This window comes from Gossypium hirsutum, chromosome D03 (assembly GCF_007990345.1).
Source record: "Gossypium hirsutum isolate 1008001.06 chromosome D03, Gossypium_hirsutum_v2.1, whole genome shotgun sequence".
NCBI classification, from domain to species: Eukaryota; Viridiplantae; Streptophyta; class Magnoliopsida; order Malvales; family Malvaceae; genus Gossypium; species Gossypium hirsutum.
This window is the reverse complement of record NC_053439.1, coordinates 40328035-40395575: the sequence shown is the minus strand read 5'-3', so window position 1 is coordinate 40395575 and position 67541 is coordinate 40328035. Positions and strand designations below refer to the sequence as shown.

The following is a 67541-nucleotide window of genomic DNA, read 5'->3' as shown; positions in this document are numbered from 1 at the left end:
GAGTGAGCAGTGGGTTGTTGCACGAATTAAACAAAAGGGGGATAGTAAATGCGTTCCTTGGAGAAGCTTGAAAGATGAAATTCTTACACACCCAGATGTAAGGAAAAGGTTAGATGTTTTTGCTTTAAGTATATACGGCTTGGTTGTCTTCCCTAAAGCCTTGGGGTATGTGGATGAAGCAGTCACTGATTTATTCGACCGGCTCGATAAGAAGGTTACACCGATTCCATCAATTTTGGCAGAAACTTTCAGGTCATTGAGTGCATGTCGGAAGACAGACGAAAGTAGATTTATTGGATGTGCACAGCTTCTACTCGCATGGTTTCACAGTCACTTTTGGAAGGTGGATAAAGTTTCGTATCGAGTTTTCTCTAAAAATTATTCACCACTAAAGGAGATAGTCACCACGCCGAGGAGAGACGACATTTCAAATAAGAAGTGGATGGCAATTCTTCAAAATCTTCAAGAGGAGGACATTGAATGGAGAGCTCCTTGGTCACTTCCAGATGAGATCTTGTATAAGTGTGGTAGTTTTGATTGGGTTCCTTTGCTGGGTATTTGGGGAGCTACTAGATATACCCCATTATTGGTACTAAGGTAATATAGGTCAAGGCAATTTATACCTGCGACCCAAGAGATAGCTGATTGTGAATTTTTGTACAAGGATGATGGTTATAGAAAGAAGATTCAGGAGATGTCTAGTGCGTAGAAATAGACTCGCCGAATAAAGAGGCTAGCTGTGGGTCCAATGACAACTCCTGAGTATCATGAATGGTGGGCTAGAAGGATTAATGATAATACACCTAAGCTAAATCAGGAAGACATCCAGTCAATAGAAGAGCATTTGTGAGTCATTCCTTCTGAGTTGGAAATTATAAGGCAAAATTTTAAGAGAAGAAATGCGAATTTAGAGAAAATGATAGAGCAAATGGAGGCAGAAAAGACGAACTTAAGATTGGATATAGACGTTCAGAAGCTTGAAAATTGGAAGTTAAAGAAAGAGAAAAATAAGACTGAGGAGGAGCTGGGTAGTCTGAAGACGGATTATAAAAAATGTGTTTGTCAATGAGAACTGTTGCACTAGGAAAGACTTCAGAACAGTGGCGAGCAGAAATCCGAGAAGAAAATGACAAAGCTGATAGATGGAAACAGAAATTTCAGGAGATACAGAGACGAAACGAAGTTTTAGAAAAGAGTTTGTCAGAAAGCCAAAAGGAAAAAGGCGAGCTAAAGAATAGGGTGGTTGTGTTGGAAGGATGTCTCCGTCAATATCGGAATCGAAATTTGGCAAAAGAGTTGAAAGCTAGCTTGAGCAAGATTGAAGAAATGAAGAAAAGAATCGAAGAGCTAGAAACGGAGCTGCAAAATTGTGAGATCCAGATCAAGCACTTGAAAGCAAACGAGAGTCGTAATAATGAATAGCTTCACCACTTTCAGAGTCAAGTTAGAAGCAGAGATCATCTTATCGAGGAAGCTGTGGTCCAGATTTGAGAAGTAGCTGATCATATACAGACTTTAGCAGTACAGGCTGACACCCTGAGTGTGGAGTATGAATTAGAATCGGATCGGGGGCAAGAATTAGCTTTGCTACTTAGAAAGATTAGAGTTCTGGGTACTAGGGCAAAGTCTTATTTGTAATTCACTTTATGTAAATGAATTTAATTTCTAGTAAAGTTCCTTATATGGAATTGAATCAAAATTAACGCCTTTCTGCATTCATTTCATGCATTGCATTGTTTCATATGCATTAAGAAATACATCAAGGAATTCTAATTAATTTAAATCACTCATCAATTAATCTGGAAACCAACCTACCTACCAAACACCACTACGGTACTCGATCGAAAACTAAGGATATGGATCAAATGATGGAAAGACTAGAACAATCCCAAAAGGAAATGCAGGAGCAGCTTCAAAAGCAAATGAATGAGCAGCAAAAGATGATAGACAAAATAATGGAATCTTAAGGGAGTATGATGGCTCAGTTAACTCAATGGTTCAACAAAAGAACTGATAAAGGAAAAGGCTCTGTGCTCAATATTGAAGAAGGAGACAATGAGAGACCTGTCTATCCTCCGGACTTTACCCCCCAACAAGTTGAGATATACCCGCGTAGGTCCTCTATTACCATTAATCCTCTGGGTGACACTACAACGCTAATGAATCTCCAGGCAGGATCAGGCTCTAACCCCGGAGCCAACTTTGTTAATCCTGCTATTCTTGATTTCGATGAGACAGCTAGAAAGGAGAAAATGAGTTGCCAAAACAGCTAGAGGAAAAGTACAAATGGCTGGAAGAGAAATTTAGAGCGATGGAATGTGCAGAAGGCTACTATAGGATGGATGCTAAAGAATTAAGTCTAGTTCCGGATTTAGTACTCCCTTACAAATTCAAAATGCCAGGGTTTGAGAAATATAATGGAACCAGTAGCCCCAAAGCTCATATTACCATGTTCTGCAGACGAATGATCGGTTATGTCAATAATGACCAACTCTTGGTTTATTGCTTCCAGGATAGCCTCACAGGGGCAGCATCCAAGTGGTACAATCGATTGAACCGTACCCAGATTAATTCATGGAGAGATTTGGTACAGGCATTCATAAAGCAGTACAACCATGTGACTGACATGGTACCTGATAGGATCACTCTGCAGAATATGGAAAAGAAACCAGACGAAAGCTTTAGGCAATACACGCAGAGATGGAGGGAGGTTGTCATACAAGTTCAGCCGTCTCTTCTAGAAAGAGAGATGACGATGCTTTTCGTCAACACATTGAAGGCACCATTTATTACACATATGTTAGGAAGTGCTACTAAAAGTTTTTCCGACATAGTTATGAATGGCGAGATGATAGAAAATGCTATCAGAAGAGGGAAAATAGATGCTGGAGAAAGTAGCAGAAGGGCGACCTCGAAGAAGAAAGAGAACGAGGTCAACAATACAAGTTCATATTCGAAGACAGTTACAGTGAATCAGCCTAGAAAAGTGGCTTTTAACCAGTAAGGATTATCAAAGCAGAGATTTGATACAAGATAAAATACAAAGAAGATTCAATTTACGCCAATTCCAATGACGTATAGGGAGCTATATCAGAATCTATTCAATGCACACGTGGTTTTTCCTTTCTACTTGAAACCTCTACAGCCTCCATACCCCAAGTGGTACGATGCAAATGCACAGTGCGACTATCACACGGGAATTGAGGGGCATTCTATAGAACATTGTATGGCGTTCAAGAAGCTAGTGGAAAGACTTATAAGCATGGGTGTGGTTAAATTGGATGATTCGCCCAGTACAGAAAATCTGTTACCTAATCATAACGGAGTGAACATGATAGGTGAGAGCATGGGTAGAAAAATCAAGGAAGACATAGCAGAAGTGAAAATTCCTTTGAGGTGGGTCTGGAGAAATATGGTAAAAAGGGGATTGATTGTTCCGAATTCAGAGAGAAGCTTCGACAGGATGGAAAATTACTGTGAGTTTCATCACGAGGAGGGAAATGAAATCTATGAATGCACTGAATTCAGAGCCCTGGTTCAAAGCCTGATGGATAATAAAGAAATGACATTTTATGAAGAAGTTAGGGAGGAAGGGAGTATTTGCACATCCGAATCCTCGAAGGTTCCAAGAGTAGCACAGCCTGTGGCCATCATCTCGCGACCAAATAAGGATGAAGTGAGAACGCCAGTGATGCCAAGAATTATAATAAAGAAACTTGTAACCTTTTCTTACCAGGACAGTAGGAAGGTTCCATGGAGCTACGAGTGCAATACAACTGTCCCTGGAAAAGAGACTACAAAGGACCAGTATGTGAGTGCCAAACCAGAACCTATGAAAGGGGCCATAATAGGGGAGCAAAAAGGGAAAATAGTTAAGCCAGTGAAGGAGGAAGAAGCCGTGGAATTCTTCAAATTTCTGAAGCATAGTGAGTATAATGTCGTCGAGAAGTTGCATAAACAACCGGCTCGCATATCTGTACTAGCCTTACTCTTGAATTCAAAAGTACATCGAAATGCACTAATGAAGATGTTAAATGAGACTTATGTGTCCAAGGATATTTCTATCAGCAAACTAGATCGGTTGGTCAATGATATCAGTGCTGATAATTTCATATTTTTCAATGATGATGAAATACCTCCTGAGGCATGAGATCTATCAAAGCTTTGCATATTACTGCACGATGCAAGGGGCATATTTTGCCAGGAATACTGATTGACAATGGATCAGCTTTGAACGTATTGCCATTATTCACACTTCACAGGCTACCCATAGACAGTTCACACATGAAAACATGTCAAAATGTAGTGAAGTCGTTTGACGGTACAGAAAGGAAAGTCATGGGAAGAATTGAGATACCCCTATTGATTGGCCCAACAGTTTATGAGGTAGATTTTATTATAATGGACATCAAACCTTCCTATAATTGTTTATTAGGAAGACCATGGATACATTCGGCAGGGGCAGTACTGTCATCATTACATCAGATGTTGAAGTTAGTGTCAGATGGTCGGCTAGTGATAATAAAAGCTAAAGAGGATATAATAGTAGCTGTATCCAATGAGACGCCATACGTGGTGACCAATGACGAGTCAATAGAATGCTCATTTTGATCTTTGGAGTTTGTAAACGCTGCATTTGTTCCTGAAGGGAGCAAAATTTTGGTGCCAAAATTATCCAAAACTACAAAGATGGGTTTACAATTGTTGGTGAGAAAAAGGAGCTTTACCCGGAAGAGGGCTAGGGAGATATCTTTAGGGGAGGACTAAGGTTCCAATACTGAAAGAAAAGCAGGATCACTTTGGCTTAGGATACAAGTCAGATAGAGGATAGAGAAGGAAGGAGATAGAAAAAAGGCAGGAAAGGAGAATGGCGCGTTTAAATGGGGAGGAAGCTAAGTGAGAGCCAATGATAATCCTCTACATATCCAAAACATTCGTATCTGAAGAAGTTATTCATCATGAGAGAAAGAAATCTGTTGAGGAAAGCATCGAGGAGACGTTGGGAAATATGCACATCAATGCCATTCATGAGCATGTGAATGAAGAGAGGAGCTGGCTGGACATTCGTCCTTATGAGCCCAGGAATGTTCCAGATAATTGGACTGCGGAAGAAATACCCAAAGTCTTTAGAAATGTCTCAGAGTAATATTCAGAACAAACTTGTTGTTTTAGCCTAGAATAACAAGAACTCTTTTGTGAAATAGGCTTATGTTTAAACATCATTATTTAATAAAATACATCTTTGCAATTGTTTCGAGTAAATATTCTTTCATTCTTTCCATACAAGTAAATATATTCTTTCATTGCACACATAATCGTACATAAATTCATACATTCTTTTGTAACCATATTAGGTCCTTGTGTATCAACGACATGAATGACGCCGCTACAAGCTCAGAGTGCCCTTTTGAACGAAACGTGTGTTTAGATGGACCGCATGACTTTGAAGGTGACGAAGATAGTGGTTTATCTTTGGACTTGTTGAGGATGGTAGAACAAGAGGAAAAGTAAATCCTACCTCACAAAGAATCAGTAGAAATTGTGAGCTTGGAAGAAGGAAAAGAGGTGAAAATTGGAACTGAGATTTCTACAAAGACAAGACGAGACCTCATTGAATTACTCCAAGAATTCAAAGATGTCTTCGCATGGTCATACCAGGATATGCCCGGATTGAGTGCTGACATTGTAGTGCATCGCCTACCTATAAAAGAGGATTGCAAACCAATTCAACAGAAGCTCAGAAGAATGAGGCCTGATATTGTGCTCAAAATAAAAGAGGAGGTTAGGAAACAGTTTGATGCTGGGTTTTTGCAGGAGGTTAAATATTCTGAATGGGTAGCCAACATCGTTCCAGTCCCTAAAAAAGATGGAAAAGTACGAATGTGCGTGGATTACAGGGATTTGAACAAAGCAAGTCCAAAGGACAATTTCCCATTGCCACATATTAATACTCTGGTGGACAATACGGCAGGATTTTTGCTATTTTCTTTTATGGATGGGTTCTCAGGATATAATCAGATAAAGATGCATCCAGGAGATATAGGAAAGACTACATTCATTACTTTGTGGGGAACATTTTGCTATAAGGTGATGCCATTCGGATTAAAGAATACGGGAGCAACATATCAGAGAGCCATGGTAGCCTTGTTTCATGATATGATGCACAAAGAAATTGAAGTATATGTTGATGATATGATTGCCAAATCCAGAACAGAGGATGAACAGGTGCAGGTCCTGAGAAAATTGTTCTTAAGATTAAGGAGGTTCCAGCTCAAGCTTAATCCAACAAAATGCACTTTTGGAGCCAGGTCAGGAAAGTTGTTAGGCTTCGTAGTCAACAAAAAGGGAATTGAGATTGATCCAGACAAAGTCAAGGCAATACGAGATTTATCGCCACCATGTACCCAGAAAGAAGATCGAGGTTTCTTAGGAAGACTGAATTACATTACTCGGTTCATTTCGCAGTTGACCGAGAATGTGATCCCATATTTCGCCTTTTGAAGAAACATAATCCTGATGTCTGGCATGAAGAATGCCAGAAAGCCTTTGAAAAGATAAAACAATACTTATCCAATACTCCAGTTCTGTCACCACCCAGCCCAGATAGACCTTTGATTTTGTATTTAACGGTGTTTAACAACTCCATGGGATGCGTGCTGGGTCAACATGATGCGACTGGAAAGAAGGAAAAGGCGATTTACTATCTCAGCAAGAAATTCACTGATTGTGAGATGAGATATTCGCCTATCAAAAAATTGTGTTGCGCCCTGATTTGGACGACCAAGAGGTTGAGGCAATACTTACTCTATCATACGACTTGGCTAATTTCAAAATTAGACCCTTTGAAGTATATGATGGAGTCAACAACATTGAATGGAATAATGGCTAGATGGAAAATCTTGCTCTCTGAGTTTGATATCGTATATGTAAGTCAGAAGGCCATCAAGGGGAGTGCGATAGCAGATTTATTGACTAGCAGAGCTCTGGAAGATTATGAGCCTCTGGACTTTGATTTCCCGAATGAAGATTTGATGTATGTGGCAAATGCTGAAGAGGATCCCCAAGAAAATCATTCTTGGAGATTAAACTTTGACAGAGCATCGAATGCACTAGGCAATGGGATTAGGGCAGTCCTGGTGTCTCCGAATAGAGATTATCATCCTTTCACCAGTAAGTTGGACTTCGATTGCACTAATAATATGGCCGAGTATGAAGCTTGCATCATGGGGATTCGAGCAGCTATAGAGCAGAAGATTAAGATACTAGAAGTATATGGAGACTCAGCATTGGTAATTTATCAATTAAAAGGGGAATGGGAAATGAGAGATCCCAAGTTGATCCGTTATCGGAGATTGGTTTTGGAATTAATTGAAGAGTTTGACAACATTACCTTTTGTTATCTCCCACGGGAAGAAAATCAGATGGCTGATGCTCTTGCTACTTTAGCTTCCCTGATTAAAGTGAATCAGTTAGAGGACATGAAACCCATTCAAATTAGTATTTATGAGATCCCAGCCTACTGTTACAGCATTGAAGAAGTGGAGAATGATAATCGTCCCTAGTACCAAGATATATTGCTATATGTGAAGAATCGCGAATATCCTGATCAGGCAACGGAGAATGATAAGAGGACATTGAGGAGACTAGCTATTCACTATGTCTTAGATGGGGAGATCCTATACAAAAGGGGAAAGGATCGAGTATTGTTGAGGTGCGTGGACACCGTAGAGGCTAAGGAAATTTTAGAAGAAGTCCATGAGAGTGTTTGTGGAATGCACGCTAATGGATTTACCATGGCTAGACAGATTATGAGATTCGGATATTACTGGTCCACTATGGAAAGAGATTGCATCAATTATGCCAAAAAATGTCATAAATGCCAAATTTATGGAGAGAAAATGCACGCGCCTCCTTCTCCTCTTCATGTGATGACTTTTCCGTGACCTTTCTCCATGGCCTTTCTCCATGTGGGGTATGGATGTCATTGGACCAATATCACCGAAGGCTTCTAATGGACATTGTTTCATTTTTGTTGTTATTGACTACTTCACTAAGTGGGTAGAAGCAGCATCATATGCTAATGTCATGAAGTCAGCAGTCAGTAAGTTTTTGAAGAAGGAGATCATATGTCGATATGGAATGCCTGAAAGGATTATATCTGATAATACATTGAATTTGAACAACAGCACAGTAGTAGAAGTTTGTAATCAATTCAATATCAGACACCATAATTCGTCACCGTATCGTCGAAAAATGAATAGTGCAGTAGAGGCGGCCAACAAAAACATTAAGAAGATTGTGGCGAAAATGGCTGAAACTTACAAGGATTGGCATGAGAAGTTACCATTCGCTCTTTTGGCTTACCGAACATCTGTTAGGACTTCTACTGGGGCAACACCTTTTTCTTTGGTTTATGGAATGAAAGCAGTTTTACCTATTGAGGTTGAAATTCCTTCTCTCCGGGTATTGGCTGAGTTAAAATTGGATGAGGCCGAATGGATCCAATCTCGGTATGATCAGTTGAACCTAATTGAAGAGAAAAGATTAAAAGCTATTCGTCATGGTCAAATGTATCAGAAGCGAATGATGCGAGCTTATAATAAGAAGGTTCGTCCCAGAGAATTTCATGAAGGGGATTTGGTTTTGAAAAAGATCCTCCCTTTACAAAAGGATTTCAGAGGGAAATGAATGCCAAACTGGGAAAGACCTTACGTTGTGTAAAGGGCTTTTTCTGAAGGCACTTTGATTTTGAGTGAAATAGATGGCAAAAATCTTCCGAATCCTATAAATTCAGATTCAGTCAAGAAATATTTCACTTGAAGGAAGAGAGGAATCAAAGTGAAAACCCGCAAAGGGCGCTCTGATCTCCTAAAAAAAGGGAAAGGCCAATGTGAAAACCCGAAAAGGGCGCCTTAAGACCAAAGGGGGTTTGAGTTGAAAACCCAAAAAGGGCGGCTCAAACATTGTCAGATTGGGGCATATGGTGATCTCGCTTCACTTAAGTCAACAAGAAAAGGATATACGAGGCTTGGGGCATTGACAAAGTACTGTAGATCCCCTAAACACATATTAAATTCAGAAGGGTTCTTGGCTTGCACGGAAAAGTTTAAGCGGCGATATCCAAAGCACCTAGTCTTCATATTATTTGCACCAAATTTGTTGGTTCTTGTAAATACTTCATTCTTTGCTGTTCTTGAATACTTTTTCTTTTCAGGACACTTACTATCAATAAACTCTTGAATTAATTCATCTCTTACTTAGTATTTTCGATCTTTGCGCAAGTATGTCGCATTAGAATAATGATTGATGGACTAATAAACTTTCATAAAAGAAGCTTGGTATATTACTCTGGGAATTTCTAAATAATTTGGTAACCTGAAATAGGACTATTGTTTAAAACACCCCGAGTCCAAAAGATAAAGAGCCTAAGAAGGAAAAAGTCTAAATTAAGACTGTTTTTTCGAATTTGGTTGTCCAAATAGTGAATGAGACAGCAAGAAGTCTTGGTGGGGTAGGAAGAAGTCCCCTACAGAAAGAAAGCTCCTCATTTAGGCATAAGCATTTGATAAGACACCTCGAGAGTGGTGTAAACAAATTTCATAATCTGTATCCTTGAATTACGATAGGAGAAGACTGAGAAGAGTCAAATTTTCCTACTCTTAAGTCACGGCGGAAGAAATATAGTACAAATTCTATGTCCTAGAGGGTTGAGCTTTGAAGTGCACAATGGGGGGCAATTTGATTGAGTGTTTTTTCGAAGATATCAGCCAAGCAAAAGGCGTCAGCAACAAAACCTTAATAAACTTCAAGAAATGATAATTCTTAAAAAATGACATTCTGCATTCATTCAAATGTCATTCGCACATGTCTAGTTAGGAGCATTTGATGCATTTTATGTCATCCTAATCATTAGGCATAATTAGGTTCACTATACAGGTCATGTTCCCCAGAGAGCAGATCAGTGAAGATAACAGATCGAGTCTTATCTCCCTGAAGTTGCAGTGGAGCAGACTAAGTAGGCAAGTCTTATCCTCCTGAAGTTGCAGTGAGGCAGACTAAAGATGGCAAATCTTATCTCCCTAAAGTTGCAGTGGAGTAGATTAAAGCCGGTAATCCTATCTCGCTGAAATTGCAGTGAGCGGATTAAAACTTTAGATCTTATCTCTCTGCAGTTGCAGAGAGCAGATCGCATCTAGTCTTATCCTCCTGAAGTTGCAGTGAGGCAAGCTGAAGATGGCAAATCTTATCTCCCTGAAGTTGTAGTGGATCAGATTAAAGCCGATAATCCTATCTTCCTGAAGTTGTAAGTGGAGTGGATTAAAACCTTGGATCTTATCTCTCTAAAGTTGCAAAGAGCAGATCGTATTTAGTCTTATCTCCCTGAAGTTGCAGTGGAGCAGATTAAAGCCGATAATCCTATCTTCCTAAAGTTGCAGTGGAGTGGATTAAAACCTTGGATCTTATCTCTTTGAAGTTGCAGAGAGCAAATCGTATTTAGTCTTATCTCCTTGAAAGTTACAGTGGAGTAGATTAAAGCACTAGTTTCCTATACTTATTAAGATGCAGTATGAAGGAATGAGGCTACTTGAAGAATAAGAGTACCAAGGTCCAGCATGACCGGGCAAAATTAGGCATTTTAAAGTCTTTGCTTCGTTCTTGTTACACGATAACGAGCAAAGAGGGGCAGCTGTACATGCCGAATTTTGCCTGGGTCTAAAAGACTCGCATTACAGACAGGCCCATATGGCCCAATTAATAAAACAAACGAGGGCCCAAACTACGGTGGCCCAAATTACAGACAGAAACCCTAGGGTTTCAACAGTGCCGCAAGCCAAGCTCCGAATCTCCGTGGATCTTCACCTGCTCATCAAGGAAAAAACGAAAATGGAAAGCGAATCAAAAGATTTGTAAATCAAATCAAGAAATAGATTTGCTTCCTCTTTAAATTTATTTCATACGGCTATAAAACAGCCATGGTAATATTGTAAGCAGGAGGGGGAAATTAAATAAAAAAACAATTATTCTTACACAAACAGAGAGTTCAACATATTGAAAGCGGAGAATCAATTCAAAGGTCTATATTATTTTTTTATTTACTTTGATTTGTTGTGTTCTGCGTTTATATTTTTATTTTACTAAAACATATAAGGAAAGGAAAGAATCAACCTGCGTTTGGAGCCTAAACCGTCGTGAGAATTTAAGGTAGCCTTCTCCGAGGAAAGGCGGTCGGAAACCGAAAGGTTTCTTGGGTTTTTGAGGCGTCTCTGCTTTTATTTCGATGGATTTGAGCCCAGATTTCTGGCCACCCCAGACAGTGGTGCCAGCGCCGGCGCTGGAGATTGGCGGCCAGCGCGGTGGCCGGTGACCGGCCGATGACCGGACGACTAGAAGGGGGAGAGCTTTTTTGAAGTTTTCAGAGGTTTTTTTTAAAAAGAGACGGAAACTGAAATTTTCGGATAGATTTTTGGCTTAAATAGCCTAGTGAAACGACGTCGTTTCACCAAGCCTCCCCAGATGCCAAAACGACGTCGTTTTGGGAGGCCGACCCGACTCCGACCCGACCCGGCCTAAGATCCGCGTGTTTTTTAGCGGAAGGGTAAATTGCGATTTCAGCCCCTCCGCCTTTTGATGTTTTTTGCAATTGAGTTTTTGATTATTTTTAAATTTGCCCTTTAATTTAGTTACAGTTTCATGTCAGCCCTAATATGAACGACGCAGTTTTAGAGGAGAGGGGAAAATTTTCCCTTCCAGCCCCTCTATGTAATTTGCGTGTTCAAATTAGTCCTTTGGGTTTCATTTATTTGCAGATTTGCCTCAAAATTTTTCAATTGTTGTTCAATTTAGTTTTTTTTATTATTTTCCTAATTAATTTTAATAATGTAATTGCTATTTTTTTTATTTTTGTAAATATTTTTCAAAATATATATTTATTTTTATGCTCATTTTATTTTTTTAAACTAATGTTTTTTATGTATACATATTTTTTTTGAATTTTGATAATGTTAACATTATTAATATATTTTATGTTTTCATAAATACATTATAAATTTTATAAATCAAAGTTTTACATGAAAATTCATTTGCATGCCTCTAATTCTTCATAATTTCATTTATTTTACTTATTTTGCTCATTTATTTGATATTTTAGATGTCATTCGTTATTTTTACTTTTGTCTTAATTTAGCTTGTTTAAACTTCATGTTATTACCTCATTGTTATAATTATTGTTGTATTTATTATTGTGACATTTATACATGCATTCAACCTAATATCACATCATTTTTTTACTCGATTTCAAACTTTTCAAAATTGAGCGAATGCTTGTGTTTAGGATTTTCAAGGAAATTGAGCCCTAACGTATTGAGTTCCGATTTTCTTTGTTAAATCTAACAATCAAGCATTTCTCTTTAATCAAAAAAATAAGAACTTATTATTGGGAATTCAACACGTTGTGTCCTAACGCATTGGATGTGATGCATTGATTTCTCAAAATGAAGATTTTTGCTAAAAAATAATAAAGGAAATATTCCAAGTTTGGGATTTTGAAGGAATTGTGCCCTAACGTATTGGGTCGCGATTTCTTAAATCTTGAATAAATGTATATTCTTTTAAATTTTTATTGTATGTATTCTGGCCTAATTCATTTTTGGAAAAATTAGAATGTCGTGCCCTAACACATTGGGTGTGACATTTTCCTTCTCTGAAATGATAAAGGTCTTAATACGTAACGTTTTTAAGTTTTTTTGCTAAGGATTATATATTTTCAAACTCTCGACTTCAAGACATTAATTAATCAATTTGGTTCCAATTTTGGGCGTTACGAGGATGCTAATCCTTTCTCGTACATAATTGACTCCCGAACCAATTTTTTTAAAACTCGTAGACCAAAGCCATTTTTTAGGTGATCCAATCACACCTTAATAAAAGATTGGCGACGACTCCCAATTTTCATTTTTTAAAAGTCGATAACCTAAAATTTTTATTTAAAAAAAATGGTTTCGACAGTCAATTTTTTAAATTCATAGATTTTGTTTTCCTCTTTTCATTTTCATGATCGATTGTCATATTTCAGCACTAACAAAGGCATTATAACATAATCGACCCGATTAAGTAACGAACAAGTAAAAAAATAGCAGGAGAAATTGAGAAATTAAATACATAAATTTAATATGGAAAAACACCTCTAAAGAGGATGAAAAAAACCACAGGCAAAGATAATTTTACTATAATGGTAAAAGAACGAAGAGTACAAAAGATGGAAATAAAAACTAAATCCCGAAAACTCGAAAACAAAGAACCCTCAAAACGTAAACACAAAATTCTCTAAAACTGTTATGAGTTCTAATCTCTAATGGGTGTATTTTCTAAGGTTATAAAAAAGCCTGTTTATAGGCTAAATTCACAGGTCAAATAATAATAAAATAATCTAGACTAATCAGAGTTTGATTGAAACAAATAAACAAAGTTTAACTGGAAGATTATTTCTCAAATTTGATTGAAATAGGAGTCATACTCAACAAATCTCCAACTTGACTCATATATTCACAACACCATCTTTGCCAAAGTCCGCCATGAGCCTATCTTGAACTATGTAGGAATTAACTGAGTCAAATTTATGCTTAGAAATTGGAAGACTTTTAGCCTTCGACTTGTACACTGCCAAATCAAAACTAACTCAGGTCTGATTTTCACGAACACAGTGCTCTAACTTTTCAAAACCTGCATCCAAAAGAGAACCTCTCTTCAACAAAACGGTCATACATTTTTCCCTCCTATGACCAAGCTGCCTCCACTCCAAACGAGTTAACTTCGACTCCGTAACAAACGAGGGACGTCCGATTTTACCTGTCACTATAGAACCTTCCAAAATATAAAGACTACTGGTCCTTTTACCTTTTAATAAAACGAGAGCCCCACAAAATACCTTAATGTCGCTTGACTCGATGTTGATTCTACAGCCTTTCAAGTCTAAAATACTCAAGAAGATGAGATTATTTCGTAAATCAGGTACATACCTGACATCTGAGAGTGTCCTAATCGTCCCATCGTGCATCCTAATTTTAACAGTACCAATACCAATTACCTTACTGGATGAATCATTTCTCATACGCACAACTCAACATTCAACTGAACTGTATGTGGAGAATCATTCTTTATTGTGACACATGTGGAAAGAACATCCCGAATTTAGGATCCACTCAGACATAAGCTTAGAGTTATCGCTCGTTGACACTAACAAGAAATCATCACCGCTTCATTAGCCAAATTTGCACTAGCTACATCTTCCTTATTACTCTCAACAACTCTTTTATTTCGCAGTTTATAACAATCTACTTTGACGTGACCTAACTTTTTACAATAGCGACACATTTTGTCTCGCTTCTTTAATGCTACCAAAATGGAAGCTTGGTATATGATGCGGAATCCCGGATCTAGACACAAGAGAAACACAAATTAGAAATAAAATGAGAATAAAATTAGCTAATAATAAATAAATAAATAAAAAGGATAGATTTGCCCTATGGAACCCTTGGTTAACTTGTAACCAAAAACGTCAATGATTGAGCGGCTCCCTACGAAACCCCTAGAAGAAGAACCTCTAGAAACACCGATGAACGGGAAAGAAATTTGAATATTTGCAACTCCAAAATACCCTCGAAAGTAACAAACTCCAAACTAAATAGCAAGAGAAGAATCACTCTACTCTAAAAAATTTGCCTCACACAAATTTGAAAGAAAACAAATACTCTTCTTTTTATTCCTCCCTCAATGTGTAGAAAACAAGCCTATTTATAGGAAAATTACAAGAGTAATTGAATCCTAATAAAACTCTTTCAAGAGTAATTGAATCCTAATAAAAACTCTTTAAAATTATCTAAGAAAATAAATAAATAATAACCTAACCAATAAAATTACTTAACTCATAAATGATGTGTCCCAACCAATGAGAATTAAGTAAATAATAATAATAAGATACATAAAAAATTAATCCACCAATTTATGGGCTTTTACTATTCCAAGATTGGTCCAGTGAATTGCATTCCCGTATTTATCAATGTCACGAACATGATGAATTAAATTTGTCGCAACAAAGTCTTGGACAAAAGCATTCATCTTTGATTTTAATTGTCGTGCCTTGCTTCGAGTGATTGGACCACTAGGAAAGACAACCCTTTGAGTGTCACCTTCTTGGCTCGTATCATTCTCCCCCTCTTCAAGAAGATTCGTCCTCGAATCTGAACTTGGAATGGTCCATCTCCTCATGCTTCAAGTTTATTCTTTCTCTTAGAAGGAAATACATCCTCAGAATCCTGCAAAAAATTAACAAGGCAACTAGGCAAATGTGTATTAGGGTTAGTCAAAACGAAGTTTTCTCTAAACCTAATAATTACAAATGTTTGTTTTGTACAAGGAGCAAATTTGATATCTCGAAACCTAGCAAATAAACTCACTTTCTCATCTCGTGACTTGTGTGTGCAATCACTCACCAATGTTGGGCCTTTAAGTTGGCTTTTAACACTAAGGGCTTCTTTACTCTTAGCCTTTTTCAATGATTTTACCTCACTTCCCTTACCCATCTCACTAGCAAGTTTGAGTTAATCATTGTAGACTTCTTGAGGAGGAAGTGGAGCCAAAGTAAACTTCTTTCCAAGGAATACAAAAGTATATTGGTTAAGGAAACCATCATGATTTACTCGTCGATCAAACTGCCATGGCCGTCCAAGTAATATGTGCCCAGCTTGCATTGGAACAACATCACACAAAACTTTATCAGAGTATCTACCAATGGAAAATGAAACTAAGCATTGTTTAGATACTTTTACCTCCCCACTATCATTCAGCCATTGCAAGCGGTATGGCCTTGGATGCTTCACACAAGGTAGGCCAAGTTTCTCAACAAGCGAAGAACTCACCACATTGGTGCAACTTCCACTATCGATGATCAATGAACTAGGTTGTCCACCAATCAAACATCTCGTGTGGAAAATGTTATCTCTTTGTTCACGCCCTTCCTCTTTAAACTGGACATTTAAAGCCCTTCGAGCAACAAGTGCTTTCTCACCATACTCCAAGTATTCTTCATACTCATCATGAGCATGCACATCATCAGCATCTTCCAAAGGAGGCATCTCATCTTCGTTATCAGACTCAAAATCAACCTCGCCATCTTCTCGAATCACCAATGACTTTTTATTAGGGCATTCTCGAGCATAGTGACCCCTTCCTTGGCATTTGAAGCAGGTAATATCTTTTGGCTGCTTAATGGCACTAGGAGAAGTAGAAGAAGAAGATGGAGCTTGATTAGTAAAAGTAGAACCTTTAAATAAACTAGGCATACCTCTATCTTTGGAGTAAGTTCTAGGCTCATTTGGCTTGAACCATGCATCTCTCCCATTCCACAATCTATCATCTTGTTTTTGCCAATTTTCTCTCCAAGCAGGGTTAGAAACTGAACTAGCACCTCTTGGTGTCCCTTTCTTTCGTAATTGCTTTTCAATGGTGAGTGCGATTTGAAGCATCTCTTCAACATCCATGTAGTGTTGTAACTCAACTCGATTTGCAATCTCAGGCTTTAGGCCGGCAAGGAATCTAGCCATAGTTACCTCAGCCTCTTCAACAAGATTGGCTCTAATCTGAATAGTCTCCATCTCTTTGTAGTAATCATCCACAGATCTATCTCCTTGAACAAGATGTTGGAGTCTTTGATGGAGTTCTCGATAATAGTATGGTGGAACAAACCGTTTTCGTAAGATGCGCTTCATTTCAACCCAAGTAGTAATAGGTTGCTCTCTATAAAGAATCCTGCTTTTACATAATTGATTCCACCATGTTAGTGCATAATTAATGAACTCAGCGACAGCGTATGTTACCTTTTTCTCATCAGAGTAATTGTAACAAGCAAAGATTGCTTCCATCTTTTCCTCCCAATCAAGGTAAGCATTAGGATCATTCTTCCCTGAGAAAGAAGGAAATTTTGGTTTGGGGGTGTCATTGTTTCGTTCCACCCTTTCTCTAGGTACATACTCGGACTCAAAGTCATCATCAAAAACATGGTCCTCCCTTCGTTTAAAAGTTCGATCGCGCGAATTTGATCGGCTTATAAAGGCTTCGTTCAACTTCTTGTAATTATCGGCAATGTATCTCTCTTGAGTTGTAAGTTTTGTATCAAGATACTCCCTTTGCTCTTGTATCATCTGGGTCATGCGATGTTCGACTTGAGTTTGCAACTTTTTCATCTCTTTTTGTAACAACTCGACCAAAGGATCGTTATCTCTTTTTTGCTCATCCTCTTCATTTTTACTAGTTTGGGATCTAGTGATCGGCATGGTATCTGTGAAAAAATCACACAAACAGGAACAAGAAAAAATAATAATAATCTCACTCGTTAGCTCTCAAAAGAATAACTCTCTGAATGATTCAAAACTTGTAAATATGTTTGGAGAGGTTACTAATCAAGATCAAATAATGGAGGTGCAAACTTCAAAGAAACAATGAAGATCCTAATTGCTTTAAGAGGCCAATAAACTTGACGAAGCAATTTGTAATGGAGGCTACACGGATGAAGGAATTGTGCGTGCCTTTAATATCTGCTAACACAAGAAGAAACAAAGTGTTAGAAAACGTAAGAGAAACAAAAAAAAACGTAGACATGCAACGATCCCTAACTCTAGAGTCAAAGAAAAGCTTTAATAAGAAGAAAACTTAAGAAAACCCTACCCAATTTAAAGGAAAACAAAAAATCGGAAACGTTTGGTGTGTTAAGATTTTCAAAAATTGAAGCTTTAATTATATTTGAGTCAAGAAAGAAGGGGAAAAAAATTCAATTTTGGGAAAAAATAAAATAAAAAGAATAACAATAATAGGAAAAGAAGAAACCTATGTATGAAAGGTAGGCAACTTTTTTTTTTTGCGCTTTTTTGCTTTTTGCTCTTTTTTTGCGCTTTTTACTCTCTCTTTTTTTTTGCGCTTTTTTTTCTTTTTTTGTTTTTTTTTGCGCTTTTTACTTTTTACTTTTTTTTGCTTTTATTTAAAGAATAAGAGGAGAATAAACACAAACTTTTTTTAAAAAAAAATCGACGAAACCGATGAAAAGTGTTTTTGGTATTTTGACTCATTTTGGATTTGATTTTAGCTTCGAAAATAACACCGAATGGCCTAAAACTGATACCAACTGATGCGGAATCCCGGATCTAGACACAAGAGAAACACAAATTAGAAATAAAACGAGAATAAAATTAGTTAAATAATAAATAAATAAATAAATAAAAAGGATAGATTTGCCCTATGGAACCCTTGGTTAACTTGTAACCAAAAACGCCAATGATTGAGCGGCTCCCTACGAAACCCCTAGAAGAAGAACCTCTAGAAACACCGATGAACGGGAAAGAAATTTGAATATTTACAACTCCGAAATACCCTCGAAAGTAACAAACTCCAAACTAAATAGCAAGAGAAGAATCACTCTACTCTAAAAAAAATTTGCCTCACACAAATTTGAAAGAAAACAAATACTCTTCTTTTTATTCCTCCCTCAATGTGTAGAAAACAAGCCTATTTATAGGCAAATTACAAGAGTAATTGAATCCTAATAAAACTCTTTCAAGAGTAATTGAATCCTAATAAAAACTCTTTAAAGAGTAATTGAATCCTAATAAAACTCTTTAAAATTATCTAAGAAAATAAATAAATAATAACCTAACCAATAAAATTACTTAACTCATAAATGATGTGTCCCAACCAATGAGAATTAAGTAAATAATAATAATAAGATACATAAAAAATTAATCCACCAATTTATGGGCTTTTACTATTCCAAGATTGGTCCAGTGAATTGCATTCCCATATTTATCAATGTCACGAACATGATGAATTAAATTTTTCGCAACAAAGTCTTGGACAAAAGCATTCATCTTTGATTTTAATTGTCGTGCCTTGCTTCGAGTGATTGGACCACTAGGAAAGACAACCCTTTGAGTGTCACCTCCTTGGCTTGTATCAGTATATGCCTGATTATTCGAACCAAATTCACTGTCGAGTTTGTCTTTACTCCACAAATGACCATTCACATCCTCAAACGAGAGTTTGTCTCCACCATAAATTAGGGTCTCCCTAAAAGACTTGTATGATGGGGTAAAGAACACAATAATAACATAGTTCGATCATCATTGTCAATATGAACCTCAACGCTCTTTAAATTATTTAAAAGAGCAATTAATTGACTGATGTGATCACTAAGAAACTCACATTCTTTCATGCGAAATGTAAATAGACGTTGTTTCAACCCTAAACGGTTAGCTAGAGACTTAGTCGCATAAAGAGTTTCTAACCTTTTCCACAATGTGGATGAGATCTTCTTCATCAGTACCTCCTGCAATACCCTCTTCGAGAGGCACAAATGGATTGTAGATAAGGCCTTTTCATCAAGCTCTTCCCATTCTGGCTGATTTAAATTCTTGGGCTTTTTTCCAGTAACGACTTTTTTCAGGTTGGTCTAAACTAAAATTGTCATCATCCGAACTTGCCATAGATTGAAATTTGTGACACCATTGAACTTCTCAATGTCAAATATTGTTGTTGCCATCTCTGAACGGGCTGATCTACGAAGATTGAATTAGCTCTGATACCACTTGTTAGGGATCGACCCGATTAAGCAACGAACAAGTAAAAAAAATAGCAGAAAAAATTGAGAAATTAAACATATAAATTTAATGTGAAAAAGCCCTTCCAAAGAGGATAAAAAAATCACGGGTAAAGATAATTTTACTATAATGGCAAAAGAACAAATAGTACAAAAGATGGAGATAAAAACTAAACCCTAAAAACCTAAAAACAAAGAACCCTCAAAACGTAAACACAAAATTCTCTAAAAATGTTATGAGTTCTAATCTCTAATGAGTGTATTTTATAAGGTTGTAAAATAGCTTATTTATAGGCTAAATTCATAGGTCAAATAATAATAAAATAATCTAGATTAATCAGAGTTTGACTGAAATAAGAGTCATACTCAGCACATACTTATTTTGTTTTTCCAAATAAAAACATTTTGGAAAGGAGATATTACTTCCCCAATTATTGGCTTTAGCCTATTCACTAAAATTTTTACAATAATCTCATAAACTAAATTACACAAATTGATAGGCCTGAAGTCATTTTCTAGTTAAAAGACTCTATTTCCATGATGTAAGTTTTCTTTTCTTTTCACAATACCCTTCTACATAAAAGTTTAAGGCCATTCTAGTAATGTTATTTCCCATTATGTTCCAAGTTTGCTTAAAAACTAGAGTAGATTTTCCATCTGAGTTCGAAACTTTGAGAGGATCCAATTGATGCAATGCTAGTTTAATTTCTTCCTTTAGAAAAGGGTTATCAAGTTGTGCAAAATAAGTTGGTGAAATTTTTGATAATTCCTATTCTCCACTTCATTTATTCTATCCTCCCTCTTATAGATATCCTTAAAATGGTTTATTAATATTTTCATCTACCATTTGACCACATTCATCCTTCATCGTGAGGATTCTATTCCTCCATCTTCTTTTATGGACAAGTGTATGAAAATACTTCATGTTTCTTTCTCTTTTAATTATTGGAACCATAACACTTGCTCTTGTTTTAATACTTCTTCTAAGTTGGCACACACCCTCTTTACCTTCTCAATCATGCCTGAAGCATAATCTTTTGTTGAATCCATTCTACTTCCTCCCCTAATGTTTTGTATTGGGACAAAATATTTTTGATTTTTCCATGTTTTATTTATTTATCATGTTTTAATATATAAGTTAACAATAAATTAATTTTAATAAGTAAGTTTTAACTACTCACTTGACTTATTTTGATAAAAGAGAAATATTTTCTGAAGAAATTTAATTTTTTGCAAGAGCTTTTAATCATCTTTTTAGTTTCAAGACTAAATTTATACTAATAATTTTTTATTTTATATCTAACTATCATAATACATATGTAATAAATAAAATTTTTCTCATATTATTACACTAGTGATCAATGGGTCCTTATAGCAGTTGTTTCACCACCAAAAAATTGTTTTAGTTAATGTATTTTCAATTAGACGGGTAGTCGAATTGGTTAAGCCATCGATTTGTCGATTCAACCGAACGAGTGGTTCAATAAATTCTTGAATCAACTGATTTAAAACTTTTTCCCGCTTTGATATCCGGCTGGTCCGGTTCGGTACAGTTCGATTTAGACAATATTGGTTTTTGTTAAGACTGGACCGAAACCCAAACCGAACAAACAATACGGTTCGGTTTTTATTTGTTGGGTCGTGTTTTTTTTTTTTTCATCCGTGCCCTTGCGCCTTGTCCCCCTAATAAAACACAAAGTCCAGCAAAAAAACGTATTTCCTCTCGAGAGGGCTCCAGCAGCTATCCATTTCTTTTGCTGGAGAGCTTCCCAGTCTTTTAAAGTTTCATCAAATAAACCAATTTTAATGTCGTCGTCCTCGCTCTCTAATCCCACTCTCTCCACTCCTTTCATCGGCCACAACCTGTAAGCCTTTATTTGGTTTTTTTCGAAGCTAAGGATTTTTATTTATAATTAGGTTTTCAATTTCTTTTAATTTTTTGCGAAATTTTTGTTTACAGTCGTCTAAATCAGAATACGAAGGATGGGATAAATTGTTTTCCTTCTCTTAGAAGGCATGGAGTCCCAAGATGTGCAGTGGATATGCCTTACGGAGGTAGTTTTTCTTTTTCTGCTTAATTAATGCTTTATATGTCCTAATTATTACTCTTTTGTTTTTCGTGATTGGTGGTGCTTTGTAATTTTTATTTCTTAGTACTTATTTTCTGCCAATATTTTTTGGTTTCACTTTAGCTCAAAAATTTGTATTTTTTTTAAAATGATAACAATTTACTGTGAATACATCTAAGCTTTGAATACCCTTTTGCAATTAAACGGTCTAGTAGCAAGATTGTTGAATATTATATTGAAACTGGTATAAATGGACGGTACTGGATATCTAATTGTTCTAATAAATGTTTGAGAGCTTTGTTGCTTTTGACTCTTCATTTATCTTGAAGTACTTGGTGTTTCAAAACCCGTACAAATTTTCGGATAAGTATGAAGATAAGATCCTCTGAAGCCCTCCAAATACATGGAAAATCTAAAAAAAGAACATATTTGTGTCGGGCATATATCCGTGTGGGAGTAACATAGTCTGAGTCCTGAGATTATCTTTTTATCTGTAGACATAGGCTGGCTAGTTCATCAGCTATTACCGGTTCAAATTGGCTACAGATGACCTAAAACAAGGAAGAACAACTGCTTGGAATGAAATAAGTTATATCTTGTCAAAGCATGGGTTGATGACTTTTGTTGTGTGGCCATTCAGAATTTCTTTTGCTTATGATGGGAAAAACCCTTTAACCAAATTATGGAGCTGCAGATTGATTCCTTACCTTTGCTAACTTTGTGCCACAAGCATTGCGTAGCCATTCGCTTTGCTACTGTGGTCATTACTTATCTCATTTTTATTCCAGCTCCCCCCTAGGAGGCTTTATTCTGGATGTCGTAAATGTTTCCGGATGTGACCCACCATTAATTTGACACAAAAAGGGACATGATGTGGTGACATTGTATCATTTCGGATTGCATTTTGATGTGTTTTTTCCTTCTTTAGGTAATGCTCCAACTTTTCCTCGAATAAGAGTCTGGGATCCGTATAAGCGGCTCGGCATTAGTCCTTATGCTTCAGAGGAAGAAATTTGGTCCGCACGCAATTTTCTCTTAGAACAATATGCCGGACATGAGAGAAGCGAAGAATCAATTGAAGCAGCATTCGAGAAACTACTTATGGCCAGCTTCCAGCATAGAAAGAAAACAAAGATTAACTTGAAAAGTAGGCTAAAGAAGAAAGTAGAGGAGTCTCCACCTTGGATAAAAAACTTGCTCAATTTTGTCGAACTTCCTCCCATGGAAGTTATCTTCCGAAGATTGTTCCTATTTGCCTTCATGGGTGGCTGGAGTATAATGAATTCTTCCGAGGGTGGACCTGCCTTTCAGGTTCGTTCAATTTTTTTTTCATTACCTTCACCTTAATGATTACCAATCGAAACCTCACAAAAAATCAATTATTATCGTGATAAAAGGATAAATCTACTCTTCTTAATGTTGTGAAGGGAAAGTGTAAGTTGTCACTCCCACATTGAGATATGGCAGGATAAGCTGGTTTACTGTGATGATGGTGTTATATACTTGTTTTAAAGGCTTTAAATCTGTCTAAAGGAATGCAGAAAATTTCTTTGTTTTCCTTGAAGTCTTGTCCAATACCTGTGTATCCATGACGTATTAAGACATGAACATGAATGTGGGGGGTATGATTCTCTAAATATATGGGAAAACCAAGAAAAAATGAGCATACTTGTGTTGGACGTATATTCATATCAGACACTCTTGAGATTGAGTAACATTGGTTTCAAGTTAACCCCGGATACTTACCTTGACGGAAACTAGTTAAAGCTTCGATATGAATCCATTCTCTCTGTTTCCTTGGAAGCTTGAATAATCCTCTCTATCATGGCTTTGTTGACTAGTTGAAGGTGGCTACTAAAAAGGAAAAATGAAAGAATTGTAGTAATGGTGGTAAATAAAAGAAATAAAATGGATTAAATAGGTTAAGTTCCAAATTCTGTAAATTTGCATATTTCCATGTAGTTGAAGCTTTTTTTCTTTCGCTCATTATACTGAAAAAATGTTTTCTTAATGTTCTTGTTTGGTTACTTTCATACGCAGGTAGCTGTATCTTTAGCGGCCTGCATATATTTCCTTAATGAAAAAACAAAGAGCTTGGGTCGGGCTTTCGTTATCGGGTAAGCAATGGATTTCATAAATTTCTTTCTATCATGTGTTAAATCCGATCTGATTTCACCTGATCATTGCGTCACAGACTCGGTGCTCTTGCGACTGGGTGGATATGTGGTTCTATCTTCGTTCCAATGATTCCGACAGTTCTAATTCACCCAACATGGACACTGGAATTGTTGACTTCATTGGTGGCTTATGCTTTCCTGTTTCTTGCATGTACTTTTCTGAAATGAAAATCAAAAGCTGTTATGTTAGGAAAGTTTTGAAACTAAGATTGAACTCCATTTTTACATGAACCTTTAATCTGCAAGCAATTCGTCCTTGTTTCACTTCAATTATGTACTTCCGATTTACTTCAACCGTACAACGTGGATGTTTACAAACTTTCATCCATCATTATTTACTTTACTACTTCGGTTATTCCGTATTAAAAGTAATATGCACACCACGACATGAATTCATGGTGGCGTGGATGGGAAGACCAATAGATTAAACATTGAGATTTTTATTTTTTGTTGCAGAAATAGACTTGGTTTTTTATTTAAATTTGATTATAAAAATATATAAAAGTTTAAATGCCTTTTGAAGAAAAAAACTTATAAAACTTTGTGGTGATTAGAGGTGATCATGGGTTGGGCCGAGTTTGGATAAAATTTTAGGCTCGCTTTCTAGGTTTGGGTCCGTCTTGACCCGAAATATGGGCTTAAAAATTTGTCCAAGTCTGGCTTGAAAGAAAATTACTAAGCTCGAGCCCGGCCCAATTTGGCCCATATTTGATTAAAAATAAAAAAATATATTTAATATATAATTTGGATTAAAAGTCCAATAAAATATATTTAATAAAAAGTATGTTTGATTAAAAATAAAAAATATATATTTAATATATAATTCGAGTCGGGTCGGACTCGGGCCAAAAAAATCTTACCTAAGGCTTGGCTTGTTTTCTAAACCGGTCTCGTTTTTTGCCCAAACTCATATTTTAGGTTTATATTTTTATCCAAACCCTCTCATTTTTCGGGCGGACTGTCGGGCCGGGCCGAATAGCCCAACCCATGATCACCTCTAGTGGTGATATATATATTTTGTATTTATTTAAATAGTCACCTCAATTAGTAGAATGTTTTTAATTAGTAAAAAAAATTTATCATCCAACTATAAAAAAATTATAAAATAGTCATTTAACTATTAATAAATTTTTTTAGTTATTCAACCATTTAATTGTTTTTTTGTTATCACTGGCTTATGACAACAAATTTTAAGATTCATATAGTAATAATTTTAACACTAAATATTTATAAATTATGTCAATTTAATTTTGATTTTAAAAAATTTAATTATAATTTATTTTTTTTTTATATAATTTTTTTTTGTGGTATTGAAGATTAATTTTAAAAGAACGAAGAAGGTAAAGTATTACTTCGAAATTTTAAAAAATTTTATTTTTTTTATAAAATTTTCAAATTTATTTAGATAATTTTTTAACTAAAAAAAAGTAAAATTTCGTGTTACCGTGCTACATGAACCTAAGCGTTGAACACTTTGAACCTGCATCTTGCAGTGCACACACGTCTGACAGACACCTAACCTAAGTACCTAACTAGTTTCCCTCTTCCATGGCTGCCTGCCTCCACCAAACCCCACCAAACCCCATATCCCAAAATCTAATACCAAAACCAAAACACATTTTTCTTTAATTTAATGTCAATAAATTAATAATCAAATTAAAATAACAATGCTTTTCTCACAACTCTCCAACCCACCTCCACTACAGCTTCATTCCTCTTTCCTTGTTTTTCATCGCCGCTTGGCGGACTTCTCCACGTTCTTTCTTTCCCTATTTATACTTTTTCCCTCACTTTCTTTCCTTCCAAACACTCCCCTTTCCTTAATCTAACATGGCCTTAACTACCCAAACTTGTTTCCTTCAAAATCCATTCCTTCCTGCGCCTTCTCTTTCCCAGCCTTCTGCATTTCCTGCTCCGGCGGCTCTCCCTTCTCGAAAACTCCGCCCCATTTCTGTCCAGTGCTCCCTGGCTTCCGCCCCCTCTGTGGCGGTGACGGCGTCCAAGGAGTGCAAGGTGAAATCGGTCAAGGCTAGGCAGATCATTGACAGCAGGGGTAATCCCACGGTCGAGGTTGATTTGATCACCGATGATCTTTATCGATCAGCCGTTCCTAGTGGTGCATCTACCGGGATCTATGAGGCGCTTGAGCTCAGAGATGGTGACAAGAGTGTCTATGGCGGCAAAGGTGTGCTCGTTGCCGTCCAAAACATCAATGAAATTTTGGGTCCTAAGCTTATTGGCATTGATGTCAGGTAAAGCTTAAAACACCTTTTCCTTAGAAACAAAATATGCCAACAGCTGAAGTACTTAAACCCAAAGTGTTTTCATTTAACTGGTTTTTTTAAGTATTGAAGTTAACCAAATACTTTGTTTGACCTTTTATTTTTCAAGAAATCAAGCGGATGTAGATGCTGTAATGCTGGAAATCGATGGTACTCCAAACAAGTCAAAGCTTGGAGCTAATGCAATATTGGGAGTGTCATTGAGTGTATGCAGAGCCGGCGCAGGGGCGAAAGGGATGCCATTGTATAAGCATATCCAGGAGTTGTCAAGAACAAAGGAACTCGTTATGCCAGTTCCAGCTTTTAATGTCATCAATGGAGGAAGTCATGCAGGAAATAATTTGGCTATGCAAGAATTCATGATACTACCGGTCGGTGCAACCTCGTTTGCTGAGGCACTTCGAATGGGGAGTGAAGGTTAGCTAAGTAATCCCTTGTCTATGTTAATTGATGTAGTTGTATTTCATTGGAACAATCTTTTATCATTTGACATGAAATTTGATTTTACGTGTATAGGTTTATGATTTAGCTCTAGCAACCCATGTTCTTGTAATTAGTTTGAAATTCTGATTAGTGGCTATTATTTGTAACTTAGAATGTTCTTTGGTTTGTTGTTTAAACCTATCTGTGCATATGTCAAATTAGTTGATGAAGCTTTCTTCTTTTTTGGGGTATAGTTTATCACACACTTAAGGGTATTATCAAAGCAAAATACGGACAGGATGCTTGCAATGTTGGAGATGAAGGTGGATTTGCTCCCAACGTTCAGGACAATAGAGAGGGATTGGTTTTGCTAATGGATGCTATTGAGAAGGCCGGTTACACTGGAATGGTAAGAGACATACCCTTTTTTTCTGTTTTTATTGTTTTCCCATAAGCTAAACATGACCCGAAAATATAAAAATTGCAGATCAAAATAGGAATGGATGTTGCAGCTTCGGAATTCTACACAAAAGATGGGAAATATGACCTAAACTTTAAGAAACAACCAAATGATGGAGCGCATGTGCGTTCACCTCAGAGCTTGGGTGAACTCTACCAAGAGTTTGTCAAAGATTTCCCTATTGTGTCAATTGAAGATCCATTCGACCAAGATGACTGGAGCTCATGGGCTTCGCTTCAGTCTTCCATCGATATCCAACTCGTTGGAGATGATTTGTTAGTCACAAATCCAAAGAGGATATCGGAAGCTATTCAAAAGAAGGCTTGCAATGCCTTGCTTCTTAAGGTAAACATCTAAGCTGGCATGAAACCACTCTTTGTTTGGGTTTTCTCTTACCTAGTTTTTACAGTACTTGTCTTCTTTGTCTGATTCTACCATTCTCACCTAGTGAATGAATACTTTGATCTTCATTTAGAATAGAACCCAATAACGAGCATCAATGTGGCATACTTTGTAATTGTTATTTGCATTGATAGAATCTATAAATTATGCTATTGAAAGCAAGATTCAACACTTATAAAATCCAATGTACAATGGAACAAATAATCTTATAGAATCTAACTGTCCATTGTGAGAAAATTGGCTGCACTATTTATTTCATAGCAGCCAAGGTTTTTGTGTAACCACCAATGTGACTATGCTATGTCTTGGGTTCATTTGATGGATCAGTGGGTTCAAATGAGCATGCATGGTACAAGATAACATGGTTGATTACTGAGATTGCTATTCAAATGTGCAAAATGCCTTCTTTTCCATTTCTAATACATCATTTTTTGTTACTATGACAGGTTAACCAGATTGGAACAGTTACCGAATCTATTCAAGCAGCACTTGACTCAAAAGCTGCAGGATGGGGAGTGATGGTCAGCCACCGAAGTGGTGAAACAGAGGATAACTTCATCGCTGACCTTTCTGTTGGTTTAGCTAGTGGCCAGGTACATCATTCGAAATCACTAACCCAAAATAGCAATTTATCAGCAATGCCTTTTTTTTTTTCAAATTTTTCCAGTGCTAGATGGTGAGGGTGGTTATTCTTTTGTATAGATCAAGACTGGAGCTCCTTGTAGAAGTGAGAGGTTGGCCAAGTACAACCAGGTAATTTGGGCTTTTCTTCTCCTGTGTTCCTCTTTTTTGGACTCTTCTTTTTTTCTTGAAGTACCCGTGCCAGATGCCCTCTGTCTGACACATTTGAGTATGTCCTTCCAATGATCCCTAAGTACATGAAAAAACTTGGAAAAATTAATCATATTCGTGTCGGGCGTATACCCCATATTCAACACAACCAACTCCATTTAACATAGCTCTTATACTTGTGGCATGCTGTTTCTGACATGGATCCAGAAACCGAATGATTTCTAGGGTTAATGTTGATTTCTTTTCTATTTGGTATAATTGAACATGACCATGGAAAAAAAAGGGTTTCAGACCTTGGGCTTTGGCCATGCTTTAGATGCTAAACAACTACCGCAGTTAATTTAAATACACTTCTAGTTTGCCGAATTGATGATAGTTGAACAATCATCACACTGGTAAACAAAATACCTGGGTCCGACATGGAGATGAGAATATTACCTTCCAATGATCTTTCGAAATACATGAGAAAAAAAAGTGGAACATACGTATGTCGGATTCATATCCATATCTGATGCTCAATCCTGAATACGAGTAACATATTTCTGTAATTGGTTATATGAAGGAATCATCTCACATTCTCCCACTCTGATTGCAGCTTCTTCGCATTGAAGACGAACTCGGAAATGTCTGCTATGCTGGTGAAGCTTTCAGATCTCCTTAGAGGGTTAACTTACAGGAACAAGTTTCTGCACCAAATTAGTATGGAGAAACGTTTTAACGAGCTCTAGTAAACTGAGGCCGACCTATAGAAATTTTCAGGAACCCTAAGAGCTTCTCAAGGGAAAAAAACATAATTTGATCAACTAGGATAGATTTCAGTTTGTGGGATCTGAATAATCAAGTTTTGGTATAAGTTGTATTTGGAGTGTTGAATGAAGACTTTGATTAGATGTGATTCTCTGTAATTCTGCTGAACCTTAGTAAAGAGGTATTCAAAAATAAATATATGTTGTGATGTTGTGTTTTTCAAATCTGCAGCCAAATCTCGAGTTTTAAGTAGACCGCTCTATGGGTAGATTATTTCTTAGAAAATTCAGATGGGTTAATATGGAGTTTACTTAACATGTTTGTCTAAAAAATTATATATATTTTTAAAGTTAATTTTATATCAGGATTCATTTATTGTGTCATATTAATAACTTGTAACGTGTCACTGCAGGATCAAAATGTGATGTAATAAAAATTCAGGTGATACAAGAAAAAAATTTAAATATTAATTAAATACTTAGATAAATTCAGCAACATATCACGAGTTTTTATTGTTTTAAATTTTCACTTCGAATTATTTAAAAATACTCATTTACTAACTTTTATATTTTAGTTATGTTTTTCTAATTTTAAAAATTTTATCACTAATAATTGATTTTTTTACCAGCATTATTTCATTTATTTGCAAATCATTGCAAAGAAAAAGGAACAGAAGATTTCGGCACAAATTCATTGACTTTAATTTAAAATTTAAGTATTTAGTATTATTGTTAAAAAGTAATTTTAAAAAATAAAATATTGAGTTTAGACATAATGTTATGAAGTAAAAATATACATTTAAATGATGTTTAAATTTATTAATATTATGATATTTTAGGAAGAATATAAAAAAATGTATTATAACTCATCATTAATATTTTGATATATTAATAATTTGAATATATAATGTTATATATTTGAAATAAATTTCAATAAAAATAATTGTATACCCAATATAAATATTACATAAAATGCATTTGATTATTAATAAAGATTAAAAATGTTCTTTGACTCCAGAAGTGCTTTTCTTAAAAACAAGGGTAAACTACAAAAATAGTCACTTTTGTTTACCTCAAATTACATTTTAGTCACTTATGTTTAAAATGTTACATTTTAGTCACTTATGTTTAAAATGTTACATTTTAGTCACTTATGTTATCGTTTTGTTACGAAGCGGTCACACTACTGTTAAAATCCGTTACCTCCTTAACGGAAGTCTTATGTGGCAGTCCAAATAGGTTTTAAATGCCAACTTGGATGTCTAGTTGTTGGGATGAAAATATGTTTTTAATTAAATAAAAATCAATTTGGACTGTTACGTAGGACATCCAAGTTGACAATTAAAACCCATTTGGACTACCACGTAGGACCACCGTTAGGGAGGTAACGAAGCTTAACGATAGAGTGATCACTTTGTAACAAAACGATAACGTAAGTGACTAAAACGTAACATTTTAAACATAAGTGACTAAAATGTAATCTGAGATAAACAAAAGTGACTATTTTTGTAGTTTACCCTAAAAACAAAAGCTAAAATAAATAATTTTGCTTTTGGGTCCAAAAACATTTTGATTTCAAAAGTTATTTATTTAGTATTGTGTATGACTTTAAAAATATTTTTAAAAGATAACGAAAAATAAAGCTTTACTCATTGGTACTATTGCTATTGTAATAAAAGGAGGATGTGGGTTCAATAGCATTTACCCATACTTTTCTTCAAATTTAAGGTTTTGAAGATTATAAATAGAAGTAAACTTTGCATAACAAAAACTAATTTAAAATAGGATGTGAAGTGGCGTTTTACGAGTTTTTACAGTTTCCCGGAGTCAACCAGAAAACCAACTAATTGGGCTATTTTACGATCTCTGTTGTAGCTCTGGCTTACATTGGGCATGTATTGGGGATTTCAATGATCTTTTTTTCTTTGGATGATAAGAGTAGGGGTGCGGCATATCCGTCAACTTAGTTGGAAGGGTTTCGGGATTGCATCTCAGATTGTCTGTTGTTCGAGGTCCCGTTGACTGGGTTTTGTTTACTTGGGAAAGGGGTAGAGGCACTACTGCTTGTGTTTTGGAACGGTTAGATCGAACGCACTACACCAAAACAGGCTTTTAGCGGCGTTTTTTAGGCCTTTAGCGGCGCTTTTTAGCGCCCCAGAAACCTTTAGCGGCGCTTTGCTAAGCACCGCAACAGAAGCCGCTAAAGATTGCGCCGCTAAAGGTGTTGGTCTATAGCGGCGCTTATATAAAAAACGACGCTAAAGACTAGGAGCTTTCGCGGCGCTTTAGTAGAAGCGCCGCTGAAGACTAATACATTTAGCGGCGTTTTTGGTAAAAGCGCCGCTATAGATCAAGGTCTTTAGTGGCGTTTTTGCGCTAAGCGCCGCTATAGATCAGGGTCTTTAGCGGCGTTTTTGGTAAAAGCGCCGCTATAGATCAAGGTCTTTAGTGGCATTTTTGCGCTAAGCGCCGCTATAGATCAGGGTCTTTAGCGGCGTTTTTGGTAAAAGTGCCGCTATAGATCAGGGTCTTTAGTGGCGTTTTTACGCAAAGCACCGCTATAGATCAGGGTCTTTATCGGCGCTTTTACTAAAAACGCCGCAATAGACCATGATCTATAGCGGCGCTTCGGTCACAAACGCCACTAAAGACCCTGATCTATAGCGGCGCTTTTTACCAAAAACGCCGCTAAAGACCAACACCTTTAGTGGCGTTTTTTTAAAAACGCCACTAAATTTGGCAGATTTGTAAAATAAATTTTTATATATTTTCAGCCCTCCAGTAAAAAAACAAATTAGAAGAAATCATATCTAAACCAACCAAAAGTAATAAATCTATATATTAAACAAATAATATAATAAATATCAATAAATATAATAAAATTCGTATTATTCTTACAAAAATGTTAAAACTTAAAATGATAATTCAAAGTCAAAATTGAAGTATATTTACACGATAGTCTAAGACGGCGGCGGTTGCGACTGCTGAAACATCTTCATCATACTCTGGAGCTGCTGCTGGAGTTCATCGAACTTTTGACGCTGCTCTGCTTCCCTCGCTGCAGCCTTTACTTCCCTCGCTTTAGCCTCTGCTTCCCTCGCTGTAGCCTGTACTTCTCTCGCTGCCGCCTCTGCTTCTCTTGCTGCCGCATTTGCTCTAAGCTGCTGCTGGAGTTCTTCATACTTTCGTTGAACCTTAGCTTCTCTCGCTGCTGCATCCGCTTTAAGTTGTAGCTAGAGTTCTTCATATCTTCTTTGAACATCAGCTTCTCTCGATGTTGCCTCCGCTTTAAGTTGTGTAATTTGCTCAGCTATTGTCGCTTGCATCTGAGCCATCTGGTCTCTTAACCTCTGAACTTCAGCTTCAGCTCGACTCCCCGAAGGCATATATTGTTGCGAGCTAGATCCAAAATATTGGGATGGGTTAACAAAAGATCCTTGAAATCGAACCCGACCATACCTTTCAGGACCCAAAACTTCAGTGATAATTCGGTTATCAATGTCGTCAATATGAACAGAACTATCACTCGAAGCAATCGCTTCGTACTCCGCCTTTTTATCCTTCAATTTTTCCTAAAAAATAAATCACATAGTTAGGAACGCAATATATATTAAAAAACCGAATGCAACATAACTTAACAATATTTTCATTACAATAAATGAAATAAATAATTAGAAAGTAAACACTATAAATAATTAAAACAAGTGAAATTGTATTAAGCAAACGTACCATAATTTCTGCAGCTTCAGGAGTCATAGGGTTTCCATCTTTCTTCCTATGTGTAATGTCAAAAAGTTGAAGTCGTCCAATTTTTTGACCGGACGACAGTTCCTACAATAAAATAGTAAAAATATTAATTGATAGAAAGTAATAAATATCTGCCAATATTAAAAAATTCAAAATACCTCTACATGAGCGACACACGCAAAACTTTTCGACCTAGCTGTGTGAGTGAATTTTTGTTGCTGCCTACTTTGTTTTCCAACTTGTTCACAATCCTACATTATGAAATTATTAGTACGTTAATTAGGAAATACTATACACCAAAATAATTACAAAATTTTATAAGGGACACATACCTCTCCTTTCTTCGAAGTCCAAAATCTAACGACCTCTTCCCACTGGTACCTCAACATTCCCGGCGGGACATTTTGTAATCTCTCGTCGAGTGTTGTTTTTGTCTTAAAATATGCTTTCTTTAAAGTGCTCTTATGGTCTCTCCATCTTTTCCCCAATGCCTTCTTTACATAAGCATCGGAGACCTCTAGAGCAAATCTCGCCTACAAAAAACACAACTTAAGAAATTAATCGTAAACGAAACTTAAACCCAAGTTTTATAAATGACATAATACACGTTTTGTTACCTTAATGTTATCGAGAGCTTGGTTCTTGTTACTCTCGGGCACTTTATGCCATGACTCGAAGTTAATTGGCAACATATTTGCATTTCGTGCTAGAATGCCCATGTATCCTGCTAAAAGGCGGGCTTCTGATCCAACAGGCTGACCAAAGCTATTACTGGATACTTGGACATGCTCGACTGGATCTAGGTCGTATAAATCGCTCAGTACTGTACGTCCGCGAACTCTCCGTGTCCCACCAGTTTCATCTGAAAAATAAAAGTATTGTAATATACGAAATTACAAAAAACAAACAAGAATTCAACACACGTGTAAATTAAATGTTAAATTACTTTGATCTTCTATAGGTTCCTCAGGTGTAACCGGAACATTCGAAGATCCAATAGCAGTCTGTTGTTCAGTGCTGTTTGTTTCCGCCGAGTTTGGAGTACCTTGAACAATGCGGTGCGATCGCACTTTTCTTCTAGGCATTTTATCTGCAATACAAATAAATTAGTTCAAAACTTAGTATACAATTACAACAATAATGTCACATATAAAATAGTTGAAATATCATCATTCATAAATATATACATACATATTCATAAAAACTTACTACATTATAAATCGTAAATATCTTCATCCGTATCCTGGCGGACCCATCCAAATTGTGTACTAGTACTAGGGATGTTTTCGTATAAGTTCTGTTCTGGAAATGGTAAAGTTTGTGTTCTGTCGTCAATGTCATCTCTACTTCCACTGCCCATGTCAAACAAGTCTCTAGGGATGTTACGGAGTACAACGTACCAACCCTCATCAGTTGGATCTTTTGAGTAAAAAACTTGTTTGACTTGAGAAGGAAATACATACGGCTCATCAATCAGTTGTTGTCCTGTGTGAATCAATCGAGCGAAGTTTACCATTGTGAAACCAAATTGATCTTGCTTGATTCCACGTGCAGTATTAACATCTGCCCAATCATCTCGAAATAAGACAACTTTCCATTTGCCGTAGTAATCCAACTCAACTATGTCAGTAAGAAGTCCAAAATATTCCACATTTCCCTCAACAGGATTATTGTCCCTAGCACTAGCATAACTTGTAATTGAGGAATTAACAACTATTCCACAATTTTACGTTCTCCTCAATCTCTCGCGATATTTTGTATGAAATCTGAATCCGTTTATGAGGAATGCATTATATCTTTTAACCACCCGATTTGGACCTTGGGAAAGCCATTTAACTTCGTCGGTGACGTTCTTCCCACTCCAAACCTATTGAATGGAAAGTAAACTGAGTAATTAAAAATGTGAGTGCTCAAATATTATTATTTTTTGGTGAAAGAAGCCATTTACATACCGTTTGGCTTAACCATTCATGAAAAGATTCTGTAAACAACTTATTGATATCTCGATGTTGTGTTCTTCGGGAGCGCGAACGAGATCTCAATATTTGTTTGTACTCACTATGTTAAAAAAAATGTTCAGTTTGTTAGACTATAAACAATTTTTAAATGATGAATATTTATCAAATTTCTAGAACTTACTTGCGTAAAGGTTCCATTGATTTGTGGTGAAACAGAACATATCGATGTGCTTGTACCCACGATAAATCATCTAATTCTGCAATTTCAACTTTACCGATTGGTTCTCCAAAACTTTGGAACAAATAATTGTCCGCAAAGTTATGATCCGTGAGTCCAACATTTCTATTTGGTCTGTTCAACCGTCTTTCAACATCTTCCAAATATCTTGAACAGAAGGTCATACATTCCTCTGCCAAGTAGCCTTTAGCAATCGATCCTTCCGGATAACGCTTGTTGCGGCAATAAGACTTTAATTTGGATAGGAACCTAAACACGATATACAACATTATCAAAAGTTGTAACTAAAGGTATATAGGTGAATTAAGGAAAATTTTAAAAATTGTAATTAACACCTTTCTATGGGATACATCCATCGATAGAAAACGGGTCCGCCAAGAATTGCTTCACGCGGGAGATGGATTATCAAGTGAACCATAATAGTGAAGAATGAAGGTGGGAAGATTTTCTCCATGTTGCATAAAGTTAAAGCGGCTCGATCCTGTACCTTCTGAAGTTCTTGAACATCCAAAACTTTGCCACAAATGGCTTTCATTATATTGGATAGTTCAATTATAGAAGACGTCACCTTCTTCGAAATACAACATCGTAGAGCAACTGGAAGTAAATCTTGCATCAAAATGTGAAAGTCATGTGATTTTAGCGAATATAGTCTTCGATCTTTAACACTAACGCATCGAGATATATTTGATGCATACGCATCTGGAACCTTTATATCCTTCAACACCATGCAAAACACTTCTTTCTCTGTCTTCGACATTGAGAAAATAGAAGGCGGCAATCGATATTTACCATTCGGAAGTGGATTCGGATGAAGATCAGGTCGAATTCCCATCTGAACTAAATCAAGTCGACTCTGAAGATTGTCTTTTGATTTTCCGTCTACATTCAAAATTGTACAGACAATGTTCTCGCAGACATTTTTCTCAATATGCATAACATCAAGATTGTGTCGTAAAAGGTGGTGCTCCCAATAAGGCAACTCAAAAAAATACTTCTTTTCTTCCACAAGTCCGCCTCATTAGGATCATCCTCTTCATCGGAGTTATCATCAGCTTCATCATTTGATCTTCTATTTCTCTGCGTGTTTGCCGGTTGATTCATCTTCCCATAACTGAAATTCATATCTTCCAACATTAACAAGATTTCAGATCCACTTGTCTGCGAAGGAGCTTCTCTGAACTCTTCAGGACCGTCAAATGCCGAACTCTGAAATCTAAATCTATGATTTTTCGGTAACCACCGACGATGCCCCATGTAAGAGAACTTCCCATTGTATAACCATTGCGAACATGTTTGTGCAGCACAACAAGGGCACGCATAACGACCCTTGGTACTTCAACCGGATAAATTGGCATAAGCGGGGAAGTCATTAATGGTCAATATCAAAGTTGCACGTAAATTGAAGTTCTCCTTTCTCAGCACATCGTATGTCTCGACACCAGCCCACAATTGTTTTAACTCTTCAATAAGTGGCTGTAAATAAATGTCGATATCATTCCCGGGCCCTTTCTCTCCAGGGATAATCATAGACAAGATAAGGGAAGATTGCTTCATGCAAATCCACGGAGGCAGATTGTAAGGAACAAGCACTACTGGCCAAGTACTGTATGCAGTACTATAATCTTGTAAGGATTAAATCCATCAGATGCTAAGCCAAGCCTCACACTCCTTGGATCGCTTGCAAAGCTTGGAAATTTATTGTCAAATGATTTCCAAGCCAAAGAATCTGCCGGATGCCTTAATAATCCATCATCGGTTCGTCTTTCATAGTGCCATGTCATTGACTTCGCTGTCTTCGACGACATGAAAAGCCTTTGAAGCCTTGGTATCAGCGGAAAATACCGCAAAATCTTGATCGGCTTCTTTCTTGGCTGTGCATCATTTTCATCGTCGTTTCCATCTTCTGTGTTTCTATTTATCCAACGGGATTCGCCGTATACATGACAGCATTGTTGGTTTCTCCGATCGCCCCAATACAACATGCAATCATTCGGGCAACTATGGATTTTGTTGTACGCAAGACCTAAGTCTTTTATAATTTTCTTCATATCTTTGCAAGACTGAGGGATTTTTGCAAACGGAAACATTTCTCTCAAAAACTCTAACAGCATTGTCAATGAGTTCCCGGTCCACCCTCCCAAACATTTTAACTGGAAAAGACGAATGCAGAATGACATTTTTGAAAATTTCGATCCCTCATATAGTTCTTCGTTCATCTCATTAAGTATCGCGTAGAACTTTGCCGCTTCTCCATTCGGCTCTTCATGATGCACACTTCTTCCGGGTTGGGTACCAGCATTTCGAACGAGATTACAATCATCAGATGGCAGAAAGTTGGGTGGGAACGACTGTAAACCATGACTCTGAATATTAAATGCTTCACGCAACATCCCTTCCATGTCATCCCCTCTAACAGACTGATGGTAGGCACTACTATCATAAGATACATCCATCCTTGAAGAGGAAGTACTAGGCGGGCATTCTCCATGAAAAAACCATTGTTTATAACCACGAACAAACCCATCAACAATTATATGCTCGTATACAACTTCACGATAATGCCAGTTTATGTTGACACACTTCTTACACGGGCAAAGAATCATGTTCTCTTGGCTTGCATATTGAAATGCAAAATCTAGAAAAGTTTGTACTCCATTTCGGTAACCGTCGCTTACCCTTGACAAATTCATCCAAGACCGGTCCATTTCTTATTTCTTGAAGCCTAATCTTGAGAATAAATTGCACGGGTTTAGGATTTAGGAATAAGTATAACTAAGCTACGTAAGTTATGTATTTTGTAAGTTATTTATTATGAAAATTATGTAAGTTGTGTATTAGTCAAATTATGCTATGTAAGTTATGTATGTCGTATAAGTTATGTAAGTTGTAAGTTATTTATTATGAAAATTAAGTAAGTTATGTAATTTACGAATAATTAAAAAATTGTAAGTTATGTAAGTTGTAAGTTATGTAAGTTGTAAGTTATGTATAACATTAATTAACTAAGTTATGTAATTTATGTATAATACTGAGTAATTAATTAAGTTATGTAATTTATGTATATTAACTAATTAAGTTATGTAATTTATGAATAATTAAAAAAATGTAAGTTATGTAAGTTATTTAAGTTGTAAGTTATGTAAGTTGTAAGTTATATGTATAATATTAATTGCAATTTTTTGTAATTTATGTATCATATTAATGTAAGTTATGTAACTTATGTATATTAATTAATTAAGTTATGTAATTTATGTATCATATTAATGTAATTTATGTATATTAATTAATTAATGTAACTTATGTATATTAATTAATTAAGTTATGTAACTTATGTATATTAATTAACTAAGTTATGTAACTTATGTATATTAATTAATTAAGTTATGTAATTTATGTATCATATTAATGTAATTTATGTATCATATTATGTATTATGTAAGTTATTTAAATTATTTAAGTTGTGTAAGTTGTGTAAGATATTTAAGTTATGTAAGTTTTGTATTATGTAAGTTACGTATGCTATGTATAATGTAAGTCCATATGTTATTATGTAAGTTATGAAAGTTTAAATATAAGCTTGTAGATAACGTATGTAAGTTAATATGTAAGCAATGTAGTATGTAAGTTTATATAAAATTTTATATAAGTTATGTATTATGTAAGGAAATGCAATATAAGTTTGAGTAAGTTATGAATGTAAGTTATTTAAATTATTTAAGTTGTGTATGATATAAGTCATGTAGGCTATGTGTTATGTATATAAATTATGATTTATAAACGCTTTAAATTTTTCAAATATATCAATATAATTTTAATTATTCATTATGTAAGTTAAGATCGATAATTAGTCATTATGTAAGTTAAGATCGATAACTATTCATTAATTTGAAGTAAAATTTATAATTGCAACACAATATCGGAAATCGATGATTTATAAACGCTAAACCGATAAAACGATTCGCCCATAATTTATTCAATTACTGAAATATATAAATTTGTTTAAGAGTTGTATTCCGAATTTTAATAGTTTAAAACAAAGTGATATTTGCCGAATATCTTGAGCAGAAAATTTAGACATCAAAAAATGTAATAAGATGCAAAGTAAAATGCAAATTTAGCTAAAATGGTAATTAAAACTCCCATCTAAAAATGAAAAATAATAATTAAACTATACAACTAAAATATAATAACATATAAAACTTAGTATACAATTTGACTTTTTTTTATAAGAAACCTAAATAGAGAAAAATAGGAATAAATACCTTAAATCCACTCAATTCCGAAGCAAATCCTGGAAAAAAAAGACAGAAATACATTAGTACATACCGAAAAAACATAAGTAATTAAAGCCAAAAAACTTAAAAAACCGAAAAAATATATATGAAGATATGTTGAAACATGACAGTGAATTAGATGATATTAGAGGTTTAAAAGTGAACATATATATATGTTCCCAAAATAACATGACAGAAAAACAATCCATTAAATCCATTAAACTAACAGCAATAGTCTACCTACTTGTCTAATGATTCCCCATCATCTAATGATTCCTACATTGATACTACATTATAATCAAATTAGAATCAAACATGTCTTCCATGTCGTCCATGTGTTGAAATGCCTCAATTAATCTGCATTTTTGGTGTGGAAGTTTTATTAACCAAGTTTTTCGATTTGCAGATAAAGGGAAAAGCACTAAAGTTATTGTTATTACAGCAGTAATTGTGGGTATATATAGTAACCATTATGATTATTATGCTATTCTTATGATGTTGGATGGCTAAAAGAAGAGGTAATATCTCTATCTTTTTTTTATTGGTTATTAAGATATTCAAACTCAACTCCATTACTTTGTTTGAAAATGATTGAACATGTTTGAGATTTTTCTTTTAATTAGGTAACTCTGAATTCAGTGTATCTCTAATTTAGCAATTTGCATCTCAGGAAGGAAACAAAAACAGAAACAGATCAAACAACAACTCAACAAAGGAAATGCAATGACAAAATTTTCTAGTGAAAATGTGGGAGAAAAATCAATGGGAGTTAAACTCCAGCAGCTGCGGTTATTCAAATTCGAAGAACTCGCCATTGCGACGAGCAACTTCGATCACTCAAAAAAGCTAGGGCAGGGTGGTTTCGGTCCAGTTTATAGGGTAATTAATAATGGCGATTTCCAGCTAATCCAAAGTCAGTGAAATGACATTTTTCTTTTTGCAATCAAGTCTTGTGAGCTGAATATTGTGTGCAGGGAATACTACATTGATATCACATCACCCCATCTTTAAAAAGAAATAAGTCACAGCAAACAGCAAATTATTTGGCAATTGGGTGATGAGAAATCATTACTGGGTTAAAACAGGTCAAATTCACACCAAAGAAATAAAACACGTCAAATTCACACCAAAATCTAACCATCATATTCTTCACCTGAAATCATTAGTGGGTTAAAACCATTCTAATTAAATCTGGAAAAGAAAATGGAGGCAATTGGGTGATGAGAAATAATTAATTTGGCATTTTGTAGCCTTTTATAAACCAGAAATACAAATTGAGTTTTGGCAGAAAGAACTGTAAATCAAAGTCTAAAACTTGTTAATCACTCTATTATTCTCCTTCACTCTTATACTTATTTGTCTAGCTATTGAGAATGCATGTCTCATTCATGCATTCGACAATGTTTTCAATACAACATGGACAGATTCAATTCAAGCCATCGACACCATTGCCTTACCTTTGCCTTGCCTTGTTCTTGTTCTTGTTCTTGCCTTGTTCCAGTTCAAACAAATTCCACTTTTTTCTTCTGTAAAAGAGAAAGAAGGGATGGCGAAGACATGAGTAAAAATCAGGAACATTCAAACACAGTTCCAAGACGACAGACGGCTTACCTATTCCCCATCATCTAATGATTCCCTAGAAATTATGTTGTTTAATCGAAACCCTAAAACCCCAAATAACTTAGACTGACCTAAAACCCCAAAAATTTAATCGAAACAGAACCGGATGTGCTTACCTATTCAATCGACAAATCTCGCAGCTGTGCCCACCGTCTTTCAAGATCGACTCGGACCACCTTTCTTCCCTTTCTATTTTTCGTGATAAGTTTTTACACACTTCTCTCTGTAATTTCGACACTTAGAAAATTTTGTTAAGGGTTAATGTAACTGGAGGACGGAGGCAGAGATGTAAGTGAATTTGTCCGCTGACGAAACGACGCCGTTTAAGTTAAGTTATAAGTTTTGCGACACTTCCCTATAAAACGCCACAATAGAATCTGATTCCCTAATTCACAGAACGATGCCGTATATTGTAATAATTGTGGCGTTTTTGACTAAAACGCCGGTAAAGGATACCTTTTGCGGCGTTTTTATATAGAAACGCCGCTAAAACTCTCATTTTCTTTTTGTCTTACTTTTAAATAATTAATTACCAATTTATTTAACAAATAAATAATTACTAACTTATTTATTTGTTTATTTATTTATACCAATTTTAGTTTGGTCCTATATTTACAAATTAAATATTTAATAACTATATATATCCATATATATATTCATATATATCCATATATAAGTAAAAATATATACAATGGACGTTAATTTGGGTTAAATGTTTTGCCAGTTATAACTATTATTAATTATTAGTTATATTAACAAGTCTTCTATTATAAATTAACCTTGTAATCTTCATATTAACCATTCAATTTATATATGTAGCTACGTACATGCATAAAGTGATCATCTTATACCTATTATACTCAAAACTTATCTTAATATTAAATTTATTCTGGATATATATTTTACAAATATATAAGAACATATATATTTACCTCCAAAATTAATCAATCTAATATTAACCTATTAAGAAACCCTAAACCCCGGCCAAACCCCTAAAACATCTATAACCCTCAGTAAACCCTAAACCCTAATAATTAACCCTATACCCCTAAATTCACATAACCCTTAAAGCATAACCTAGCCCTTAAACCCTAAACTATAAATACCAAACCTTAAATTCATATATACCGGCCCGTACTCCTTAGAATACCATGCATCGACCAAAATATTCCCAAAATATTCTTTAATAATAAAAAAATATAGTGAAAATCTATTAAAATATAATAACTTATATTTATATAGTTAAAAATATTGTATAAAGTTGAAATAAGGAAGCAATATTATCTTTATGACAAATTTTCGTATGAAGCTTCGAATGTCCTCTTAACAAATGGATGAAATTTGTTATAATAAACTTGGTACAACAAATTTTGTCTCTTTGTATAAAAAAACAATTTTTTATTATAAAATTTGGTATAGAAAATGCATTTTTTTCGATAATAAATTCGTAAAGGATGAGGACACGGGTTAAATGGCCTTTAAAGAAATGGCGCTGCTTAAATTAATTTTAGGTCACATTTGTGGCGTTTGGCGTAAAAACGCCGATATTGCATGCCTTTTGCGGCGCTACCGGAAAAATGCCACTAACTTTTCAATTACAGAAAGAAACGGTGACGTTTTTACAAAATTGTAGACATATTTGTGGCGTTTTCCCTTAAAACGCCACTAATAGAGTACACATTCAACTGAAACGACGCCGTTCTGACACAGTTTCAAGAATATTAGCGGCGCTTCCCTATAAAACGCCACAAGAGAAACTAATCCCTAACACGTAACGACGTCGTATTGATCCATATAAAACACGAACTTTAGCGGCGCTTAGCAAAAAATGCCGCTAAAGAACAGAGAATTAGTGGCGCTCAGATAAAAATGCCACTAATGATACGAGCATTAGCGGCGCTTCGACAAAAACGCTGCTAAAGAACAGAGAATTAGTGGCACTCAGATAAAAACGCCACTAATGATACGAGCATTAGCGACGTTTAGACAAAAACGCCGCTAAAGGTTTAAAAAATCACAAAAACGACGTCGTTGGTTTTAGCCTTTTTTGTGGCGCTTTATATAAAACGCCGCTAATACCTATTATTGGCGGCGCTTGTTGGAAATCGCCGCTGATGGTCTACCTTTAGCGACGCTTTGACTAAATCGCCGCTAATGCTCGATTTTTTGCGGCGCTTTTATTTCAAACGCCGCTAAAAGTGCCGCTAAAGGCTTATTCTGGTGTAGTGACGCTTGTTAATGATGCATGGGCATATCATAAGCTCTTTAATTTGGTAAGTGCTTCGTCAGACAATTTCCTTATTAAGCTTATGTTGTCTATTTTTCGAGTTGGTCCTCGGGATAGGTGGTTGAAGATTGAGAATCAGTGGCTGTTGGAGGACGACTTCTTGAGTGTGGTACAATAAGGTTTGACCAAGTGCTCTTCCTTTGCTTTAGTCAACCAGTTGGCTTGTTGTAGCTCACGATTGGGCGAGTGGTATTAAAGGCTTGAGTGTCATTTTACTTCTTGTATTAAATAGGTTAAGCGGCGGTTATGCTTGGCGAGGGTGCATAGGATTGATGCACATGTGGTTGAGTTACGACGGGAGGTGAATACTTTGCTTGCTTAGGAGTCAGTTTATTGGAGACATCGTTCTAAGATCTTCTGGATGCATTATGGGTAGTCTATTTTGAAGTTCTTCCATGCTCAAGCTTTGAAGCGTCGTGCTGTTAATCATATCTTGGTGTTGGTCGACGAAATAGGTTAGTCTCACACAGATGCAATAGAGATGGGTAATGTTGTTTCGCATTTCTTAAATCTATTTGTTGGTTTTGATAATATGGCTTTTGCACATTTTGATGACTTACCCTCTATGGTTAGTGGGGTTGATAACGATTCTCTTTTAGTTATTTTTAGGCAGGAAAAATTCTGGCAAGCGGTATTTGAAATGCTCCCGGATTAGGCATTGGGCCCGGATGGATTGAATTTGGCTTTTTTCCAGAAGTGTTGGTCTGTAGTTGGTTTTCAGGTGTTCGCGCAGTGCACGGCTTGGCTAGAGAGTGGAATGTTTTTGCCATCTTTAAATATTGGCCCATTTCCTTGAAGGATCTCCGACCTATAACTCTTTGTAATCTCGGCCAGGTATGGAGGTGGTCTTGAAATCTATGGCTCAGGTTATTCCTACTTTTTGTACGAGTGTTTTTTTTTCTCGTTGGGTACTTGTGAGGTGTTTTAGCGGATGATATATTAGATTTAGTGTTGTAAGTATAGTATTTTTATCTAAGTATATTTGTATTTTTTAAACAAATTGGTTTAATAAAATTACATTAATATCGTTTAAATATTGTCCTTAAATGGTTTTTATACGCAAAGCAAAATGGAAACAAATATTGACCCATTGATTATCTAATGTTTAACTAATATTAATCAGTATTATATGGTCAGATCGTAATACGAAAAGACAATTTATAATAGTAGATAATCTAAACATGTCATAAATCTAATTAGAAATGAGCAAATCGATTGAAAGGCTAATATGTCGTCTATCAAGTCCAATTAGAGAGATATCTTGTGTTAGGTATTGGAGCCGATGACTCCGAGAAGATAGAGACATAGATGTGACTAACTGGATTGGAAGTACATCGAACATGACCCAAGTAGAATAGATCTTAAATCTGTTTATGGATTTATTCACTTGTGATGTTCATAGTGTGACATACATTAATCTTGAGTAGGTGATGAATTATGCATGCGTGACTTGTATACTTTGATATAAATGAAAGTCTAAGTTCAAATAGATCAGGAACCAAAAGCTAATGTATTGGATATACAACATTATGCAATATGTAGCATCATTGCATAAAAGTGGAATTCATAGCTCAATAAAGGGTAAATGATATCCTCTCATTAGTATTACATGATAGATGAAAAGTAAACATGAGCATAAGTTATTTTTTTTTTTGATAAATGATTTAATTACTACTTGACAATAATTGATTTTTCGTGAAAGAAGATGTAATGATTATTGTGAGACAAAATAGGATCATATTGGGAGAACGATGCATCCCAAAGAGATTAAGGATAACCTATGAGGGTAACACACTTATTACAATGTTATTGAACGAGAACTTATTAAGTAGCTTTCGTAATGATATATAATAAGGGAGAGCTCAGTCACAATACTTTAGTAGAATAACTTCGTGACTAAATAATGTTATAATTAGTAGGCTAAAAGTCAAAACTTAATTATAAATTATTTGAGCCCTAATTATATAAGTCCAATCAGTTCCTCCATTAGCTCGAGATAACTAGAAATAAATTGCATATAGAACCAATGAATAAATGGAAATGAACAGAAACAATGAAGTAAAAGAAATAAATCGCATGTATCATTATCTGCAATAAATATGTTTTCTCGCAAAGTACAAGAAATGACTTAGGAATTAATTTAAGGTTCTTCGAATTATTATTTTATTAATTTTAATTAAATAATTAAAGTTCGAAGATGAAATTAAATTAATTAATTCATTGTGGATTTGATTGAATAAGAAAATTAAATATATTTTCTCATAGATTCTAGTACGGCAAAGTTGTAATGATTTTAATGGAATTAGAATTGAGTTGAGAAAATTATTTAATTGCAAACTTAATTTAGTCAATTTAATTGATTAAATAATAATTATTTTGGGTAATAGAAATTAAATATTGGGTTGTATTAAATTATAAAGTGTTTGTTAAAAGTGTTAGGTTAAAAATCCAAGAAGCACACATAATTAGACTCAACACATGAGAGACCCAATTTATCCCTCATGTAATAGTTAGATTATAAGGGTGTGTTGCCCCCTACCTGTTAGACTTATTCAAATAATATTATTTATCAAGGATTTGTTCAACCAAAACTTTTGTAATTCTACCTATAAATAGATAGTATCGGTCCACCTATTTCACACATCAATTTGAAGAATTCATTATTTTCTCTGAAAGGAAGTAGAGATAATTTATTTACAAGAATAAATTCTATTTTCTAAGAATATTGAATTGTTGTTGGTTTTTATGGAGAGAAAAATTACTTTTTCACTGAAAGTAAATAAATCGTTTCGATTTCTGTGAATTGGTTAATGTAGCTTGAGCCCACACTTGATACAATTTGTGATTCGAGAATGACAGAGAAAACTGTTTGATTGAAAACCAATATCGACTTGAGTCCGCCTCACACAAAGCATATGTATTATTTTGGTTTAGGTTTATTGCTACAAATATCATAAATAAGGGTGAGCGTTTGATCAAATCGAATGAAAAAAAATATAGTTAATCGAGTTGACGAATCCTATTTTATCATCTTAATTCGATTTGAAATTTTCTCGAATTTAGTTGAATGAGATGGAATTCGAATTGAATCAAAACGAATATATTTGTTCGAGTTAAATTTTAAAAAGTGACTTTGGATCTTTGTAACCACTGTTACCCACCGTAATCAAATTTGTTATTATTAACTTTTATCATCACCTCATAATTTATTTATTAATCTTTTATATACGAATTAGTTTATTTGCTTACTTAGTGGCTTCAATTATCTTCTGATTATTGTCACTATGTATTTTGAAATTAAAAAATATATTAAATGTAAAAATTTGATTTTTTTTAATAAAAGTTATTTTAAAGATAAAATGTGAAATTGACACCTACATAAAATTTTAACACGAATATTTTATGGCATTATCAATAATTTAATTTTAACAAAAATTTAGAAAGATTCAATATGATTAAACAATTCAATACTATAAATAGTACAAAATGTGAAATTTAATTTAATAATATAAATAATATATATATGAATAAAATTATTATTTTTTAGATTTAGGGATTTTTTTGAATAATTTTGATTTTTGATTTAGGGTAAAGGGTGAGAAGTAAAAGTTTAAGGGGAGTAAAATTTTAGGGGAAAGTAAATGGGGGGAGAAATTTTGGAGGGAAAATATTGAAAAAAAATTGGGGAGGGGGGAATGGGTTTGGGGTAGATGGGGGTGAGATGGGAGGGGATCATAAGTTTTGGGGGGAAAGTGGGAGGGAGCAAAAAGTTTTTGTACTTGTTTTGGTATACTTTAGCTTTTAGAATTTGTCCTTTTTCGTTCTGAATCACTATTCCAGACACGATTTCTTATTTTGTTGATAATATGCAGCATCAAAATTAATCTTGACATGCATGGTCTCCGGCGGTCTCCAATGTTCAGTTTCTATCCTCCAAACAAGTAACTTCCTCTTTATTCCTTCTAATTCCAACAAGTAATTTTCAATAAAGTGTTTTATGTCTTCCAATGATTGTTGTTTCCTTTCATGAAATAGCTTATTTCAATAAAGCGCTTCTGTATTTTTTATTTTCCTCTTTGATAATTGTTAAATAGAAAATGCATCCATTCCTTAAACTGTACATGACTTTGCTCTTGTGACCATTCAATCTGTAATTTTGACCAAATTTCTGATGCAGTAGGGCAGTCTTTAAAAACATGCTTGAGACTCTCTACACTGCCCTGACATTTTGGACAGTTTGTCGAACTTACCAGCCTTTGTTGATATAGATTAAGTAGAGTTGGTAGATAATTATGGAGGGATTTCCATACCATAGTTTTAATTTTTGAAGGTAGATCCAGCAGCCATAATTTCTTGTACATCGATTTATAATTATTTTGGTCAATTTATAAATTTGTTTTGTCGCTTTGTAATAAGATTTTGTAACCACTCCGAACCGAATGGTCTCCTGAGCCTTCTCCACGACATAACAATTTTTCCTTTTGTTGATCAACTGGGAGGGGTATACAGAATATTCTTTCCGCATCCTCAACACAAAAGGTATTTTTGATTAAGTCCTATTTCCAGGAGTTGGATAATTAGTCTATTAAATCAGAGACCTACTTGATAATTTGATCTATTACTAATGTTTGCACTTTATGGTCGACAGCACCTGGTATCTATGCATCGGTCTAAACCGATATTTGGCTTCCCAATCCAACATGCCAACATACCCCTTTCTCAAGAAGTCCCTTGATTGACCGAATACTCTTCCAAGTATAAGATGGTAAGTTTCCTAATTGTGTCATCATAAAGGTTGAATGTGGATAATACTTAGCTTTTAGCGATTTTGCTAACAAAGAATTTGGGTAACACACAAATTGCCAACCTTGTTTTGCTAAAAGTGCTACGTTAAATTTTGATAAACATCTAAAACCCATTCCTCCATCCTCTTTCAATTCTTCCAATTTCCTCCATTCACACCAATAAATTCCCCTTTTATTATGTTGCTTCTACCACCAAAATCGCCCCATTATTTTTTCCAATTCAACACAGAAATATTTTTGTAACAAAAAAACATGTCATAGGATAAGTAGGGATCGCCTATAAAATTGACTAAATAAATACTTTCTTACCACCATACGAGAGATGCCTTCTACTCCATCCATTAATTTTACTAAGCACCCGATCCTTCAAGATTTGAAAAGTTCTCTTTTTATCCCTTCCCACCATATTAGGTTTTCAAGGTTTCTTGAAGTTCCAACCTCTAATATATATGCAATTTGCTCCCTCTTTTGCTCTAAAACATTTGAGCTAAAATAAGCAGTTGATTTCTCAAAGTTAATACATTGACCCTTTCATATTCACATAGAACGACTTTTAAATTCTGAGCTCCCCTTTCTGTAGCATCTCCGAAAAAGATGCAAATGTCTACAAATAATAAATGAGTAATGACTGGTCTTCTGCGGCAAACTATTACCCCTTTAATAGTTCCCTCTTGTGATACTAATCTCATTAATGAAAATAGTCTTTTGCTACAAATTAAAAATAGATAGAGGCTTAGGGGGTCTCCTTGTCACAAACCCCTAATTGGTTAAAACGTTCCCCTATCTCACCATTTAGACATACCAAATAGTTTACTAAGCTGATACATCTTGAGACTAATTCTACAAAAGGATTCGCAAAGTCCATCTTTAACATAGCTTTTCCAAAAAAACCCATTCAACTCTATCATATGCTTTGCTCATATCGAGTTTTAGCGCTAACCCTCCTTATTTACCTATCATTCGTAGTTTGAGAGTGTGCATTAGTTCATACGCAAGAAGGATATTATCAGTAATGAGTATTCCCGAGATAAATTTACTTTAGGCTTCATCAATACATCTATGTAAAAATTTTTTGGAGCCAATTTGGTACTATTTTAGATATAATTTTATAGAAGATTGTATATAGACTGATAAGATGAAAGTTTTTGAGATTGGTTGGGTGGGCCACCTTTGGTATAAGAACTATATTTATCAAACTAATTTCTTCAAGGGAGCCCCATTTATTTAGAATATCAAGACAAAACTTCCTTACCTCATATCCTACAATATGCCAAAACTTTTTAAAAAATAATGTCGGAAAACCATCGCTTCCAAAAGCCTTCATCGGCCCCATGCTTTTTAACGCAAGAACAATTTCTTTCATTGTATATTCAGTAGTCAACTCCTGATTCATGCTTCCTATCTCCCATCTTTAACCAATTTGTCCTAGCCCTTCGCTCCCAATATCTTTCTTCTTTTTCAATTTCCAAATTTAATTGTATTTTTGTGTCAATTAAATATGCTAAGTTTTTGTCTATTCTTTCCAACCCATCAAGTTCTTTTAATTCTATGAGCAGTCTCCTTGATAACAACTCCTTTCTTAATTTTTTTTAATTCCATTGCCTGTATTTGTAAACCTTCACCCAAAACTGTTAATCGCTCTACCACACTCCCCCTACTTTGCTCTCATAGTCGTTTCATCTCTTCTTCATAAGAATCTTTCATAGGCTACCATGATTCAAATCTGAAGTCAGACTTTTTCTTGTTTGCCTTTTCAAGTTTTGTTTGAAACAATAGAGGGCAATGAAAAAAAAATGTGACAAATGTCTGATTGTGTATTTAGGAAATAAATTAATCCATTCCAAATTCTCCACCCCTCTGTAAAGTCATTCTTTGATATTCGTCTTTAGAAGGTTTCCCCTTTCACACGTAAACCAACACCTTGCACACCCTACACCTTCAAGGTGACAATATTCTAGTGTTGCCCTAAATTCCTCTATGCGTATTTCTTCCCTTGGCAAACCTTTTTCTTTTTCAAAAGAGTAAAGAATCTCATTAAAATCCTCACATATCAACCATGGGTTAATCTGCTCTCTTCTTAACTTTCTTAAAATGTCTCATGCTTTTCTTCTTCATCGAGCTTTTAGGGGCCCATAAAACCCTGTCATTTGCCACTTTTCCCCACCTTCATCTTCTTCAATATCAACATCAATATGATTAATAGAATAACTTCTTAAGCTTTTATCTCCTTTTTCTGCCCTGGACTCAAATCACCTCTCGTATCTAAAGCTTACACACCAATCCCATTATGATAACCACATTGTCGTCGCACTCTTTCCATTCGTTTTCTATCCAACTTTATCTCCATGAAGAAGACAACTTAGGGATTATGTTACTTTAGTGTATGCTGAAGCCTCCTAACATCCTGTGGACTCCCCAATCCACGGACGTTCCAACTTCAGATTTTCATTGCGTCCAATCATTTTGCCTATTGGCAACCGCCGATATTTGTTGTTGTAAATTTTCTCACGTTGCTCATTCACTTCAGCCATGAAATTACCCATAGATCTTTTTAATTTTTGTTTATCTGGCCTAGGCCTTTTCTTTCCCTCGTTATTCACTAGAGGAAACTGTTCGCTATCATCGTCCATACCTGCTATCCCCGTCCCTTTAGAAATTTTGATTCATTTCCCTTTATCTAGTGTTCCTCTTCCTTCCAAATTGAACCCTAAAGTAGATCCCATGAAGTTATGATTTTGTCGTAGGTTAAAATTTCCTACCGACCTTCCACTCCTTCCTGCATTTTTTCTTCCCCTAGACTTCCCAAAGTTACCCTCATTATTATCCTCCCTCAACCAAAAACTCGATGAAATCTTCACTCTTCTTGGTTGTGCCTGTTAGAGTATGCCCAAAGATCAATCATGAGATGGTTGTAATAACGTACTTGATTTATCATGTTTATTAATATAATGTGTTACCATTAATTTTTCAGTTTCTTTTCTGTGTATATAAATAAATTGTTTTATAATAATGTCATGAGAATAATATGATTATTCTTAAAAGGTCCTTAGTCAAGTATTATTGTTGGCTAGGACAATAATAATGCATTAAGACTAACATGTAATTGATTGATGATAAAGAGTTGTCATTGATATGGAATGTCAAAATCGATGCATGAATATGTGTGTTAGAGAACAACATATTGGACTGACCCGTTACGAGTATGTTTCTTGGATTATTATGTAATTGTCACAACATTACTCATAGTGATTAATATGTATATGATCCTCAGACTTGAGATCATCATAATCCTAACATCGTGAGTTGTATATTTTGATACAGTCAACCGTACACCGTAACTGGTTGTTCTATAAAGGCTGATGTTGGATATACCACGATCTGTGTAGAGGGATATGGTTGATCGATATAGGATAAGTCCTTCCTATAGAATGGGAGTAATATCTTAGGCTACTTGATTGAGTGAGACTAGAAATGCATGGCCATGCTCAAATAAGCTGATATGAGATGTCATACTTATTTGTATATCATAGTCTACTTAAGATATCAAGGAACATGGAATGGACTATGCAAGTGTGACTATTCCATGACTTGTGTCCAATCTAGAGATAAAGGACTTAAGGATTATTGCATGAAAGGTAAATCATAAAAAGGTTATGTCGAATCATGATTTCTTGTGACTTAGGTAGCAATGATGCATTGCTAGGTACCACTCATTGTTTGTAACATTGGAATCGTTCTAGTATTACTGCTAACGTTACAAGAACCTACAGTGTCACACCCTATAGTTGAAATAAACGGAATAAAATATAGTTAGTATTATGTTTGGTTGTCACTTGAATTAAATTAATTATAAAATTAATTTAATCGGGTAATCAAATATCGAATAAATTATATGTACAAGGTTGTTATACGCATAACGAGAACATGAATTTGGTTCGTATATAAATTTAAATAAATATATAGTTTACTGAAATCATTATTATAATTAATGTAATTATAATTTTTGGTTTAAAAACATTGTTATATTTATTTAATTTTTAGAAAACCTAAAAAATAGATATAAAATCTTGTTTTTTCTTTGCTTGGGGGTCTAGCAGTTGTCAAAGTAAAGTCTTTTCCAAAACAATTTTGGGATTCCTTCCGTTCATTATCAACTGGGTGGATTACGTAGAGGCCGGAGTTATGATAGATCGTGGCTTGGTTCGATAGTAGATCAGATTATTGGTTTTTGAGCCGTCGCTGTCTACTCAGAGTAAAGATTCGATAATTTCGAAACTTTTATTTCACCCCGATTCGTTCCTCATACATTGATCCATGGTTAGGATCGTCGGATGTTTTATTTTTCTGCTGCGCCGTAAGGTTTCCGATGTTCCAAGAGTGGTATCAGAGCCACTTGTGTGATATAGACTCAGGTTTAAATACTTGGGTGATGCAATTGTATGAGATGCATGCTTTAATTTTACTACATTTCTGACTATTTAAATCGTTTAAGAATAACCAGATAACTGTTCCTTTTGACAATGGCTTAAATGTTAATCATGGTGTTATGGCCTATTCGGTTTTATGTTATTACTGTTAAGTGTTAACAGATCTGTAATGGTACGACGGTGGTGTTTACAGTTTCCAGTAAGAGTCAACTGGTTAGTGGAACAAGGGCTGTTCTGGCATGAAACCTCAAGGATTGAAATCCTGAAAACACGATTCTGTTGATAAAAGTTATCAAATCGTGAGGTTTCATATGAATGGGGTATGCGGTTCGTACCGCGGAGGCTCCTCCCCGCACCTCTGGTCCATACCGCGAGGGCTCTGCCCCCGCACCCCTGCTTCTACCGTGGCAGTTCCCTGTCGTGTTTTGGGGATGGGGATCTAAGAACGTCTCCGGTCGCGGGCCTTCGGCCCGCTTCTTTTGACCGCCTCAGACCCATCTTCTTAAAGTATGTTTTATAATAAATTAAACTTAATGGCCATAAAAGTTGAAAGGATATGTTATAATTCACCTTAATAAAACGTTGAATTATGTATGCTATTTTTGACATGCACGGTGTTTGAAATGCATAGTTATAGCCCGATGACCCATTTGATAAGAGGTTGTAATTTTATAAATACGACCTGCGTGTCGTGCCTTACTACTATTCTCTGGTATTTCTCTTCTCATCTTACTCCTTCGTATGTAAAATGAGTTTCTGCATATTGTAATTTGCAAGAGTTGATGTGGGCTAAGACGAGAAGAAAGATGGGCCAACTAGTGTGGACTGATAGCTTGTGAAACGACTTACACCTTTAGGTTTCCTTTTGGTTCTCCTATTGGCTTAGGTTGCACCACCTTAGTTTATGGGCTATAACTATTGCATTTATTTATTGCTTTATTTATTCATGTATGAGATGCTATGGATGTCTAAAGTATGCCAAATTTTAAATATGTTAAAATTTGATAATAATGAACCACATTAATTGATGAGATCAATTAAATAGCTAAATGGACTAAAGTAAACCATAATTGGTGAGATGGAACAACCTTAACAAAATCCCTCTATTAAAATATTAAGTCAATATAGCCTTCCAATTTTGCCTTGATCAATACTATGTAGGTTCTGCTAAAGCAAAGTACTAGTATTTATCTTGGTTAAAATCGAAGAATAAACAAGTGATATTCGCTGATTAAAATTGGTTAATGACTTAACTTGGTTATTCTAATAGGATTAGAAACCTAGAGGCAAGTAATTTGGATAAATCATAAGATGATTAGAACAAGAGTTGTTCACCAAACTTTAGGAGTTACATATGATGTAATTAGCAAGTGTTGCTTACCTAGATAACCATAATCTTGAGAGTAAAGCCAAAGCTGACTTAAGAGGAGGTGAAATATGGATCCTTAACCCACTTGAAATACTTTTCGAGAAAGTCTTTCCGAAACTAATATATGAGTGTTATTAATTTTGTAATAAAATAGTGGGAACATCATTTAATAAAGTCCTTTTAATGATTGATATAAACTTGGTAAATTTATACACGTATATTTTATTGTTGTAGATATATTATGGTTGCAAACACTAATACATTCTCATTGCGATCGGTCTTTGAGAATGACAAATTGAATGGTTTGAATTTTCTTGACTGGTTCCGTAACTTGAGGATTGTCCTCAAACAAGAACGGAAATTATATGTCATTGAACAAATGCTTCCTAATGAACCACCCGCTAATGCCTCGAGGGCTAATAGAGATGCTTACAAGAAGCATCTCGATGAAATGGTAGACGTTGGATGTCTTATGCTTGCCACTATGAATCCTGAGCTTCAAAAGCAACATGAGGACATGGTTGTTTATGAAATGATTGAGCACCTGAATGAACTTTATCAGGGGCAAGCATGGCAAGAGAGGTTTGATATCTTTAAGGCCCTATCAGTGTAAGCTGGCTGAAGGAAGCCCAGTAGGACCTCATGTCCTTAAGATGATTCGCTATATTGAAAGCTTGTCTAAGCTTAGGTTTCCATTGAGCCAAGAGTTGGCCACTGATGTTATTCTGCAATCGTTGTCGGATAGCTATAGTCAGTTTGTCCTTAATTTCAATATGAAAATTGACAAAACTCTGCCATAGTTGTTCAGTATGTTACGAATTACTGAAGGCAACATGAAAAAGGTTGGACCCAAGCCCATACTGATGGTCTGTAATAACAAGGGCAAGGGAAAGACTAAAGTTCAGATAAAGCCCAAGGGCAAAGGTAGGCCCAAGCTTGGTAAAGTAAAGGCTGCATTGAAACCTAAAGGTGGGGTGGCTAAGGAAGGAAACTGCTTTCATTATGGTGTGACTGGACATTGGAAGCGCAACTACCCTATCTATCTTGAGGAAGTCAAGAAGGCCAAAATAAGCGGAACGTCTGCTTCAGGTATTTATGTTATTGATATTAATTTATCAACTACTACTTCATGGGTATTAGATACTGGTTGTGGTTCTCACATTTGTACTTCTGTACATGGACTACAAATGAGTAGGACTTTGGCTAGAGGAGATGTGGACCTGCGAGTTGGAAATGGAGCAAAAGTTGCTACATTAGCTGTGGGAACATATAATTTATCTTTGCCTAGTGGACTTGATTTATGTTTAGAGGATTGTTATTATGGGCCCAGTTTGACTAAAAACATTATTTCAATTTCTTGTTTAGACAAAATTGGTTTTGAGAAAATTATTAAGAATAATTGTTGTTCCTTTTATCTCAATAATGTTTTCTATGGTTCGGCACAATTTATTAATGGCCTCTATATTTTAGGTTAAATGAATCCCATTTACAACATAAATACTAAAAGATCGAAAATAAATGACTCAAATCGAACTTATCTATGGCATTGTCGTTTGGGCCACATAAGTGAGGAACGCATATCCAAGCACCATAAAGATGGTCTCTTGGATTCATTTGTTTTTGAACAATTTGAAGTATGTGAATCTTGCATATTGGGAAAAATGACTAAATCTCCTTTTACTGGTAAAAGTGAACGAGCTAGTGATTTGTTAGGCCTAATACATTCTGATGTATGTGGGCCAATAAATACACAGGCTAGAGGTGGATTTCACTACTTCATTACTTTCACTGATGATTTCAGTAGATTTGGGTATGTCTATCTCATGCACCATAAGTCTGAGTCCCTTGAAAAGTTCAAGGAATTCAAAATTGAAGTACAAAATCAACTAGGCAAAACTATCAAGACACTTCGATCTGATCGAGGTGGAGAGTATTTGAGCTTAGAGTTTGATGATCTTTTGAAGGAATGTGGGATTGTCTCACAACTTACTCCTCCTGGTACTCCTCAATGGAATAGAGTTTGTGAGAGAAGAAATCAAAATTTGTTAGACATGGTCCGATCCATGATGAGTCATACTGATCTGTCGACTTCCTTTTGGGGACATGCACTTGAGACAGCTGTTTTCACACTAAATCGTGTTCCATTTAAATAGGTTCAAAAGACGCCATATGAGATGTGGACTGGGAAACGTCTCAGTATGTCTTTTATGAAAATTTAGGGTTGCAAAGCTTATGTTAAACGTCAGATGTCTACTAAGCTTGAACCCTAATCTAAAAAGTGTATTTTTGTGGGGTATCCGAAAGAAACCAAATGATATTATTTCTTTAATCCCACTGAGAATAAAATACTTGTTGCTCGGACTGGTATCTTCCTAGAGAGAGAATTTGTTTCTAGAAAAGGAAGTGGGAAAAAGATTGAACTTGAAGAAATTTGAGAATCCCAAAATACCACTGAACCAGAGATAGAACAACAACAAATTCCATAAGAAATTGAGGAACAAGTAACTGCTGTAGAAACACAACCACCGCGTAGATATTTAAGAGAATGCCAAGCACCTGAGAGATATGGATTTCTCATTACAACGCATGGTGACGTTTTTCTTATAGATCAAGATGAGCCTAGGACTTATCAAGAAGCGGTGACGAGCCTAGACTCTGAGAAATGGCTTAAGGCCATGAGATCTGAGATGGATTCCATGTATGAAAACTAAGTATGGACTTTGGTTGACCCACCCGAAGGGGTTAAACCCATAGGGTGCAAGTGGTTTTTCAAAAAGAAAACTGACATGGATGGGAATGTACAAACATACAAGGGGCGATTAGTCGCTAAAGGTTTTCACTAAGTTTATGGTGTTGACTATGATGAAACATTTTCTCCTGTAGCTATGTTTAAATCCATCAGGATCTTGCTCGCTATAGCTGCATTTCATGACTATGAAATCTGGTAGATGAACGTCAAAACAGCTTTCCTTAATGGGAAACTTGAAGAGGATGTGTACATGACACAACCTGAAGGTTTTGTCAATCTAAAGGATGCTAGAAAGGTATGTAAGCTACAAAGATCCATTTATGGATTAAAACAAGCTTCTCAAAGTTGGAATCTTCATTTTAATGATGCAATAAAAGAGTTTGGTTTTATCAAAAATGAAGATGAGCCATGTGTTTACAAGAAAGTTAGTGGGAGCACTATAACATTCTTGGTACTGTATGTGGATGACATACTTATCATAGGAAATGACATACCTACCTTGCAGTCTATTAAGTCTTGGTTAGGAAGTTGCTTTTCTATGAAGGACTTGGGCGAAGCCACTTACATCTTAGGATTGAAGATCTATAGAGATAGATCAAGACGACTACTAGGTCTAAGCCAAAGTACATACATAGATAAAGTATTGAAATGGTTCAGTATGGAAGAATCTAAAAGAGGATTCCTACCTATGAGACATGGTATTTTACTCTCGAAGGAAATGTGTCCTTCAACTCCACAAGAGAGAGAAAGCATGAGTAAAATTCCATATGCTTCCGCTATTGGATCTATCATGTATGCCATGTTATGTACCCATCCAGATGTCTCATATGCCTTAAGTATGACGAGCAGGTACTAAGTAGATCCCAGTGAAGGTCACTGGACCACAGTCAAGAATATCCTACTTCAGAAGAACTAAGGATACGTTCCTAATATATGGAGGAAAAGAAAAATTAAGTGTAAAAGGTTACACTGATGCCAGTTTCCAAACCGACAAGGATAATTCTTGATCACAATCTGGTTTTGTGTTTTGCCTTAATGGTGGTGCTGTGAGCTAGAAGAGTTTGAAGCAAAGTACAGTAGTCGATTCTACAACAGATGCCGAGTATATTGCAACTACTGAGGCAGCAAAGGAATTGGTTTGGATCAAGAAGTTCATTCTAAACTAGGGGTTGTGCCTAGCATATCAGATGCTATAGAACTCCGATGTGATAACAATGGAGACATTGTACAAGCTAAAGAACCTAGATCTCACCAGCGATCCAAACATATACTTAGGTCCTACCATGTTATTCGAGAGATTATCGATCGAGGGGATGTAGAGATATGCAGAGTACCTACAGATGATAACATTGCTGATCCCCTGACCAAGCCTCTAACACAGCAGAAGCATGATCGTCACACTAAGTCGCTTGGTATTATATATATAAGTGATTGGTCTTAGTTAGTGGGAGATTGTTAGAGTATGCCCAAAGATCAATCATGAGATGGTTGTAATAACATACTTGATTTATCATGTTTATTAAAATAAGGCGTTACCATTATTTTTTTAGTTTCTTTTCTGTGTATATAAATAAACTGTTTTATAATAATGTCCTGAGAATAATATGATTATTCTTAAAAGGTCCTTAGTCAAGTATTATTGTTGGCTAGGACAATAATAATGCATTAAGACTAACATGTAGTTGATTGATGATAAAGAGTTGTCATTGATATGGAATGTCAAAATCGATGCATGAATATGTGTGTTAGAGAACAACATATTGGACTGACCCGTTACGAGTATGTTTCTTGGATTATTATGTAATTGTCACAACATTACTCATAGTGATTAATACGTATATGATCCTCAGACTTGATATCATCATAATCCTAACATCGTGAGTTGTATATTTTGATACAGTCAAACGTACACCGTAACTGGTTGTTCTATAAAGGCTGATGTTGGATATACCACGATCTGTGTAGAGGGATATGGTTGATTGATATAGGATAAGTCTCTCCTACATAATGGGAGTAATATCTTAGGCCACTTGATTGAGTGAGACTAGAAATGCATGGCCATGCTCAAATAAGCTGATATGAGATGTTATACTTATTTGTATATCATAGTCTACTTAAGATATTAAGGAACATGGAATGGACTATGCAAGTGTGACTATTCCATGACTTGTGTCCAATCTAGAGATAAAGGACTTAAGGATTATTGAATGAAAGGTTAATCATAAAAAGGTTATGTCGAATCATGATTTCTTGTGACTTAGGTAGCAATGATGCATTGCTAGGTGCCACTCATTGTTTGTAACATTAGAATCGTTCTAGTATTACTGCTAACGTTACAAGAACCTACAGGGTCACACCCTATAGTTGAAATGAACGAAATAAAATATAGTTAGTATTGTGTTTGGTTGTCACTTGAATTAAATTAATTATAAAATTAATTTAATCGGGTAATCGAATATCGAATAAATTATATGTACAAGGTTGTTGTACGCATAACGAGAACATGAATTTGATTCGTATATAAATTCAAATAAATATATAGTTTACCGAAATTATTATTATAATTAATGTAATTATAATTTTTGGTTTAAAAACATTGTTATATTTATTTAATTTTTAGAAAACCTAAAAAATAGATATAAAATCCCGTTTTTTCTTTGCTTAGGGTCTAGCAACCGTCAAAGCAAAGTCTTTTCCAAAACAGTTTTGGGATTCCTTCCGTTCATTGTCAACTGGGTGGATTACATAGAGGCCAGAGTCACGATAGATTGCGGCTTGGTTCAATAGTAGATCAAATTACTCGTTGCCGAGCCGTCGTTGTCTACTCAGAATAAAGATTCGGTAATTTTGAAACCTTTATTTCACCCCGATTCGTTCCTCACAAATGGATCCATGGTTTTGATCTCCGGATGTTTTATTTTTCCGCTTCGTTGTAGGGGTGCCGGCGTTCCAACAGTGCCTTCATAGACAATTCCCAGCCACACTCTACTTCCTTCATCCCGATATTAATTCTTTTACGACAGAATCTATCTCTATTCCCTAAACAACTACACAATAAATAAAATAAAGATAATTTTTCGTATCTAAACTTCGCATAAACAAAACTTGGTCGTGATGCCATAACTTTTTTCCTCCTTTTTAGCTGTTTTCATACTTCCAACTGAACCCTAATACACAAAAATTTTTAGTAACTCTGATTTGATTGTCTTGTATCATATTCCAAGAATTTACCCACAAAATCCCCAAGGTGTTTTGCCACATTATCTGAGAAAAAAACCTAGTGGGTGATCATGCACTTGTACCTAAAAATCCGTGAACACCAAAGGAACTATATTTGGGTCTTCTCCGTCCCTTAATCGATGCAACACGAGAAGGTGGTTATTTAAATTCCATGGTGTGCCACTCCACATCAACTTCGTGGAAGAAGTGAAACAAATAGCGTTTTTCTCCTAAATCTGATATATGAATTCCTCCCAAAGGATGCCACAAATTAGGCATAGTTTTTGTCATGGCAAGGAAGTGGACCACGCTTGTTGTAAGACAATATCTTACCAAACAGAGATCATAGCCTGATTTTTGCGGAATAGGCTCCACCCCAAATTGCAAGACTTCTTCTTCCTCATCATCGAGGCATAACTCTGCCATATTTTTCTCCATTGACGAAACTCCTTCGTACGCCAAACTACTTTCTTTACACCGACTTTGCTGTAGAACAATCAATAGCACAACCTTTTCTATAATAGGTTTATAGTCTCCCTATTTTCTTGAATTTATATAAGTTTCTAGTCGGCAAGAGCAAAACCCTAATAAAACTTTTTCCTTGCCAATTTAGCAGACGGTATCGTGCTATTGGAGAAACCTTAAAAACAACACTTAAAATAGTATTTAATCATTCATAGTTGTAAAAAAACATATTGCCAAAAAGAAACTTTAAACTTCTTTTCCTTAATTATTAACCTAAATCAATAATAAATAAAATATCAATCTAAATAATATAATCAATAGCTTAAATAGCATTATTTAAGAGGAAAAGTATTACAAATAAATTGAAAATTATGCACTTAAAAATTCCCCCACACTGAACCATACTTGTCCTAAAGCATGAAACACTAATGCAAATGCATATGTAACCTAAAGAAATACTTACATCAATAATTGAAAATATCGTCATAGTCTCATAAAGCAATGGAACAAGCAAACTTGCTTTCATGATAGCAACATAAATTCAAACCATTTGGAATAATTAAAATCAATAGATCTTTGTGCTCATTTGTAATAATATTTCCTAACAATCTGCAGTGTATAAAAAGTATTACAATAATCACGAGAACATAATCAAATTTTAATATGCTTTCAAGGTCACTTAAGACTTGAAGGGTTAGGGTAGTAAATAAAAAAATCGTCTCACACCTTAAACACCCAGTTACTTTTAGATTTGGTTGAGCATAAAGTATCAAATTATTTTTTCAACAACTCATTTCAGTAAATCAACTAACACCGTTATCAATTTAAACTCATATTAAATTATATCATATTATAATATAGTAGAATGATTAAATTTTATATTAAATACAAAGTTAGACTAATTGGATCCAAGAGTAGTAGTAATCAGGGACATAAATAGCGGTCGGGTAACGGAATAGCGGTTGCGGCACCGTCCGAAACCGCTATTGCTGAAAATAGAAATGTGAAGCGGAGTCACACTAATAGCGGTGGATCATGGCCATAATTTAACGGGTAACAACCAATTGCAGCAATAACGGGCCGCTATTCCTATTATTTTTCCATTACAGTAAAATTAAAAAAAATCCAACCCCTCTAAAAAAAATCAACAGAAATACAATGAGACAAAAGGGAATTTATTCTTCACCTGCAAAATTAGATAATTTTCAATCAAAAAAAGTAAAATAAGTCCAAATACAACAGAAAAAAGCAATCAAAAGCAATAGAAAAATATGAAATTCCCATATTTCACTGTCCAAACTCCGAACCAAAGAAAATCACAACACAAACACAAAAATCTTTAAAACAAAATCTCACTTGCACTTTTTGAAATTCATAATTTTCAAGTAAGTGGCTGAATTTTTTTTTATCTTGATTTTTGCTTCTTTTTGTTGTAAAATGCAAATATTGTTGTAACTTGTAACATGGAGTGTACCCGAGAAACAGTTGATAGATTAGTGGATAGATAACACATAAGTCTTGAATTTGCAAATGTGTTCTTTAGGTTATGGATGAGAAATAGTTAGGGAGAAGGGGAAAGGTTTTGGAAGGATCTAGATTATGCTTTGAATGGGTTTTGAAAATATTTTTAGGGGTTCCCAACGTTTTTGTTGTTTTTGCATTTATTGTTGATGGTTGAGGGCTGATGGCTTGATGCTTGATGCTTGATTTTTTTTCTACCATCCATTTGTTTTATATATTATAAGATTTTATTTTTTATTTTTTTGGGCTTGTGGATTCCTATTTGATTTTTGTTGGATTTGGGGTCTATTTTAATTTTTTTTTCGTGTCTAGAATTCTCACTGCTACCCATTCTCTATATCCAATCCAACAACCACTTCTAAAAGTCCCTCAAACTATCCTACAACTAAAAATATCAATTTAAAATTAAGTTATATATTTTTATTTGAGTTAAAATGTGATTTTGTATTGGTTTGTATCTTGATAGTTCTCACAATGATTAAATTGAAATTTTGACATTTTCTAGGAAAAATTAAAATTTTACCATATATTAACTTAAAATTTTATAAATATTGGGAGACTAAAGCAATAATTTTTCATTTTTTTTGGAGGTTAGGGCACTAGCTGGCTCTCTCTTTTCACCTTCTATCGTTCTAATTACTAAAATTAGATTCCCACCATGTGAGTTGTCTTCATATTTATTTTGGCCTAAATTTTACTATGTGTGAGTTCTCTTTTTTGAGTTTTGAAAATTTAAGGGGGCAATGCACTTTTGCACCTTTAAACTCTCACTTAAATTCGAACTTCAAATATATTTTTTTTAGAATATAAATTTGAATTTCATTTATTATATAAATTGTAAAAATGAAATGAATACATATAGGTAAAATCGTTGATTTTTAAATTAACAAATTTCATAAAAAATTCAAATAATCTTAAATATAATATTAGCATGGTATTTTAAAAATCCAAATTCAATCTCATTCTCAAAGCCTGAAATTTATGTTGTCAATCAGCTGTGACTTGTGGCTCCTATATGCTATTTGAGGATTTTTTTTTGGCACCTAAAATAGAAAATAATTATTGAACCAGAGATGATGTGTAGTTGAATTTTTTTTCTATATTATCTGAAATAATCATTATTTTAATCATATTTTTATTGGGTGATCAGGTAATAATAGGTTATGGTGTGTTGTTGTTTTTTTAAAAAAAAATTATGGATTATGCAATAAATTTAATTTTTCCATGTTAGTGATGTTTACTTGTTTTTGGTATTATATTGTTGATAATATAAGTAATGAGGTGCTTATATTTCTAAATATAATTTTATTTTTCTTATATATAAATAAAACTATGCCAATTTAGCCCGGGCTCACAAAAACAACTCAAAATAATAAAACAAAGTTCAAGTTCAGTCCAAAATTACATCATTTGGCCCGATCAGAATGGCCCATTAATTGAAAAGGTTGAAGGTCCATCTACAAGTTTCACGCATATGGAAACATAATCTTCAAGGATATGCAATCTTAGATATGATATGCAATCTTAGAAGATATGATTTTGTAATCTTAGAGATTTAATTTGTAGATACCCTTTAATCTTAACCGTTGATGTAATTGATCTGTACCGTTGGATTTGGGGAGGCTCAACTATAAATAGATGCCTCTCCCTTCATTGTAAAAGACTGGAGTTTGGAGCAATAATAATTCTTAAGAGCATTCACTCAAATTTCTTCCTCTCTTGCGTTCTTATTTTTTGTGCCTTGTTCTTATTTTGTTCTTCGTTCATCTTCGTTTCTTTTTAAGTTGCTTTCATTTGAGTTGGATTTTGGTGGAGGAATTTCGTTGAATCTTCATATTGTGAGAGTTAGGCTGACTTAAGCGCTTTTTTTAACCTTTTTTATTTATCTATTTAATTGTTTAATCATTAATTATTCTTTTACTTTTATTCGTTTATTTATCCATCAACTTTCTTATTTACATATAGTTCATTCATTTAACCATTCTTATCATTCTTTTATTTTCTTCCATTAATTATATATTTTATTTGTTTTTAATATTATGTCACACATGTTGTTTATTTTTTAAAAACTCGTGTTATAAATCATCCATTTTAAATTGTTTGATTATTTGCTTTAATTTTTTTTATATATTATCAATTGCAAAAAATTTTTATACTATCTATTTTATATATCATTTATTTTTAAGATGTTTTGTGTATAACTTGTTCTAAATTTCTTATTACACAATATTTATTTTTAAACTCATTTATATATTATTACTTTATATATTACCTATTTCATTTTTTATATATTATTTATTCCAAACTTATACATATATTACCTACTTTTTTATATATATAATTTATTTATTGATTTGTATATTGTTGATTTCAAATTTCTTTTTCCCTTATTATTCATTTTCAAATTCATTATTTTAAATTTGTTTACATTTTATTTTGCCTTATATATATATTTTTATACTCTTTGTTTTAAATTCATTGGGCAAATTACCATTAAAATCCCTTTTTTTAAATAATTATCGAAATGGGTCGGGTAAATAATTATTTACTGGAATGGGCCTATTTCCCAAAAAATGCGTCCACGTCAGCGCGATGTCACGGTACGTGACAGGAAAACGCGTCCCTGAGGGAGCGTTTTGCCAGATTCACTACTTTTAGGGTTTAGGGTTTAAGGTTTTAGGGTTAAAAATTGAATAAATAAGGGATTAGAGTTTAGGGTAGAGGTGTTCATGGGCCAAGTAAGGCGTTCGGGCTGGGCCCCAAAAAAAATTTGGCCCCCTTACTATGCCTAGGGCCGGCCCAGCGTGAAAGATGGGACTGGAATTTTGTCCAGGCCCGGCGGGGGAAAAAATTTATAAGCCCGAGCCCGGCCCAGCCGGACCCATTTTTTAATAAACACCAAAAAAATTGTTTAAAAATAAAAAGAATAAAAAAGTATTTTAAAAATATTTTAAAATTAAAGAATAAAAAATATTTATTTATTATATATTCGGGCCAGGCCGGGCCGTGCCGGGCTCGAGCCAAAAAAGTGGTGCCCGAGGCCCGACCCGTTTTCTAAACGGGCCTCGCTTTTTTGCTCAAACCCATAATTCGGGACGTTTGTATAGCTTGCTCCCTTTAAGTTGTTACCGGATAGAGAATTGCGTCGCAAACCAAAGGGTCGACCTTGCTCGACTAGAATACGTAACAATATGGATATCCGAGAAACAGCCAATCAACATAAGTTGTGCGGATGGTGTAGGTTCCCAGGCCATACAAGCCGATCATGCCCAAATCGCAATAGTTGAACGTTATTGTAAAAAACTTTGTATTATTTATATTTTTTAAATTGATTTTTGGTACAAATATTTAGAATATTGACTTATTTAAAAGAAAATCTATTTTATTAAAAATATTAAAGTAAATTACAATTACTTAATTCAAAACAACGTTTTATTTTATTAAATGAAATAATATAGAAATATTTAACATATTGCCTTATTTAAAAGAATTTCTATTATATTAAAAGTGTAAAAGTAAATTTCTATTTTAGTACATGAAATAATATAGAAGAATTTCTATTTTAGTACATCAAATAATATCAAAATATTCAAAATGTTTGTACAAATATATTAAAATAGCTTCTCAAACTCCGTGGCCGCCGAATTCAGTGCCACATGGCGGCCGTCCACGGTTGCACGTTGGATTCCTTCTTTGTCCAACTTCCGGTAGGGGTTGTGGTTGATCCGGCGGGGATTCTGGTTCTTCCGATAGGGTATCTGGTTGTCGGTGTTGGGACGATGAGCCACCTTGATAGAATAGTGATTGTGGAGGTGTTTGCATCACCAACGGCGAAGCTGTTTGAAACCTATACGGTGATGGGGATTGGTAAAAAGTAGAGCTCCCCGATGACCCCTCTTGCGATCCCTCGTGCGATGCTGGCATATACATCGACGGTCCACTCGGCGTAACGGGAAATGGAGATGAACCGGGCCATTGACTCCAACCTGCCATAAGACTCGGAAAAGGAAACGTATAAGGGTTAGGATACATAAAAGGGCTAGGATATGCACCTGGCATCATTTGAAAAGGCTGTGTCGTGGGTATCATCGGTTGAACTGCTGGGTCGGGTGACTGTGTCGGTGCTCTCGTTGGGCCTGGTGATTGAATGGCCGCTGATGATGGACCGGGTGATTGTTTGGGCCTCGTTGATGGGCCTGCGTCGTCGTCCCTTCATCTTGGATTTAAAGGCCCATGTCGTTCCCTTTGGACACGTAATTGCCGCTGCCTCTCCTCTGCCGACAGTAAATACGTGTAACACCCCTTACCCGTAGTCAACACCGAAATAGGGTACGAGGCATTACCAGAACCCATATGCTTGTAAACGTATTTAACCGAGTTATAAATTTCATCTAAATTAAAATTTTTAAAATTATTAACTTGCTTTTATAATTTTCATAATGTATCTTCAAAATATTATGATCATAATAATTAGGGCCTACGAAACCCTATACATACTCATGCAATTTAATGCTTCATTTCCATTTCATTATTTCGATATTTCATGTACCATCATTTTCATGAATTTTGTACATACCAGTAATAGTTCATTTCAAACTCATGTTATCTCACTTCAAAACTTTACCCGTTATATCATTTAAATATCAATGGTTACATTTATTTTAGATCAATACCAATAATAATTCAATTCCATATTTTCTAATACCCTTATTATTTTCCATATTTATCCCGTTGAATTTCTCAGAAATTCGATGGATTTTTAGATGTACACTTTTAGTGTACAATTCCGGGTCCGTCAATTCATATTCATGTGCGCACATTTCCATTTCAGAGAGCACACTCCCGCGAACCTCATCCTTACAGCGGGATTACCAGTCCAGGCTAAATCCCCTGCAAGATAGCACACTCCCGCGAACCTCATCCTTACAGCGGGATTACCAGTCCAAGCTAAATCCCCTGTAATATAAACTCATAGAGTATTGTCGGGATTACCAGTCCAGGCTAAATCCCCTGCAACGACAATTACTCTAATTAGCTTGGATCTGAATTACCAGTCCAGGCTAAATTCAGACCCTAATTCGGATTACCCGTCCGGGCTAAATCCATTTTCCACATATTCTTCGGGAGGGCTATATCAAGATCACACGTCCGGGCTAGATTTTTACACACATATTCTTCAGGAGGGCTATATCAGGATAGGATCACCCGTCCGGGCTAGATCCTTTTTACCGTCAATTCCTTTTTAGAGTTCCATTGAATTTTCCTTTCATTCAATCGGGATTTATTTTCTCTTTTCATTAAGAATATCAATACTTCATCAATTTTCACACAATAAACATCCAAATCATATTCACATCAATAAAAATATATTTCAAGCATATAAGAATATAATTCAAGTTACACTAACTTACCAGGCTAAATTGTAAAAATACTAAAATACAAGAGCATTTTGGTAATTTTCCATTTTCTCGATTTTTTACCCGATCTTGATCTAAATTAATTTTTCATTTTAATAAAACAACTCATTTCATGCAATTTGGTCATTTTTGACATTTTTCCAAAATTTCCCCTAAAGTTTTATTTTTATTCAATTTAGTCCTCAAACCCAAATCATGTAAATTAACCATTTGTAATGCAAATCCATAATATTCATACATTTATTTTCCTCCTCCTCCTCTCCATTTCACATCCTTAATTTATATAACATGCTTATAAGTAATATTGTCTATAATTTTCACTATTTTCTTGTAAATTTAATCAAAGCTGTCCATTTGAGTTATAGTCACTAATTTATTTGTATCTTGAGCTACAGAAATCCAAATTAAGATCCGTTAATTTTCCCTGAAACTAGACTCACGTATCTTCTTTC

General features: G+C 35.0%; 3 protein-coding genes across 3 annotated transcripts; all 3 read left to right on the top strand.

Moving 5' to 3' along the window:
- Positions 1-6854: 6854 nt before the first annotated feature.
- Positions 6855-7562, top strand: LOC121215418 (uncharacterized). Its single transcript, XM_041089895.1, has 2 exons — positions 6855-7170; positions 7216-7562. The coding sequence occupies exons 1-2, from the start codon at positions 6855-6857 to the stop codon at positions 7560-7562; spliced, it is 663 nt and encodes a 220-aa protein (XP_040945829.1).
- A 13613-nt stretch (positions 7563-21175) lies between these two features.
- LOC107949750 (protein CHAPERONE-LIKE PROTEIN OF POR1, chloroplastic) lies at positions 21176-24155 on the top strand. Its single transcript, XM_016884501.2, has 5 exons — positions 21176-21504; positions 21600-21694; positions 22637-23019; positions 23749-23825; positions 23903-24155. Exons 1-5 carry the CDS (start codon positions 21446-21448, stop codon positions 24051-24053), a joined length of 765 nt encoding a protein of 254 aa, XP_016739990.1. The 5' UTR covers positions 21176-21445; the 3' UTR covers positions 24054-24155.
- Positions 24156-25342: 1187 nt separating this feature from the next.
- LOC107949751 (enolase 1, chloroplastic) lies at positions 25343-29215 on the top strand. The gene is made up of 7 exons (XM_016884502.2): positions 25343-26137; positions 26277-26584; positions 26845-26999; positions 27078-27395; positions 27899-28045; positions 28155-28205; positions 28840-29215. The coding sequence occupies exons 1-7, from the start codon at positions 25716-25718 to the stop codon at positions 28903-28905; spliced, it is 1467 nt and encodes a 488-aa protein (XP_016739991.1). The 5' UTR covers positions 25343-25715; the 3' UTR covers positions 28906-29215.
- The last annotated feature ends 38326 nt before the right edge of the window (positions 29216-67541 follow it).

Bases quoted from the DNA above. Each gene is read 5' to 3' on its own strand.
- LOC107949750 (XM_016884501.2), top strand. From the start codon at position 21,446: ATGTCGTCGTCCTCGCTCTCTAATCCCACTCTCTCCACTCCTTTCATC. The intron at 21,695-22,636 runs GTAGTTTTTCTT...TTCCTTCTTTAG, and splicing joins AGTGGATATGCCTTACGGAG to GTAATGCTCCAACTTTTCCT. The intron at 23,020-23,748 runs GTTCGTTCAATT...TTTCATACGCAG, and splicing joins AGGGTGGACCTGCCTTTCAG to GTAGCTGTATCTTTAGCGGC.
- LOC107949751 (XM_016884502.2), top strand. From the start codon at position 25,716: ATGGCCTTAACTACCCAAACTTGTTTCCTTCAAAATCCATTCCTTCCT. The intron at 28,046-28,154 runs GTACATCATTCG...TCTTTTGTATAG, and splicing joins TTGGTTTAGCTAGTGGCCAG to ATCAAGACTGGAGCTCCTTG. The intron at 28,206-28,839 runs GTAATTTGGGCT...CTCTGATTGCAG, and splicing joins GGTTGGCCAAGTACAACCAG to CTTCTTCGCATTGAAGACGA.
- LOC121215418 (XM_041089895.1), top strand. From the start codon at position 6,855: ATGGAGTCAACAACATTGAATGGAATAATGGCTAGATGGAAAATCTTG. The intron at 7,171-7,215 runs GTAAGTTGGACT...CCGAGTATGAAG, and splicing joins AGATTATCATCCTTTCACCA to CTTGCATCATGGGGATTCGA.